Source organism: Blennius ocellaris (genome assembly GCF_963422515.1).
Source record: "Blennius ocellaris genome assembly, chromosome: 17".
Taxonomy (NCBI): domain Eukaryota; kingdom Metazoa; phylum Chordata; class Actinopteri; order Blenniiformes; family Blenniidae; genus Blennius; species Blennius ocellaris.
The window spans coordinates 20,775,039-20,846,218 of NC_137666.1; the positions used below are offsets into that span (position 1 = coordinate 20,775,039).

The 71,180-nt window shown below is 44.6% G+C and overlaps 3 protein-coding genes across 3 annotated transcripts; 2 read left to right on the top strand and 1 right to left on the bottom strand.

Annotated features, from left to right (window-relative positions):
* Nucleotides 1–1,035: 1,035 nt before the first annotated feature.
* On the top strand, nt 1,036–5,718 carry cfd (complement factor D (adipsin)). The gene is made up of 5 exons (XM_080513203.1): nt 1,036–1,159; nt 1,251–1,407; nt 3,701–3,842; nt 3,925–4,215; nt 4,887–5,718. The coding sequence occupies exons 1-5, from the start codon at nt 1,090–1,092 to the stop codon at nt 5,064–5,066; spliced, it is 840 nt and encodes a 279-aa protein (XP_080369329.1). The 5' UTR covers nt 1,036–1,089; the 3' UTR covers nt 5,067–5,718.
* Nucleotides 5,719–14,516: 8,798 nt separating this feature from the next.
* On the top strand, nt 14,517–33,258 carry dnaaf9 (dynein axonemal assembly factor 9). Its single transcript, XM_080512367.1, has 37 exons — nt 14,517–14,653; nt 15,334–15,413; nt 15,488–15,610; nt 15,688–15,812; nt 16,137–16,233; nt 16,361–16,467; nt 16,560–16,637; nt 17,100–17,201; nt 17,280–17,335; nt 17,427–17,562; nt 18,687–18,768; nt 18,974–19,010; nt 19,108–19,192; nt 19,298–19,374; nt 19,453–19,497; nt 19,604–19,649; nt 19,727–19,838; nt 20,054–20,124; nt 20,244–20,291; nt 21,703–21,793; nt 21,895–21,998; nt 22,161–22,304; nt 22,601–22,686; nt 22,766–22,867; nt 23,424–23,541; nt 23,637–23,725; nt 23,798–23,923; nt 24,501–24,626; nt 26,464–26,501; nt 27,807–27,942; nt 28,998–29,084; nt 29,756–29,862; nt 30,179–30,253; nt 31,062–31,249; nt 31,344–31,409; nt 32,263–32,356; nt 33,135–33,258. The coding sequence occupies exons 1-37, from the start codon at nt 14,598–14,600 to the stop codon at nt 33,239–33,241; spliced, it is 3,447 nt and encodes a 1,148-aa protein (XP_080368493.1). The 5' UTR covers nt 14,517–14,597; the 3' UTR covers nt 33,242–33,258.
* A 7,433-nt stretch (nt 33,259–40,691) lies between these two features.
* On the bottom strand, nt 40,692–48,072 carry ky (kyphoscoliosis peptidase). Its single transcript, XM_080513477.1, has 7 exons — nt 48,008–48,072; nt 46,560–47,140; nt 45,661–45,775; nt 45,448–45,565; nt 43,678–43,869; nt 43,302–43,492; nt 40,692–42,428 (listed from the first exon to the last, which is right to left on the bottom strand). The coding sequence occupies exons 2-7, from the start codon at nt 47,118–47,120 to the stop codon at nt 41,101–41,103; spliced, it is 2,505 nt and encodes an 834-aa protein (XP_080369603.1). The 5' UTR covers nt 47,121–47,140; nt 48,008–48,072; the 3' UTR covers nt 40,692–41,100.
* Nucleotides 48,073–71,180: the final 23,108 nt, after the last annotated feature.

A 71,180-nucleotide genomic window follows, 5' to 3' on the forward strand; every position in this document is an offset into this window, starting at 1 on the left:
GTAATTGACCTCAAAGTGAAGGATGAGCCTGGAGAAAGCCCACACATGCAGAGGGAGAACATCGGAACTCAAACCCACAAGCTTCTGTCAACGACGACAGACAGTCGACACTTTGGACACTTCGACAAACTATCATTCATTTCTGTGCCTTGTGTGTCGATAACATGCAGCGTGATAAACAACCCGATCGTTTTGTTTCCTGCTCTTGACAAAAACAATGCCCGTTGGCTGCGGTTCCACTTTTCCTGCTTCATTTACGGGAAGAATAGAGACAATGTTCTCTTCCTGTGGGTGTTGTGTTCAGGTGCGTGAGGTTAACCGGCGCTTATCTGCAAATCCTGCTATTATGCAACCTTAAGTTGGAGTAATTCTCTGAGTTATGAAACGTTATAAGTGAAAATGTTGATGTCTGTAATTATGTGTGCGTGCATGTGTGTGTGTGTGTGTGTGTGTGTGTGTGTGTGATTCAGTGTCAGATGGTTTTATATCACAGTGAAAGAAACAGAAGACAAGAATGTTTAACTAAATAGTTCAGCTTCCATCACGATAAAATAATTAATTATATTAAGATAGAAATTGAGTTTGATCCAGTTTCTTTGTTTTACGAACCAAAGCAAACGAGCCGCTCCCCTCTGGAGGTGAGCGGCCTCTTTAAAGACCCGCGTGGCTTTGTAGTGCTTCATGTAATGTTCCTCATGAAGCTTTTCATGTCACTTGTAAAAAGCTCGAAGCTATAAATTAGAAGGTGCACGGCTGCATTTACCCTCCATTACATGCTGGAAATGTGTTTCTGGAGGCCTCTGGAGATAAAAGGAAAGGATGAGTTTCACCAGAGATGCAAAGAGGAGGGAAGAAAAGCAGCAAGAGAAAGTCAGTGCATGTTAAAAATAAAAGTGTTGGTCGGGTGTTTCCGATGGAAAGTCACGGTGAAAAAAAGATAAAGTACATTGATGCTTTCCTGTGTTTTCTGTTCCAGGAAGACGAGCCTGAGGGGCCTCAGGCTCCCACTTGATTTATGTTTCCTCTCTTTATCACTGGAGTCTTTAAAACCACTCGCTTGCCGCTGTCGGGTCGAGTCAAACCGCCGCCATGTTGTCGGGGAACGGCGTGCCATTTGGAGCCGCTCTGGTCGTCGTCGTCGTCGCTCTCATTTCGCAGGGTGAGTTTGTTTCCTTCCCCATGATCTCTCTGCTTTTGCCACGTTGTTGGCGCTCCTTTCTTAACGATTGCTTCGTCTCTGCTCACCCGAGGTGAGGGGATAATCGGCGGCCGGGAGGCGGCTCCACACTCGCGGCCCTACATGGCGTCCATCCAGCTGCCAGAAGGAGAGAACCTGAAGCACGAGTGCGGCGGCTTCGTGGTGGCGGACCAGTGGGTGATGACCGCGGCTCACTGTCTGCCCGCCGGGTGAGACCACGCCCCAACAAATTTGGTTTACACTATAGTTTGCTAGAAACACCATTGTGGTTTGGTTTTTTTTTTTTGGGGGGGGGGGTTCAGTGAATTTGCTCAATAATTGTAGTTTTATTGGTATTTATTCCAATTCCTCGTTCCCCGTTTACTTTACTTTACTGCCCATTTTATTCTGCCGACTCGTCCCACACTGTCGGGAATACATACACAAAAGACGCATCAAAAAAATTCGGAAAATTTGGTAAGTGTACTAGAACTTTTGTTAACGATTCGGTAAAGCGTTTCTCAAAAAATCTGAATTTTTTTTATAATCTCAAAAAGATTTCCCATACAAAGCAGGTGGACTTAAAGGTATACAGGAGGATTTTCAGGAATTTTAGGAAAGAACCGCCCTCTCCACCGTTTGAAAAAAATGCGCATGCGCAACGCTGTACCTGCTCCCGAGACGGAACGCCTACTAAAACGCGTGCAAGAGACGTGCACGAGCCCAGTTCTTCTCGTGCACGCTCTGTTTACAAGTCACAAGTCGGCATCGCTCACATAAGCTCACTTTACAAGAAGATTTGCACCAGAGGGGTTGAAACTGTGTAAAAATGTCCGAGAATAATGCGTCGGGTCGGCCACCGGCATGATGAGGACCGTGTGGAGTCAGTGAGCTGCGCGCAGGGACGGGCACGTACGACGGGCTTACGTCATATATCACCAGAATGATTGACAATTGGGAGGACCAGTTATTTTGATGATCCACCCGGAAGAAGAAAATCCTCTACCTCTTTAAAAAAAAACTCTAAAATCGCCACTCTTTAGCTCCGCCCCTCCCATGAGGTACTCAGGCCCATAGAACCGGTCTGAGTTTGAGAAGCCGTCTGCTGATTGGTCAGTGATTTAAAACACGCCCTCAATATTTTAATATGTCGGCTGAATGAATCCTCTGTTGTTAGCATATTCAGCAATGGTTGCTTTTCTTTTTTTTTTTTTGCTGCACAACTTTCAAGTTTCTCCCAAAAGAGCAGACGCGAGGCCGGGATGGAGACCGGGGCTCGGGACCAGGCCGCTCGTTGCGTCGCCGGCTGGCGTTCGCTTTCTCGGAAACAACACAAAAGTTGCGGCGCCGGCACTCGAACTAAAACAAAACTAAACAACTAGTGCAAAGCGGAGGATGTAAACAACACCAGAGGGTTCACAAGGTCTGCCGCCCCGGCTGAGACCACTGTTGTAACGTCACACATCTGCAGCGCTCTCAGCCCCGCCTACTTTTTAACAATTTTCTGGAGGAAACACACCAGATTTTTGTGCTTTGGAAACGGGGCTTTTAACACCACGAAACGTCTGAAACAACTTTTTACAAACTTCCACCAAGTTTTAACTGAAAACATTTTAAGCCGTTTTGGGAGTTTATAATGGGTGTGTATTGCGTAAGCGAACCAAAAATAGTATCTCCAGAGTCGCTACCGAGAGATTTCACTCAATCTTTACTTATTATATTTCAAAACATAGTTGCAGATCTTATGCCTCGCAGACTGAATGCTTTTGTTTGAAGGCGTGGAGTTTTTCCTCCCATTTTTTTTCCCCTCCAGAATCTATCAGAGCCGTTTTCTCACTGTCACAGCTGACGGTCACTAAATAATAATGCTTTATTGATACTTTTTAACTATTAAAGGTATTTTATTGATATTTTTTAACCACTTTCTCTATTACTGGAACATTATTGATAGTTTAGAACAATTTGTGGTACAGAATTGATACTTTATCATTATTTCTGGTACTTCATTGATGCTTTTTCAACAATTTCTTGTATTTTCTTAATACTTTTTAACTACTTTTTCTATTACTGGTATGTTATTATTAATTTCTAATGATTTCTGGTACAGTATTGATACGTTTTAATAATTTCTGGTACTTTGTTGGTGCTTTTTCAACTATTTCTGGTATTTTGTTGATACTATTCAGCTACTTTCTCTATTACTGGTACATTATTAATAGTTTAGAACAATTTCTGGTACAGTATTGGTACTTTGTCATTATTTCTGGTACCTTCTTGATGCTTTTTCAACTATTTCTGGTACTTTTTTGATACTTTTTAACTATTTTTTCTATTACTGGTATGTTATTAATAGTTTGTAACGATTTCTGATACAGTATTGATACTTTTTCATAATTTCTTGTACTTTATTGATGCTCTTTCAACTGTTTCTGGTATTTTATTGATACTTGATACTTGTACTGGTACTTTATTGGCAGGCAATTCCATCCAAATGTTCTAAATCAGTTTTTGCTGTTTCCACAGACCAAACGGGAGGAAGGTGGTGCTGGGTGTCCATTCCCTGAGTGAAGCTGAAGAAACAAAGCAAACCTTCGACATCCTGGAGCTTCACAATCACCCCAACTTCCTGGAGTCCAACTATGACAACGACATCGCTTTAATCAAGGTAAGTAGCCCCAACCTGTCCTGACGTGAGACAAATATATTGACGTAAGACAGTAAGACAGTCGTCCGTGTGACGTCTGCAGCTGGATCGTCCCTTCAACGCCTCGGAAGCCGTGGCGGCAGTGGACTTCCTGCGAGGCGGCGGCACGAATCCCGACACCGACGCAGAGGTGGAGGCCGCCGGCTGGGGGTCTCTGGACAACCTGGGGTCCAGACCGGACCGGCTCCGGGAGGTGGTGATGGACGTGGTGAACCCGGTGCGCTGCAGACGCAGCGACTACTTCGGCAGGAAGTTCACCGGCAACATGATCTGTGCTCACAAGCTGTGTCCGGAGCCGTGCGACGGACCGCACAGGAAGGAAGACACCTGCGATGTGAGTCTGCGCCGTTACAGAGCGGCGTGGCGGTGCAGTGGTTCGCCCTGTCGCCTCACACTGGGTCGAGTTCTGCAGCTTCCTGCTGTCGTCAGATACTCCAGATTAAAGCCATAATCCCAAGATGTTTAACCTCAGAGGACTTTGTACATGAAATGTGCTATAAATCATTAACAAAAGTCATTTTAGTTCATTTTGCTGACAAATTCTTCACAAGACAAGAAGGATGACAAGGTTCATTTCTATGTTTTGCTTAATTTTGTACCAGGTGCAATTTAAAACTTTTTTTTTTCTCGCACCAAACCTGAAGGAAACACGGAGAGTCTTTTCTGAAATGAGTTTGCATGGCGTGTTCGTCTTGTTTTTAGCTTTATGCTACTTATAAATGGTCTGCAAGTTGCTTAAAGTTAACACTAAAACACTAGAAACTAGAAAACTAAGCTTCATATTAAAGAGTAGCGGCAATATTTTAGTAGTTATTGGCCATAACTAGGTATTTTAAAAACAGTATCTGATGTTTATTCAGGTGTCTCATTATTGCAGTTCATTTGAACTGTTTCTACTGTGTTCTCATACAAGTGTGGCGTAAAATGCTGCTTTTAATCCTGCGGCGTCTCTTTTAAACCCGTTTCTCTTTCTGCTTCTGCTTTTGTGTTTTCTTCTCCTTGCAGGGCGACTCTGGCGGCCCGCTGCTCTTTAACGGCATCGTGGTGGGCATCACCTCCAACGGAGGGAAAAAGTGTGGCCAGCTAAAGAAACCTGGAATTTACACAATCGTCTCCCACTACACCGAGTGGATCGATAACACCATGGGCCTGCAGCCTGCAGCCACGACGGACCCCGGCGCATAAGCAGCAGAGAGCAGCTCCTCACGGGGAGGGCTGAGATGTTCCATCGTCTCTATTCTGCTCAATATTCATGCATTTCTTTATGGAAGATGCAAATTCTTGTATTTTTCGGGTAATCATTAGTGTAAAAAAAAAATTATAAATGGTTATCCATTAAACATTTCAGCCATTTCAAAGTCAAGATAGTTGAGAGCTTTTACATGCCATGTAATGTGTCAGGGTAAACCTGCATTTATGTGGCATTTTAACATTTCATTTCAAATGCTCGCTTTTAAAAAGACGCCAAGGCAAATAATATTATCTGTTGGTTTTTTTTTATTTCACGTCTGTGAGCAGGCAGATGTTTCAGCATCATGTGGAAGACAAGACACAGGACACGAAATCATTTTTCACTTTAAACCAAAAAAACAGTACCTGCAGAGTAAATATCGATATTTTAACATGACAATTGAGCCAAAAGCAAACCAACGTGATCTCTGATGTCAATATCATCTTGCTCCGAGTCACTGAATATTTTGCATGAACATGAAGCTGCTTGTCTGTTAATGTTTTATCTCTGGTGAGGCCGGATGGACACACTGATTCATGTGAACAAACACATTCCATGTAATATTATCTCTGTATAAATGTCTCAATAAAACCCAGTTTGTTCTGATGGGATGTTTTCACTTCTTCGTCATCCTGCACTGACGATGCACCAAACTATTCCCTCATGGCCGCCGAGATTAATAAGAATCACATTGTGTGTCAGACCGACAGTTAAAAAAAAATCTTAAATTAGAAGTAATTGCAGCACAAATCTGCCCGTTTTTCTTCAATAACAATTGGTCCTTGTGATTATGGTACCTTCCTCTTGTTTTCATGCAGTTTTACTGGTTTATTGACCTTTGACCTCCAGGCAAATGAGATGTCAGTGAAACCAATCTGAAAAACTTGCCCGTCTTCATACCGGAGAAGCTCAAACTAAAACACAACGCGAAGGCTGACAGACAGAAAAACCTCCCGATGTTCTCAGCTGATAAACTCTGTTTGGAAAATCCCCACCACCAATAAACCAAAAAAACAATGTTGATTGTTTTAGTTGACAAAAATACAAGCAGTACCTTCCCCCTGTGTGTGCAACAATAGGATATTGATCTTAAATTCAGTTTAAAGTTTGGAAGCAATAAGATTCTAGAGCAGTTTAATACAATTGAAAAAAACTTTTTTCTCATCTAATCCAAGATTCCAGATTAAACTTCTCTCAGTAAGTAGTTTCCTTCCAACCCTCCCTCCTTCCTATCTTCAAGCTCTTTCCTCCTTTCCTTTAGCTCCTGAGGAGAAAATCTCCTCACAGCGTAGGCGTGTCCTCCGTGTGCAGCCACCAGTTTGTTGATCCCGAGAAGCAGATCTTTCACCTGAGGATAGCTCAAAGCATTCTGGGACTTTGCGACGTTCAGCTCGTAGTACCGACTGCCGCACTTCCGGACGAGCTCCTGCAGCGCGGAGTGAGCGCCTGCCACGTAGTCGTTGATCCTCTGAGGTCTGTGCTGGTCGCACTCGGCCTGGACGAAGAGCACGATGGCGTGTTCGGCGAACTCCCGTCCCAAGATCCTCTGCAGGTGTCCAAGCATCTCACTCTCGCCCCGCGTGAAGCGTCCCACCTGGAGCACCAGCAGGAAGACGTGTGGACCGGGCAAGGCCAGGGCCAGGCAGTCCTTCACCAGCTCCACGTTCTCCACGCCGTCCTCATCCCACAGCTCTGGCGTGTCCACCAGGATGACCCGCCGGCCCGCCGCAGACACCTCCTTCCTCTTGCAGCACACCGTCAGCGGGGCCCGATCCAGGACGGAGCCGTTCACCGAGTACTGACCCCCGGCTCGCTGCAGAAGTAGACCGAGGGCAGAAGACTTCCCGCTGCCAGAGAGACCCAGCAGGATCACCGACGTCTTCTGGGATTCCTCATCTGAAGCAGGAAAAGAAATTCACTCGACGCTTTCACCCGACAAATGAAAATGATATCCGGTCCCATAGAGATTCATTCGGTCGTTCATTTAATTTATTTTCCACAATGTCACATGACATACATGCTTGGACCTCTATGACATATACTAAAACTGGTACTTTTTAGTTTTCCATATTTACCTCTTAGAAGTAGTTTATTTCTGGTATGTTATGTTGGTGAGAGGGTGAGTATAATGGAACGGGTTTGCATAATCTAGTATTTGACCTGCTAGCAGCAGTATACATAATACATGCATCTTGGTAAAGATTCACTTCAGGGAGCTTCAGGAGACCATATTTATGGAAGAGAGCATTTGTTGGTGAGTTTGGCATTAACCATGAAATTATCCTTTGAGCTTTATTTTGTAGTGTCAGAAGTTTTGCAGTGTAGATTGTGTGTTGTTCCAGATAAAGTTACAATAATTCAAGTGAGGCTCAAACAGAGATCTGTACAGTGAGAAGAGTGCTCCTATTGAGAACAACTGTCTCATTTTAGGCCTACAATTTTAGACCATTTTTTTAACTAGTTCATTGATTAACTTTTAAAATGTATAAATCCATCTATATGGATTCCTACAAATTTTATTGTATCAGCTTTTTTAGTATCTATACCATATATTTGTATATGTATTTTATATAAAAATATATATATTTAATATTTTTATATCCATACTATTACTTTATGTGACATTAACGAGATAGTAGAGTATATAGTATACAGTTGAAATGTCATCTATTTACATATATATTGAGAAAAGCCGTGCCGCAGTGCTACGTCAGTCCTCGTTAGTATAGTGGACAGTATCTCCGCCTGTCACGCGGAAGACCGGGGTTCGATTCCCCGACGGGGAGACACATCTTTTGGGTTTTAATTTTCAACACCGTGCGTGAGGGTAAAAGCAACACATAAAAGTCTTTATAAGGTCGTCCCGCCGGGAAATCGACCCGCGCGAATTGAGGCCCATTGTTTATTTAAACGGTCTGAAACCTTTCCCTCTATGGTAAACCTAAACCACGACTGATGCAATATATTTTCGACCACTATGATTTGGTGGCGCTGTTCGCAGCTCAAGTCACGTCAACACCACCATCTTCTAATTTCTTATCAAAGATAGATATTCATGGCTGGTAGAATCGTCATTGATGACTGAATTACTGAGTCATCATTGATGACTCAGTAATTGAGCACTGGGATGCTGTGGCATTGTTTTTACCCTGTTTTTTTTAAGTCACTGTTTACTGTGATTTTTTTTTTTACTCACTGTTGCCCCTTTTTTGTTTTATTGTTTTATTAATACTTTTAACTGTGAAGCACTTTGTTCAACCTTGGCTGCTGTGTTAAATGTGCTATATAGATAAAGTGGGATTGGATTGGATCATATTTATGACACGCTATGCAGCACTAGCTCTAGTTATCACCTTTATGGTTGAATTTGTTATTCAGTTGCCATTATTGTATTTGAGTGTGAGTATCGTGAGTGTGAAGTGGCCCTCACCAGCAGGGGGCGTCTTCTGCAGCTGCACAGTGAGGCTGTTGAGAGCCTCCTCTAGGCTCTGCCTCCTGCTCTCATACTTCTTCTGCTCCGCTGCTTCCTTCTGCCTCTCGTCGGTGTGCTTGGCCTTCAGCTCCCGCATGTGTCTGGCTCTGGTGGCCTCTCGCTGCTCCGCCAGCTGTTTGGAGGCCTGCTCCTTCTCTTGGGCCTGCGCCAGCTTCTGCCTGAGCATCTCCACGGCCTGGTCCTCCGTGCTCCTCTTCCTGGCCGCGCCGAGCATGGACTCCGTGTAACCGCTCGATCCGTTTTCACTCACGACGCCGTCGACCATCTTGACCAGCGTTCGCAGTCCGTCGGCCGCAGCATGAGACTGGACCCTGCAGTATCGTCCGTCACACACTTTGATCAGATCCAGCAGGTCGTCGTCCAGCCTGTCGACCACGTGACCGTCCTCCACTGAGAGGATGATCAGGTACTTCACTGCCTCAGCTCCGAAGCACGTCTGCAAGACCTCGACGAGTCTTCTTTCCCGCTTTGTGTACGCTCCGCCTTGGATCAGCAGCAGAAACACACTGATTCCATCTGAGCAGGATTTGAAGCAGCCGTAGACCGCCTGGCTGATGTCCGCCTGCGTCAGGTCCGGGTTTAACTCTGCACAGCGCATGCTGATCGAGTGGCCCTCCACATTCAAATCACAGACCTGGTTGGATCCCACTGAGGTGAAGGTCAACTGATGACCTTTGTCTCCGCAGCTGTCCCGCAGCAGAGCCTTCAGAGCGGACCAGTGATCCACCGTGGAGAGGACCACCATCATCTCCCTCGTGTTTGCTTCGCTGTCTGTCAGAGAACACAGATGTTACTTCAGGAATTCAAAAATCCAAGACATACTTTGATATTGTGCATGCAGTTAATGACAAACACTCCTATTCATGTGTTCACTCACTGCGGGACATGTTGGAGCCGCTCCAGTCGGTTCAAAGATCCTCGTTCAATGGAGAAAGCTCATGAAACTGGATCCTCTGCTTCAGAATCAGGTCATATATGGAGGCTGAAAAAGCTTCCTGGTGACGACCATTCATGTGGAACATGAAGGAAATGCATTCAGCAAAACAACGGAGAGGAAAAATGTGTCTTCCTCATGCTTGACTTGAGCACGAAGCATGCACACACACACACACACACACACACACACACACACACACACACACACACACACACACACACACACACACACACACACACACATACACACAGCAGAGATGAACTGTCTAAGAAAGCAGTTACGTTCATTAACCCTTAGATGCACACGTGAGGTTAAATTGGATGTATAAATTGTGCATCCAAGGGTTAATGAATTCCATCTAGTTTGGTGTTTTTGACGCTTTGCAGGTCAAATTGTGGACCAGACTACAAACATTAGCTGGGCAGCTTTGACCCACAAGCCACATATTTATGTCTATAGAATGTGAATACCCTTTAAACTTCTTTCCAAGGGTGGAAATAAAGACTAATGAATGCTCTGATTTCTATAATTAATCACTTGTTGTTTGTACCTGTGCTTTATTTTTTTCCCTCACAGATGTAAGTCTACTCCTACTTGAGTATAATTCACACAATGTAAGAGGCTCAGACTTTATTAATCCCACAGAGTAGGTATTAGTAAGTTGTGCATCCAAGGGTTAACTCAGCAGTCAAAACCTTTTTTATGCAGCTGCAGCAGCAGGAGATGAGCAGCCAAGATTTGATTAATCAGTAGAGGTATGTATTCTTTCTACATGAGTATCTGTCATTGATGCAATGGCTCTTGCACTGCATTTATGCAAAATAACATGTTTCTATAGCGATAAAGAAGTTGTTGAGGGGTGGATTGATTCAAACGGTGCACCAGTGAAGGCCCAGGTCTGAAATGCACAAAACAACCTTCACACACCAGAGAGGAGATTTATGTAATGAGAAATGTTTATTATTCTCAAAACAATAATTAAATGTGGCAATGGCTGTCCAGCCTCCTCTTCTTGGCAAGGGGGAGGTCAGTCTCTGTGTTTGACTCGACTCTCTTCCTCTTCCTCAAGTTCAGCAGAGTGCTGCTCTCTTCTGAAAAACAAAATGTTTGAGATGAAACAATGCAGGTGAAACATCTCACCTCACACGGCAGATTGAAAGCACTAATGTGAAATAATTCTCATCCAACTGATCAAATCTTGCTCGACATCGGAGGACTTACCAGACATGCTCGTCCTCGCTGTTTCATCAGTGCAGAGTCTCCGAATTTTTCTGGGTGGAGACCGGCACTCAGACGTCTTGCGAAGCGTCACGCCATCATGTTGTTGTGCAGAGCTTTCAAAAACACAACAACAACAAACAATTAGATTCACAAAATATCATGCATTGAAGAATCGCCAAAGGAATAAAAGTTCAAAATACCCAGGGTCGTCACTGTCCCGGTGTCTCTTCCGTCCAGCCAGGTGGTCTCTTGTGGACGGACAGTCTCTGGTATGTTGCTCAGAGCTGCTGTTGCCCGAGGGAAGAACTTGTTGTCTAATAACTGGCCAATTCGGACAAACTTTCATCAGTTTGATGGACCGCTGTAGACTGGAGGACAATAAATCATTGAGTTTAACAACTTTGTCTGTGTGCCGGCTGATGAAGCACCAAACATCTGAGATTAGTTTACTAGTTGTCGTAGCGACTGTCCAGGTGACCGAGCGTCAAAAATGGATGCTGGAGGACGCCTAAGGGTGTTATTCGCTGGTGAGGGTCAGTGTTGAGCATCTGCCCGATTAGATCAACAAATAACGCTCGGTCACGTGCTTCAGCTGGGACGTCCTCCAGCGGAGTTCCTTCAGGAACCTTGCGGGTACAGAAGAAAACAAAAAGAAGTGAGAAAAACACATAAACCTGTATGTTCAAATCACAACAAGTGTTTTCCAGGAGATTTTACTCACCTTCAAAAGCTCTGCCAGACTTTTGATAGGACACCGCTGGTATCTCTTCTTTATTGACTGAAGAGAGGAAAGATTTCATTCAGTCGACGATGGTTGTTCCAAGAAAAGAAACAACAATCTACTCTGATCCAACACTGTTTAGACTGAAACCATGAATCATACCTTCAGAGACCAAGGGGCGGGCTGTTCAAGCGATGGTAATTTCTCAAAACATTTTGTTGTGCGACATCCTGAGTCCATCACATGGTCAGGAACATCTCCGAGAAGTGAAATGATGTTTTTCAAATGTAGGCGAAGCACAATGTTCCATTACACATTCAAATAAACCCACAAAAGTTCTGATTTCATTAAAAGTTATCCTTAAGCACTAAAAATCAGTGACCGTACACTGCAACTCTGAGTCATAAGAGATGAAATGATCTGTTAGTATTCAATGTAATACTTACAATTTCAGCTTCACGTTTCCCGGCCATCACAACATCCCCGATCAGAAGTTCTACCGCCACGCAGCCCAATGACCAGACGTCGATGGCGTGAGAAAATGGGGCTCCCAGCAACATTTCCGGGGCTCTGAGGAGGAAACAAACACATTTTATTCACGATGGCTCGGTCACACATGAGCTTGACTAAAAAACTGAGATGTTGTTCCACATCCACAGAACAGAGTTTGGGTAATTACATGTATGGAAGAGTTCCGATCATGTGACCAATCCTGTTCTCTGGGTCATTAAGAGCCGAGCCGAAATCAATCAGTTTGGCTCTCCATGGTTCCTCCACATGGTTGGCGAGCATTATGTTTTCCGGTTTGATGTCGGAATGAATGACATTGATGTAATGGAGGAAACAAAGAGCTTCGGCCATCTGAGACAAAGCAGAGAACAACACTAAAAATCAAACAACTGAAGAGACAGCAAAACAAACTGTGTCATGATGTTTCAGCTTGAATTTTGAGTAAAGCAACACATTGAAAGAGAAACAGCGCAGCACACAAATAAGAAAATAAGAAAGTCAAACCTGTTGCATGATTGGCATAAACCATGACTGGACATGAAGGAGCCGGAATATTCAACGATGTTGAAGTTCCGAGAGCACAAACTGGTCATCATGTCCAGGAACTTGACTGTTGATTGTTGCAGGTGACTGCCGACTATAAAACTAGCAGGTTACAGGAGAATACTTTTACTTTTTCTTTTGCATCTCTTTCATGATAAAATGAACTTGCTACAGAAAAAAATACTGTTTACATGTAATTACTGTAGAGTAATGTTATATACTTGTAATTTCCTGATAAATTCACTTTAAATGTAGACATGTACAGCTACACTCAATTCTATGTGGTTTTAAAGGCGCAGCTATATTCAAGTAGTTATACAACAGTTAGTGTTTTGATGATGATAATTGTTAATATGGGTATTTGTACTTATAAATTAGAAACACTTGTATCTATTTATTGAAAATCACTTTGTTTTTCTGTATCTCTTCCTCGTTAGTATAGTGGACAGTATCTCCGCCTGTCACGCGGAAGACCGGGGTTCGATTCCCCGACGGGGAGTTAACATTTTTATTTTTATTTTAAAAACAACAATTAAAACTTAAAAATAAATAACAGTGATTTCACATCCTCCCGTGGGGAAATTGATCGGCAACCACAGGCCGATTGTTTATTTAAACAGTCAAAACCGTTTCCCATTCATATCTACGGTAGTCCTAAACCACTACTGATGCAATATATTTTCGGCCACTAAGACTTGGCGGCGCTGTTCGCAGCTCAAGTCAAGTCAAGGATAATTGTTTACAATCAAACAAATTTTGGTCTCTAAAAATAATTTCATACAACTAGTTTACATAATTATTTTGTCTGTCTTTAATGTGTTATTATCTATTCTGTAGGCAGATTTTTAATAAAAGTAAAAACTAATAAATGCATTTGTAGTTTGAAACTTTGCACTCATAAAGCAAGATTTTACGTATAAACACATTAAAAAAAAAATATTCGCATAATGAACAGTATCTCTGCCGCTCATGTGTAAGAGCTGTGTTCGATTCCCTGCCGGGTAGACTCATTTTATTTTGTCTTAGTTTATAAATTGAATCGGATAGCATTTACATTTGAATAAAATGTATTCGATTCTGCCACAGGGAGATTCATATTTAATGTGATCAATTTAGAAATGTAATAATTTTAAACTTCGAAACTTGATTACATAGAACCAAAATTAAAACATTTATTAAATGTATTATTACAAATAAAGTCTAGTTTAACTAAGCGATTTTTGTCTTAACTGTTGTGTTGAAAATTTTAAACTAAAAGTTATGTCTCCCCGTCGGGGAATCGAACCCCGGTCTTCCGCGTGACAGGCGGAGATACTGTCCACTATACTAACGAGGACGAACTGACGTCATGTCATTCGATGACAATTATAAATGTTTTTAAGTGATATACATACTTTAATGAAGTGGAAGAATAGAAATTAAGATAGGACACACGTCATACAAATAGAACTCAAATAACACACTTATATGACATTAGAATTAATAAAAAAAAAATAAAGAAAATTTTGGCACACGAAAGATATAATATAGATGAATCAATAAATAGTAAATTAGTAATTGTTATGCTATTAGTATAATATGAGTGTGTATAATATTCTTCAGTAGTGTCTGAGGGAATCCCCCTCACTGCAGATTACTGACGGATTGCACCATCACCATCATCACCATCATCACCATCATCACATCAGCTGCTCGCGGCCTTCCGCTGCCAAACGTCCCAAACATGGCTAAAACTACACGGTGACACGGGGGGACTCCTTTAAAATTACTTACTTTATGATCTGTGTTCTTTTAAGTTTATTCAATAGAAAAATGTACACTGCACTACACAACCAAGTGGTCATTATATGCATTATTTATTTTCAACATTGTCCGTATCGCTCCAAATCAAAATAGATTGATCGGGACAAACCCCTGTTTTGGAATGGTTCGCTCCGTTGCTACGCTCTCCTGTGTGGACTCTCTCCCGGGCGATGGAGGAGAAAATGTAGCTGCTCGGCCCTGGAAAGACAAATAACGTTAAACCATCGAGCTTCTTGTGTGCCGTCAATACAGTCGCAATGGCAGGTTTAAGGAGAGTTAACGGGAAACTGTCTGGGATCAACCCCGCCGTCAGGTAACGTTTACACCGAGCTGGACCGGGAGAGGCTGCAGCTAACCCGGCTAACGTTAGCAACTAGCGGGAGCGACCGAGGCAGCGTCCGTTAGAAAGATAATATAAACCATCCGGAGAGTATTTATGCTTCTAATATAGCGGATTGTAGATGTGTTTTAATGTACACCTCTATACATGTAATATCCCGTTGTAGATATTATCATGTTATTCAGCTGATATTCCCTGTAGTCTAATGATGCTTCCAATGATAATAAACCGTGAGATTGAATATTAAACAACACGATCTCCCATCAGTCCTTCTCTAACAATGTTATAGCAGTCATATTATGAAAACTGTATTTTTTTTTTTAGCAGCATTGCCGCTACATTATTAATTCTGTCTACATTTTAATCAAAACTTTAAAGATTTGTATGGCAGTATTGTTACCACTCAAGATGAATTTGAACATGCTTCATCCTCCTGTAAGTTGTCAGCTGACTGAAGGAAAGGTTCCTCAAATGTCACAGAATCAACAAGAGTACTCCAGGTGATTGGAGAGACTGGTTAACCACACACGTCTCCAAGCTGTAGAAGGATGAAGTGCTGGCAGAGCACAGATGCAGTTACAAACTGACCAAACCAGATCAATCAACAGACTTCTATAACTCCATAGTCATAGTCTGATCATGTTGTTTTCCAGTTGCTGCCGCCTGCGTCAGGTCCAGACCCTTCTGGGTGAGGGAGGCAGCTCCACTCCGGATGGCATCCTCTGCTCTCTTGGTATGTTGTCATGTCATGTGACATCATATGTCACTGTATGGACAGTAAACTGATCAGTTTGGTTTACATTTCAGGAATTGACAGCAGATATAACGAAGGATGCACTGAGCTGGCCAAATATTTGTTCTATGGTTTATACGAGCGGCACCAGGTCAATCTGGACGTCCTCGAGGAGTTCCCCGAAGAAATGCTGGATGGTGAGAGTTAATCTCAACAACTTATTCACTCCGAATTAGTTTTCTTGACTGTGACTCATCATCTGTCTGTTTGCCAGATGTAATCCTGCTGATCAAGGCGGAGTGCGTTCACCTGTACTGTAACCCGCTGAACTACAGTTACCTGTTGCCCTACGTGTCCCACTGGAGGAACCTGCATCTCTACTGCATGACTGAAGCAGAGGTGCCCCGTCCTTCCTGTTCATTACACTTCCTGAACGCTTAACCTCAGTGTGGGAGTCTCATCAAATGGACAAGTGCAGCTGCTCGTTCTTTATTGTCTCGAGTTTGTGTGCTCCCAATTTCTACAAGTGTGTTTGAAATTCCTCAGTAATGCAATGCTTATAGTCAAAGTTTTGGGAAAATCTGAAAGTAAGTTTGACATGGGGGGGGTGGGGGGGGGGGGCTAATTGGCATTGAACAAGCGTTACAGTACTTTCATTATATGTGACAAATAAATCATTCTTGTATTTAAATCTAGCTTTTTTTCTTCTTGCTCCATGTACAGTATGAAGACGAGGAAGCAGCAGAGGAATTCAAAATCTCCAGTTTTGTGACAATGGTCCAAGATTGCTATCATATTGGAGTCCCAAACAGTGCCCAGGGTAAATATTCAGTTCCTCCACTGCAGTGAACATGTGTGTTTTAAGAAATGCTGCACTGTAGCTTTATTGATCCATACCCACAGAATGTTCTGCTATGAACTTTAACTGATCCTCTTCTTGCTTTTAGGACACATTCAGAGGTTTGATATGTTCATGGTGGAGAAGTGGCCGCTCATTCAAGCCTTTGCTCTGGACGGTATCGGGGGAGGAAGCTTTTTCACCTTGAAATACAAGGTACAGCATCAACAGAAATATGAACCGTGTTGTTGTGCTCTTTTTTTTCTACTTGCCTTATATGTTTGCCTGTATTTGTTTTTTTTTTGCAGCTGATGGACATGAGTGAGAAGCTGTGGCAGGTTTACAACAGACTTGACCCGGTGTCACTGGATCAGCTGCTCACAGAGGTAACGCTCTTTTGATTGAGTCGTCGACGTACAGGCCAGGAGTGAGAGCCGCGGTGACCTCTGGAGGAGAGACGCTTTAGGTGGATCAGATCAGAGAGCTGAGGATGAGTAGTTGAAAGAAAAAAGCAAAGAGAGGTCAGGACAGTTTGGAAAAGGCATGATTGAGCAGGAGACGAGGAGGAGCTCAGACGCTTCATGGGCATAAGTGAAGCAGGACGTGGAGGAGATTTGGTGTCACAGGAGACAAGACATGAGGCAGATGACCTTGGCGGTGACCTCTATAGATATCAACCAGAAGCAATGAAGAAAAACTCTTCATGGGTTTTCAATCAATCTGTTCTTCCTTTAACACGTTCGCGAATCTGTTTTATATATATCTATATATGTGTGTGTGTGTGTGTGTGTGTTTTATCAATGAGAAACTAAATTTTGCTAACATGAGTTTCTGATGTTGTGTTTTAGGATTTGGTCAACTTTGAAAAACAGTGGAATGGCTTTTTCTCCAGCATGGACCTGGAGAGTCACCTGTCTATTCTGGAGCTGTCAGAAGCCCAAGCAGGGGAGGTATGGACGTCGTTCCCACGCCGTCCCACCAACACGTAACGATACCTGGACAATAAGTCACTGCTTTTCCATCCGCAGCCGTTCCGCACTTACTACTCACACGGACTGATCTCCAGTAACATCACAGAGAAGAGGTATATGTTTGGTCATCAACTGTGTTTAACTGCACGATAGTAACATTAAACAAAAACCAAAAAAAAACTAACAAGCACGTTTTTATTCCAGCAAAAGTCAGCAGCCCTTCGTGTTGTTTGGGAAACATTCGTCTTCGGAGGATCTGGAGAACTATTCGTTCAACTTCCCTTCAGAGAGCCATCAGGTCCGCAGCACCGGGCCGCAAGGCTCCTCAGCCACACACATGGTGAGAAACTGCAGTTCACCGAAGGAGAGAAACTCTCAACACTTCACTGTGGAAGAAAGGGGCAAAACTGGAAGAATTTAAAAAAGAAACAAAACTTGTAATGTGGGGGGTAATGATGTAGCTTAATCTGTAAATGACTGACGTGAGTATGTGATATCTGCTGTCGGCATCCAGAGTCGTGTGATCCGGGTCGATCAGTTTCTTCATTCATCCCCAAGAGAAATGTAGTTTCCTACATTTACCACAGATTCAAGGTGAAAAGTCAGAATGAAGATAAAAGTACTACTCATAACAGCGGAGTGGAGGGAAACGGTAGTTGAAGATGCATTTAGTGTAAAAAGCAGTGATCATTGAGTTATAGTCGTACTTCTTAATGTTTATAGCGTATTGTGTGCGTGTGTGTGTGCGCTTTCATCACACAAACACCTGGAGCACCACCGAGGAGTGCTCCAGCAACCTAACGACATCGCTTTCACCTTTTCTGCCATTTCCGTGGAAACTGACATGCGTTCTGACTTGAAACGCGTCAACGTCAACTGAATCGAGCTCCAAACGATTGATTAAAAACACTGAATGCCAGAAAGTATAACAACACATCCGCACGTATTCCAGTCAGTCACAATATTGGTCAGTTTGCTCCCTGGAATCAGGTGATCCTTGTCTTATATTTGCACAATAAGCAGTGACTTGGGGATCATAGCAGCTTCAGGGGCATTATGCACGATATAAAAAACTGTATGTAACCAGGAAACGTCTGAGCAGTTCAACAGAATATATATATATATATATATATATATACACACACACACACACACACACACAAAATCAAGTCCACAGATCTAGAAAATGAAATGTAGAGACGGACGCAAGCCTGAAACAGTTGAATAAACTCAATAAAAAGTGGTTAAACATAATAAGCAAGATAAGATGACATGATATAACTTGCAATTGTCTCTGTAATTAATGTGTAAGTCATGAGGAAAAACGTGTTGCAGCACCACCTACTGAAGACATTTGGTACAACCAGCATCAGGGACGTCAGTAACATCCACATCAACATCCTGTCGCGTTTAAAAATATGACTTATTATAGCGAAGTGAACCGTTTTTAAATTCCCCCCTCAGATTCTGCAGTGTGTGACTCCAAAAGGGCCTATTGGCTGCTCCCGAACCTATTTCTTGGGGACGACTCACACTCCTTACCTGGGTGAGATTTGCTTTATGATTGTGTTGGAAGAATATGCTGGGTCTTGAAGGGCTCTCATGAGGCGACGTGTGTGTGTGCGTGCGTGCGTGTGTGTGTGTGGAGAGGTTCTCAGGCTTCTCCTCCATCTCAACCCCACACTTAACGTCTGCAGGGCGAAACATCACCTCATCATGTTTTTTTAACACGCACTGCTTTTCTCCCACAGGCAATCAGAGCGCAGAGCAAAGTAAATCAGAGGTCTTGTGAGTATTTCTTTAATTCATGTTCCTCCTCTTTGGGTTCATGACTTTGCGTGACCTGTGAAGGTGAATATGTCGTTTCTTTCATTGCGTTTGCCAGGCTGTTGTCCCAGATCTATTCCGCTGCGGTTCAAGGAGTCCTGTCAGGAATCAAATGTTACTCGTGTACCACCAGCGCCTTCAAGGTGAGGAAGAAAAGAGACCAAATGAACATTGATTTTGTTTTTTCCACCTTTCTCTGTGTCCTGTGCAGTTTCTCACTGAGGTTTTTTTTTTATTTTTTTTTTTAGGCGAAGGATGTGGCGGAGAACACCTTTCTGCGGGCTCTGGAGTCCATGAATTTAAATCAGTACCGCAGTGCTCTCAGGTACGGACAGTTTTACTACGATATTAGCTATGTGAGATCGTTAATGATGTTTCAAACCATTTTGTTTGTTTTCGACAGATCCAAGTGTGAATTCAGCATTCAGGCAGTCAATAATCAAAGGATGTAGGTTTTATCGCTCATTGGCTCTTCTTCTGCTTCTTGGTATATTGTTGTGTTTTAGTGGAGGATGCAAACTGAAGCGATTCCTTCTGAATGTTCTTTTCTTCAGGGTGGTTCCTTTGACTGACGAGAGCAGCCGTTACATCATAAAAACAGTAAGTCAGAGATTCTTGGCTGAAACCACAGACATTGTTTGCGGTCCTCTTTGTGTGCTCATTGTTTCTCCCCTCAGGCGTCTCTACTTGTCCGAGACATCCCGGACCTGCAGCAGGACGGCGAGGACCTGGGCTCTGTCGTCTTCTCCGAAGCCTTTCTGGAGTCCAGCATCAACATTCTGCAGAGAGGTGACGTATTGATTTGGCGCAGACTGATGGGAATGGATTTCTTGGATATTAGATTTGCATAATGGGTACAAATCTGCAGGTGGCCGCTCACAGAACACTCGGAAAGTAATTCCAGTTTTAAAAATAGCTTGTTTCCTGTGCTGAGGATTTGGTTTCTGCGTTAGTCATTCTCGGGGCTTTTGGCACTTGACGCAGTGTTGGTTCCTTCCCTCTAGATGGCACTGTGTCCTCGGACAGCTGCTACACCATCCTGACCACGACTGTGCCTCGATACGCCTGCTGGCTGGTGCGAGTGATGCCCAAACATTCATTCCTCCTCGAGGACAAAACCAATCGCATTTAATTGCATGTGCCTAGAAAATAAACAACGTTGTATTTTTTGGGGGTGTTTTTTTTCCCTTCCAGATGGAATCTGATGTGAAGCAGTCGGAGCAGGCGCAGCAGCTCTCCAAGGTCAGTCCCAACCTTTCACCTCCTCCAGATGCGAGATGCTACTCCATGCATGTAGAACTTTTTGCACTTGAATGACACGAAAACAGAATGCATTTTGTTTGGCACATCACCTATGGCGAATGTTTTTAAAACACACTCTGGTGCTCTGGCCCTCTATTTTAAACCACTTGTTAAATGTCTTGGGGTAACGTTTGGCAATGGGCTTAAATTTGATAAACAGATTAGTTCTGTTGTCAAAGCCAGCTTTTATCAGCTCCGTCTCCTGGCCAAAGTGAAGCCGTTCCTGAATCAACAGGATTTTGAGAAGGCAATACATGCTTTTATTAGCTCCAGACTGGGCTACTGTAATGCCCTTTATGTCGGCCTCAGCCAGTCTTCCATTTCACGTCTTCAACTAGTGCAGAACGCCGCTGCCAGATTTCTTACAAACCCATCCAGACGTGAACACATTACCCCCTGCGCTGTCGTCTCTCCACTGGCTTCCAGTTCAGTTCAGAATTGATTTTAAACTTCTGTTGTTTGTTTTTAATGCTATCAATGGCCTGTGTCCTTCTTACTTGTCTGATATTTTAACCATACGTGACCCTGGCAGGGCCCTGCGTTCTTCAGGTCAGCTTCTTTTAGACATTCCAAGGTCGAGATATAAACAGTGGGGCGATCGCTCTTTTGCTGTTGCTGCTCCCAGACTGTGGAACAAACTGCCCCCCGACATTCACGCCACTACTGATCTCGGCATTTTTAAATCAAAGCTGAAAACCCATTTCTTTAGGTTGGCTTTTAACTCTGTCTAGGGCAGTGTATTTATTCTGTATGCTCTGTTTTTATGAATTTCTGGAAGGCTTCCTCCCAACTGCAGCACCGTCGCACCTCCCACAGTCAGCACCTGTGTTTTATTTATTGTTTTTATGTATTATTCTTGTATTTATTTCTTAATGTATTGGTTTTATAGCTTTGTTGTAAAGCATTTTGGGTACCACTGCGTTATTGTAAAGGGCTATACCAGGGGTGGCCAACCCTGGTCCTCGAGAGCCGCAGTCCAGCATGTTTTAGACGTTTCCCTGCTCAAACACACCTGTTGTCATGATGAGGCTCTGCAGAAAGCTTGACAAGGAGCCACTAATTGCTGTCAGCTGTATTGATGTGAGGAGACGTCTAAAACGTGCAGGACTGCGGCTCTCGAGGACCAGGGTTGGCCACCCCTGGGCTATACAAATACAATTTGATTTGATGTTGCTCTTAACTTGCTGTGTGTGTGTGTGTGTGTGTGTGTGTGTGTGTGTGTGTGTGTGTGTGTGTGTGTGTGTGTGTGTGTGTGTGTGTGTGTGTGTGTGTGTGTGTGTGTGTGTGTGTGTGTGTGTGTGTGTGTGTGTGTGTGTGTGTGTGTGTGTGTGTGTGTGTGTGTGTGTCTCAGAAAGAGGACGACACTTGTCTGGGGACGGTTCTGACTGCAGCCGACGCTGCGTACATGTTCTCCAGCAGCCAGCTCTCCACACCCGAAGAAGGTGAAGCTCACCCACGTCTTGCAAAAGCTGGCAGAAAATGTGCAGCGGCCAGGTTTAGATATCGCATATGTGTCTATTTTGAAAATGCATATCTATTGTAGGGAAGATCATCTTCTTCTCCGAGGGACTCCTGTTCATCCATTCTCAGTACGGCAGCATCACTCTGTCCAAAGACCACATCAGCAACATCAAATTCTACGACCTGGTGTGTATCGCTGGGATTATTGTGTTTTTGTTCTCCCGTGACGTGCTTTATTCTTCGTATGTTCACCCACCGTTTATTTAAATTGCAGGTTTTAAATTTGAAGTGTCGAAACTTATGTTACGTCTTGTTGTATAACTTGTTTTCTTTTTGTCTCGTCACCAGGACTCCGGCGCCGTCGCTTCTCTCTTTGTGGAGTACGAAGCCAGTCTGCTTCCTCACCTTCCCTTCCCTCTCCACAGCTCAGATCAGTGTCTGGTCTTTGCTCTTCAGCCGAGGTCAAAGAGCCACCGAGCTTTCTATTCCAAGGTCAGTTCGTCCGACAGCTGTTCATATGCAGGGCAGATACTGATACGTCAACACAACAGTTGTTGACATTATGAGAATGAGTCCGATGGAACCATTCACAGGTATTACATAATAAACTATATATGGTCAGTCAGAGTGTCTTGTAAAGCGGAAACTGATCTGTTATGTACTTATTAATTAATATCTACAAGTTGCATTTATGGGTAAAAATCTGCACAAAATACAGAAATCAAGCCGTTTAAAGTGTTTGTTTATTTCTGCGTCAACATTCCTCCGGCTGTTTTTTCTTCTTTTAGGTTTTATCGGTGTGGAAAAGTTCAGAATCGGGACTTAACCTGCGAATGTTGGACCGGGAACAGCTGACCTGGACCCAGAAGAGCATGTAAGGTTGATCCGGGGTCAATCATGGCCGCGCTGTCGTTTAGAAAACGCAAAACCCACTGAGTGTTGTTTTCGTCCAGGCACACCAGACTGCAGAAGCTTCACAACAGTCAGGAACCTCCAGTGGCCAAGCGCAGAGGGAGTCTCAAAACGTCGTATTCCCAGCTGCCCGAGCAAGACATGTTAGTACACATAAACCAGCGGAGCGCTTCAAACGAGCAATAAAACCCGATACCACTGCTAGGTGTTGTTTGATCATGAAATTGTATTCCCGAAATAGCGTTTAAGCCTCTGTGTCTTGATTTACTGTTTTCATCAGTGCTGCATTTGGAAAGTCTTTTCACCCGGGAGAAACGGTTAAGCGAATGCAGCTTCATTATTCAGGCCAAAATAAGCAGTGCACGCATGTTTCCCCTCCGATCAGTGCAGATAAGCAAAAGGTGATCACATGCAGGGACAACAACACTTTGGTGTCCCCAGATCTCACCCGCTGGTTTTTCATCCTCAGCCGGTTAAAGTCGCCGTGCACTCTCAGTCATGTTTCCTTCACGACTGTCTTTTCCTTCGAGAATACACACTCGATTGTCTGCCTTCAAATACATTTCGAATGTTGCTCATCTGCAATAAGTGGCTCTTAAAAACCTGCTGTGTAAGTGGGTGATAAACCTGAGTTCTGACCCACCGTTCAGTCGTGACCTCGCATCTCTTTCGTGATTTCTGTTCTTGGTTTCTCTTCAGGTTTCTCCAACATTTTGCCTTGAGCAGCATCGGCCAGGAGCCCATTCTGTATGACCACCTGGGGGTGCTCTTCCCCTCTGCCGAGCTCAAGAAAGACTCCTCTGCCCATGGAGACAAGGTGAGGATTTCACTGTTTTCGGCTCCGCTGTCGTCCCGTCACAGCAGCTCCGGTGTGCTGAGTGTCTGCTCTGGTCTTTCTATGTTTACGAAAAGGTTGTCATCACCATCATCACTGGACTGCCAGGAAGTCATAAGGACCAACTTCACAGGTTTCTGTTGCACCTGAACAAGGACCGTGGAAGGTAGAACACTGCAGTGTGGTAATATTGAAATCAGTGTGGCAGTGAAGCTCACTTGAATCATTGCACTCGTAGGTGGGTGGTGTACGAGCCAGGCCCGGACGGATTCTCAGCCGCTCACCTCCAGCAGTATTTGTCGAGCTTTCTGGAGAGTCAGAGAGGCGTAAGAGGAAAACCGCGGCTGCTGGTGCTCTCGCCTGGGTAAGAAACCCTGCCTGACAGGCTGTGGGGCTCCTGGGAGCTGACGAGCTCTCCTGGAGCCAAACGGAGCAACGCAGAAGCATTTCTCTCCACACTGTGACATTCCTCATTCGGGGACTTTTATCATTTTTATCCCAGCTAATTGTTTTCAGATTTCGTCAGAATCTACACACACATCCAGGTTGGGGTATTCTGACCCATTGTGATAGGATAGTCGTGACTAGACCAGAAAATTCCAGAGGAAGGTTTGTGTTCCTGCCTCTTCCTCTGATCTCCTTTCATCTCCATGAGGTGCCGCTCCCATCCACTTTGCATGGGATTTATTTGGAAGCGGTTCGCTGTTAACATGCCAAAATGTAACGGATTGGTCCTTGGATGAAGACAAATCATCCCTGAAGATTCCATGCAAGCCGGGTTAATAGTTTTTGCAAAAAGTTGGTCAAATACATACAAACCAATAAATAAATACACGCAGCCAAAAACTTTCGTTGGCGAAGGAATAATAATAATAATAGTAATAATAATAATAATCCCACAAGTATAAGAGTTTGACATGATGGAGTGTTCCTACCTGCAGGTACACAGATGTCCTGGATGTGGTCCAGGCAGTGCTCTTCCACCCCGACCCAGTCCTCCAGGCGTGTTTCACCATCGGGGCCGTCACCGCCTGCGTGAACCCGCTGTCCTCCTGCATGGAGCATCGGTAAGACTTACCAAGCATCTTCAGACTGTTGACTGAAAGGTGACACGTTGATTCTGTTGCAGCTGCCTTCCAGGATCAAATAGTAGCAGATAAATGGAATATAATGAGTTAATTCTCTGAAATAAAATAGCCCCCTCTCATTGTGCGGAGCCCCGTTGGTGCGGCTGTTGGTCGTCTTCCAGTCACAAGCTCGTGGGTTCAGTCCATATGTCAGAGCGTCCTTGAGTAAGAAGACACTGAACCCTGAATTACCCCCCGTTGGAGGCTGAGCGCCGTGCTTGGCAGCCGCCGCCATCGACGTGTCGAATGTGGCGAACGGTGTGAAGACACTGCAGAAGGAGCGAGAGAATCCACCACACCTGAAGTGCCTTGTCGTCCGTTGTGAGGCGGCTCACAAGCAGCTGGGCCGTGCCCTCCATTTCCTCGGGTTTCAGCACAGAAAAACAAGTGATCGGGCCGTGCAGCTCACTATTCAGCGACCTGTCTGTGCTTCAGTCTGCATCTGGCACAAGTCGCACCTCATAACTATCATTAACTAGTGAACCTTGGTAAAAAAAAAAATAACAAAGCAGAGCAGCTACTGTTTTGTCATGCGTTTCATGCATTTTGGGCCGGACACGGCCGGATGTTGATGAATCGTCGCAGCACTGAAGGTTTTCAGGACAAGGTTACGTGATACTTTAAGCTATTAAAACTCAAGGCGGTGTCCCTTTTACAGAGAGGATCAGCCCTACATTTAATCTCACTCTTCTTTTGTTACAGGCTTTAGATGTAGCTTACTGAGCTTCTCACTGTCGTAGATTGACTGCTCGGCTCCAAACAATGTGACATACCACTCCGCTTAATAGGCATCCATTGCACAGCCAAGCTGTGCTGGTCACTGATGCTCACATGCAGACAATTTGATTCTTCACAGAAAGAAAAAAAAAAAAAAAATGTATACATGTTACATAAAACACCAATGAGGTCTTTAGGCTGAAGCTAAGCTTCGCTAATCAATGTGGATCGTCTGCCGTGACGCCGACCACCCAGCCAAACTCAGACGAGCCTTACATGGTCCAGCAGTGGAAAATGTGTAATAAAGAGGTTCACTTTCCATTTGCTGGCATCATCGTCGACACCCCCCCCCCACCACCACCACCACCACCACCGCTGTCATAGATTGGTGTGGAGATCCGTGAACCTCGACTATGGTGCTAATTGGGAGTGGTTAGCCCAGCTTAGGCCTGACCGGCCCGTCACCCCCTCCAGCATAGCCCTTTAATCCCCACAGACCCACATGTGTGACCAACACACCCTCTTCAATAAGGCTCATCAATCAGTCACGATCTATTCCGCGTGATGGATGGAGGCCGGTTCATTGTACCGGGACAGGAAGGCTAAATGCCTTCCAAATGGCTGCAGCCCGGCGTTGCAGGGGAACCCGCTGCCGCTTCTCCACAAAGTGCCGTGTAACACTGATGGATGTGAAAAGTCCAGATGAATTTCTCTCATAAATTCCATTACAAAAAGCTTTTACATTCATCAGATGCGAGTTGCAGTTGAGATGTCATGATTTGGAAAAAAAAAAAAAAAAGAATCCTTATTATGGATAACCATCGCGGGGCCACAACGTGGCCTCAGCCTGCTCAGGGCTGCACTGGAACACTCCCATCGGGTATAAATAGAGGGTTATTTTTAGTGATTATGATTGTGGGACAGTGCACCATTTCAAAATGGGACTTTAAATAAATCAAGCCCGATTGTATTTATGTTTCTGTAGGTTTCTCTGGCTTCTTTTTCTTACACTGTGCTCAAGTGTTTTTTGTTTTTTTTCTGCTTTCCCCTGTCACTTTAGGTTTACCTTCCCGAAGCTGTTGGAGCAGTGCAGCCAAGGTAACTCATGCCTGTTGGACTGTTGTAGTAATCACCTTCCCAACCGCAAAATACATCCAAGATACAGTCTGTAACCCAATCCAGAGGAAACGATGTCCAACTCGATGTGGGGGGGGGGGTCAAATGTGGTGCATGGGTTTCTTTGGTACTCCAGATTCCCTCCACAATGCAGAACAACATTCAGGTGGGGTTAAATGGTGACATTAGAATAACAATATGAGATCTCATGAGTGTGTCTCCCTGTTGTGTGAACTGTCCACTTGTGCCTTCATCCATGGATGGATTGGTCTTGCCAAAAGCGGGAACGGTCACTCACTCATTGCACATTCATTGAACCAATTTACCGCCATAAAATCTAAATAAATCCAGACAAGACGTCTCCACGCTGCATGTCTTTGATCAGAATATGAGAACGATTACATTTCTAAGACGGTTAAATGAAACCCTTGATAAGAACTCCAGTAATATGTAAATCATCTCTTTGATTTTAGTCATTCAAATTATGCACAGCTTAAAATTCAAGTTTTGCATCGCTTCCTATTCATGATCGTCGGTTAGAAGCCGCAGCGGTTTAGATTGAGACCAGTGGGTAATAAATGAATTGGTCTTTCAGCTGCTGCTTTCATTGACTCAATACTCCACCTCGTGGTATAAACATGTACTGCCAGACTCATCTCTTCAATTAATTTCACTTGTATTAAGTCGCATTGAACGTAGATATTACATTTTGTGAATTAAAGTAACCTGGATTTGAAATGTTAATTCCTTTTTGACCAGTGAATCTTCAGGCTATTACCAGTTTATTATATGACGTGCCATTCACTTTAACATTTTGTAGGACTACTTTAACCAGTTTTATAGTATTTACAGTCACTCATCACTTTTCACCATGTATGTTTAAAGAACACCATTTTTAAGTGTTTTCACAATTTCATCAATTTTGCGTTTTGCAGTCAGCGTAGATATTTGTGGGATCGATGGCAGGTGGATGGCAGGTTGGTTCAGACTGTGTAATGAGAGGAGGAGGACGGGGGACAGGCAGCGCCACTGCAGCGTAATCCGTCTCACAGTGACTTACACTTCATGTCCTTACAGTCAGTAGAAGAGATGAAACGTCAGATCCACTCCCAGGTAGACAACAGGAGCTTTGAGAGCGGTAAATCAACCCAGTGAGGAAATGTAGAGCGACTCGGACGTTTTTTGTATTGTAGAGAGAGACAGAGAGAGAGAGAGAGAGAGAGAGAGAGGGGGATCCGTTTCCCCCTGAAATTCACATTCTGTGTCTGTGGCCGCTTGCATTGTCAGGTGTTGTGAGTACAGTGGTGTTCACCGGGCTGACAGCGGAGGAGAAGCACCCTCTCATGCAGCATGTTCAGCAGTTGGTACGCTCTGCCAACCCCACCGCTGCTTTCATCCTGGCAGAGAAAGGAGCTGTCACCAGGTGGGCGCCTGCAGAATCATGATCAACACTGCCAACGCTTATTAACCTGCTGCTTTCTCTATCAGATACTGACATTCAAACTCAGTGCTAATAATGAACAGAGTTATTAATGAATTACACTGCTCCTTCACGTAGGTGAAGAATTGTCCAGGTTATTTTATAAAACTCTTATTATGGATGGTGAATATTTGCACTATTTGAAGGTTTCATTCAGCGTGAACACTTGGAGCTGTTTTTAGTACACGGGGACATGTGTCTTTTTATTTTCATCTTTTTATTATGAGTAGGTCAGTGCGAATGAGTGTATGGCTAATATTGGAATAAAATGTTAAGGCAGCTGACTTTAGCACTTTCGGGATAGATGTAGTAATGTTTTTGTTTATTCTGTACTGTCTGTTTGGTAATGTAGTATGTCTCCCGGTACATTGTGTTATAAATGTATTTTAATGTGATGTGTTTTTAGTGCGCGTTAAGTTTTACGTGTATTATTTTAACTATGTATGTCTGTGTTTGGTGCTATGGTTTTACCTCATGGGGCGACTGATGGAAATAAGCTCTGAGCCAAATCGGGCGTATTTACAACACTGGATGTCTGTTCATTAATAGAAACTGTTCCGTTCAAATAAAGTAAAGTAAAGATCAGGGGTGTCAAACATCACATTTCTTAAGAGTAGCGACACGACACGGCTGATCATGTGACGCTGCCATGAAAGCTCCCTGGTTGCTCTCGAACTGGCATCAGAGCCACGCTGTCAGGGGGAGTCTGTAAAAACTCCCAGAATGCAACAGCTGCGAGAGAAGTTTTGTGGACGTTTCACTGGATTTTAAACCAGAAGTTTCATTAAAATTGGCTTCAGGTTGAGGTTGGAGTTGTTTTCTATTGCAATTGTTTGGTTTTGAGAAACCAAAGAAACACTTGAAAGTTTAAAGTTGCTACGGCACGATTTAACCCACTAAGGGTGATATTGGGGCTGAATGTGGAGCCTGAACCCCGATGACTTCGACACCCCTGCCTCAGGTATTCATCCCTTTTCTCTTCACGCTTCCCTCCTCAGGAACGAAGACGTCGCTCTGATCTTGTCTGAGAGCGGCTTCGGCGAGCCCCAGATGCTGCGGGCGCGCTACGTCCTCTACCCTGGGTGGTAAGACCTCCACTACTCCACGGCTCCGTTCCTGCCTCGGCCTCCTCCGCTCCAGGCCAGCCGGCGGGTTTAATTGCCGCTCCGATGCAGCGGCGGGGGTATCGGCTGCTGATTGCTGTAAAGCCCCTCGGGGCATCTCGTGTTCTATCACCAGTTGCCTCCTGGCAGCACAGTAACGAGCTCCGGGCCATGCAGTTGCCATGAACACAAGGAGGGGGGGGGGGGGGGGGTCTCTGTCCTCTCTTTCCTTCTGGACCAGGTCCATTCAGCCCTCATGCCTCAGTGGTCAACCTAATATGAACTCCTCCTTAATCCCCCCCCCAGATCATCAGGCTGTCCGGACACGGTGTATTTGTTTGTATGCTCTGCATGCAGACACCAGAGTGTTTCACAAACTTCCTACACGTTTCTTACACTGTTAGAACACATTTCCACCTTCTGATGAGAGCGTGTTACGTTTACAGATTGATCATCCACTCACACACACTTTCGCCAGCAAGCCACACACACACACACGCACACACACACACACACACTGGCCTATTTCCTCTGAGCAGCTGGTAGAGTAAACAACAATCCTGCCAAACACAAAATGCAACTCAAACATTTGGCTTGTTCGGGACTTAACTTCCTCGCACATTTGTCCAATGTGCACGCGTCGTGTGTTCCAGGTGCAGAGGGCGTTTCTGCTCCGGTTCGGGGGCCCTGGCCGTCGCCCAGCGGCGCGTGGCGTTCAGCCGGCCCCTGGAGAGGCCTCTGTTTGTGGCCCGCTGTAAAGGTGAGAGCCCCGCCTCTTTTCTGACTGGTACATGTGACAGAAGCTCCAGATATGAGCTGGCAGGATTTTGGGGAGGGGGCGGGCGGGGGGGGGGGGGTGATTACATAACCTGCCTTTCCGTCCAAACATGGAGACAGCTGAGCTCTCAGCGTAATTATCAGCTTTCCTGTCAAATAATCGGTATTCCCCAACGACGCACTTGCCACTTGCCCACCAATACTGCCTGTTGGGAGAAATTGTTAATTTGGATTATAATTGTCGCACCCTGTGATTAGTTCGACGGCGCTCGCTTCTAACAAACCCGTCGTTGTTTTAGCCATCAAGCCGTCCCTGCGTCCGAGGCCCTTCCGCGGGAACCTGTACAACATCTGGGGGAAAGTCCAGTTCTCAGGTAGGCGCCACCTTTGATCTTTTAAAATCTTTTGTCGAATGCATCGCTTTCCACACGTGCCGACATTTAACTGTCTCCGATCGGCTTTTGATTGAATCCCACAGAACCTTGCTTGTGAAAAAAAATCACCACTTAACAAATGTGACTTCTTTTCCCCTGGAAAATTGTTTGATCTGCTTTTGCATTTCCCAGTTTTGGGAATAATTAGAGAAAAAGGTTTCCCTGGAGGCAGGGCGGCGCTCGTGACGGTAGGAACTTTACCTGGCTGTCGCTCTGATGTCTGGTGTGTAGAAGTCAGCTCATAGTTCACCAGTTTATGTTCCTATACATAGTTTTCTCACTTTCTTTTCTTTTCTTTCTTTTCAATTTGAAGCTTTGTGTTAGCGCTGGTGCATGAGGAGCGAGTGCAGATGTCAGTGAGGATGTGAGCTGCTGTTTAGTGAGTGTGCAGCTGTTTGTAGAGTTGGGAGTTGTGGAGCCTGCGTGATCCCGAGAGAACACATTTCGTCCGTAGAGTATCATGTACATCCCTTTGTTTTGTTTTATTTAGCTTCTCTCGCGTAGCTTTATTTTTTTGTACATTTCTGCATATTTCCTTTGGATCGGGACTCGGTTGATCCCGTTTTCGTTCCACACGTGAGTTTTGTGAGCCATGTTGGTGTGCGAGCGGCCGAGCGGATGTTGAAACATTAACACCCCACCGACGGCATGCCGCCACACATGAAGCCGCTGCAGCAGGTGTTGCGGTAGGTGTGAGCTTTAGGTGACACTTCCATCTGATTGCTTCATCTCTGAACTCCCCCTCCAGACACCGACCAGCTGATGGAGGTGAGCTACAACGCCGTAAGTGGCACTCTGAGCGTGGTCCCAGACCAGAGCTCCCACCCTCGGGCCCCCGGCCCCACGGACGCCGGCACTTCCTGCTCCCTGACCTTCGACGGCGTCGGCCTGACTGAAGACGGGCTGAAGGACTGGCTGAGGCTGTGCGCCAAACAGGTCCGCGGCTCCTCCGCCACTCATGTTAGCCTGCGCTGACCAAGCAGCAGGTTTAAAGAAATAACGGTCATTGCCTCTCGCTGATGTCTTGCAGCAGCAGATGACGAAAGCAAAGAAGACAAAAAGTACTGTTTCGCCACAAGAGATCAAGACCATACATGTGAGTTTAAAGTGTTGTAGCCAATATCCTCCAACCAGAAACATGTTAGCGTTCATATCAGTCATATTGCACAAGATAATCCAAACAGTCAGAGATGTGTGGAATTAAATCTTAGACACCTCAACACTTAAAGGGAATTTAGGTCTCATGTAAATGAATGGAATGGTGTAACATTTCCCAAAAAGCTCTTAACTATAAACCGCCCCGCTAACCGTAAAGTGCAGCCTCAAGCAAGTAGTCAAATTAAAATCTGTCTGGTAATCTCAAGCAAAGGTCGGCAGGCTTTTTGTAAAGGCAGCATTTTTAGAAAAGCAGATTGTAGTGTAAGGATATCTAATAAAGTAGTGTGTGTATTTCTGGAGCTGCTGCAAAATCAGTGACGCCTGGGGGGGGGGGGGGGGATCACTGTTTGATTTCCAGACTATATTATCATACGTGCCTAAACATTATGCACAGTGACATCTGCATGTGACTCCATTCATAGATACTTTAAACGCCGATTAAAAAAAAAAAAGTTCAGCGAGTTATTTATGTTATTCATATTCAAATTGGGTTTTGTTTATTTTGTCTTTTTTATGTAATTGGAGTAAACACAACTATCTTAACATGTCCAGAGAGAATAAATTCTGAGAATTCAAGACAAATTGTTTAATTGTAATGATCAAACAATCAATTAATTCCAGCGTTGAGCTGGAGATGCATGACGCTGCACAGTGGGTAAATGTTACACTCATTACAAGTCTGACTTGCATGTTCTCCATGTGTGTGTGTGGCTTTTTGTCTCTGGCTTCCTGAGTTTGGAACTTTGATCAATAGACCTCGACCAGATCTGATCCCATGTATCTGTGTCCAGCTGAACAGGCACTTGGACCCGTTACCACCTGGCTACTTCTACAACGGTTACCAATACATGGACATCTTTGGAGAGAAAAGAAGCTTCCATCCCAGTATCCTTTACTCTTCAAACCAGGAATTGACCTCGCCTGTCACTCGGGCCCCGTTGAAACCACGTCTTCAAGTGAAAACGCCAAACTTTCCTTTTGATTGGTTGTCTGTTTACATGACACTGCTGCTCGGAGCCACTGAAAACATTCGGACTCCATCTCCGTGGAAACAGGAAAATGCTGCTCCTGGTCGCCACGCCCGTAATCACTAGTAGTTCTGCACATGCTCAGTAGAGACAATCAGAACAAAGTTTCCTCTGTGGTGTCATGACTCCCAGTCCATATTCTGCTGGGACTTGGTGGTTTTATTTTGACAGTCACCATAATAACAATCCAACTTGGTGGTTTTATTTTGACAGTCACCATAATAACAATCCAACTTGGTGGTTTTATTTTGACAGTCACCATAATAACAATCCAACTTGTTGGTCTGTCCACTGGAAGGTCCGTGTACGAACATTGTCGATGTTTCCTATATTCTCTGCTGCATGTGTGTGTGTTTGCTTTCAGTACAACAAACAGCACCAACTAGTGGCTTAATGTGAAAACTACATTGTTTTCAGCAATGATGAAAAACAAAACCAATGAGTTTTCACTTGAAACTTGGTGGTGTCGACGCGGCGTCAGGTTGCTTATGACAGTCTTCAGTTTGATTTTAACGGCAGACGCAGCGACATAAATAAATCATGCAGCGAGTGTGAGTGAAAGCAGCGATGCGAAACAAGCTGATGCGAGCAGCAGGAATCATGTCGGTGTTTTCCTTCCATCGCGCTTCCTGCAGACATGGAGGAGTTCATTAAAGAGTACATCAGCGACGCCAACGAGGAGATCGAGCGCTTCAACTCCCAGCTGGAGCTGCAGGCCCAGCCCGACCTCTTTGATCCATGATCACATGATGTGTGTACGTTCACTCTCTGTCATCTTTCACTCATTGGGGGGGGGGGGGGGGGTGGGGGGAGGGAGGGAGGGAGGGAGGGAGGGGGGAGGGAGGGGGGCACAGGGGTCACGCACTCGTCTCTCCATGAGAATGAGCAATGTGTGTTCACATCTTTAGCGAACTGCTGCCTCTGCTCGAGGTCCACTCCGTCCCATCGTTGTCCCGTCGCTTTCCCAATCTCCAGGCGTGTAAAGGCCCGAGTGCAGGGGAGCGTTTGAACTGTGTCGTCGCCTCTCAAAAACCCCTTCTGTCACCGTGGCGGTCTGCCTCACTGCATGACACGCACCAACAAAAAAAAAAAAAAAAAGCCCACCATTAACACTCTGACCAGTTCGGTTTCATCATTATCAAATCAAAGTGGCTGGTCGATGCGGCCACTCCTGGCCGGTGGAACCAAGACGCTTTTTGTCCCGAGATGAGATGAATCTGAGAAACAATGCCTGCGAGCTGTGAGAGCTCCACAGTCGAGGGGAATTTCCAAGCCCACTCTTCTACAGCCTGTGTGTGTGTGTGTGTGTGTGTGTGCATTTCTGTTTATCACAGTTGGCAAATTAATGCCTCTATTTCTGGGCGGGCGTGGAGAGCCGTGTGATTCTGGTGGGGCTCCCCGGTGGGGTTTCTCAAGAATCGCTCCTCCTCTGTTGTCACCCAATCCAAGCTCCACCTGTTAGCTTGTCTGCAAGCTGCAGCAGAGCGAGCGCTTGGCCATGGAGCTGTAAACATTGGACAGCCTGTTGGATGCAGACAGCCGATGAATGATGCCGTTAATCACGCGGCCACACGCCATCCCAGCGCTTTATTTTAAGACTCCTAAAGTGAATCTAATGGAAGTGCAATAAAACTTGACTTCAGTTCCTGCGGCCAAGTGTTGCAGTCCAAAAACAGTTGTGGCCTCATAAAGCACATGGAGCAGGAAGATAAAACACTATCCTGTTTATTGTACTGCTGCTAACTAATGATGAGACACAGACACAGAGTGTTAATCTCACCGCAGACCGCTCACTTTGTTTCTTTTGAGTGTGAATATTCTCATGTTTTTTTTTTGTTTTTTTTTAATCTGCTGTGTCATTGCATCTGGGTGGGAGAAGGGATTAATCTGGCGTTAAACACGGGGCCATTCGTACGAGGTGTGAGGCCCAGTTAGTCCAACCATCCTGTCGCTTTAATGTTCTTATGCATGCCTTCCTCCTGTCAGGGTTCCTGCACACGTTCTCCATTCGTGACGTCTCAGAAATGGTTAAAAAAAGTAGTTCCTCTGGAAGGTTTGAGTCGTCAGTCATGCCGTCTCACGAGTGTGTTGGACCCCACAATACATTTTTTTGGGTAGATTTGATGAGGTGCAGGAGCCCTGACCATGCCTGGAGGTCTGATCGCTTCTCAGAGGGGTTAGCAGTGAACCCCGCAGACTCTACAGAGGCGCTCGGTCGAATGAACCCGAAGGCTTCGTAAACCTTCCGTTGCGGAGATGTTCTGCACCAGAAAACCCTGGATTCGGTTCGGAGTACGGAGAGGTTTTGGCCGTACCCGATACGAGAGGAACGGTGTCTTACTATTCAGGTCCTAATAAACTAATTGGAGCTCGCCAGTGAAACAAACTCTTCTTGATGCTGGGCTCTTATCTAGCTCGTGTATTTTTAGATCAGTGATGACCCGAGTCTATTTCGGGCTAGCAGCTCGGGCTGGCATGTTTCACATGTGGCTTTGACGGTGCTGTCAACAGCCAGTAAAACTAAGAGAATCAATTATTCTTTCTTTTTTTTTTTTTCCCGACTCTGCACAAACAAATTGCTCACGTTGCCGGCGAGCTATTTTACCCCCAGACGACCTCTCAGTCTGTGCACATTGGAATAATCCTGAGTGTGAACACTGCTGGCCCCGTCTGTCCCCCTCCCCGGAGCACGCTCGGATCCGAACAAGCCACACCATGTTGGGCTTTTCCACAAATCGAACATCCGTCGGAATCAGATGGCGATATGTGTATTATTACCCAGATGCCCCAGCAAGAGAGGCGCTAACTCCCCGTTACTCATTCCACGCCGTCTCTCTTACTCTATAAACCAAGTGCAATTGTTTTATCGTGTGTGTTTTTATATATCCTTCTTATAATGTCCTCGGATGGCTCTTTAAGGACGACGCCAAACTCGGTATTCTGTGATCGCAGCTCGCATAACAAGTCAGACTCCAGGGTCAAATGAAACGGCCCTGCGGAAAAGTATTACCTCTGCTCACAAATGACTGGTATAACAGAACACAAACAGATTACTGCGTGGTTTTTTTAACAAATGGCAGAGGGTAATATGTAACTTAAATCCTCTGGTAATAAAACGCTAACTCTGGTTTAAGCTGGATCCTCGTTTCAGAGATGCGCTCTCTAAGCCGCCTGTCTGGAGCAACAGTTGCCGCCGTTGTCATGTTATGTAATACTGCGGAGAGTTTCCCGACTGACAATGAAATGGATGCGAGGCAGACGTACGGGAGGGGAGAGGTGCCACGAAACCGACACCTCTTCCACGTCAAGCCGCAGAAACACAGAATCTAATTGGGAAAAGCAGCGCGTCCTTAAAGAGCGGAGGCGTATGTGAGACGTACATAACCTACATATACTGTACACTCCCGCTCCTACAGTGCTCTGCATGTCGTGTGAACATGATGCCGCGCGTATGCTGGCAGAGTTGCCTTTCACCAAACTGGTACAGCAAAGTGAGAAGATTCAAACCTTTATTTTAAATCTCTGCTGAGAATTTGAATGACCTCAAAACGGCAGATGGTATTTTTTTACAAGACTGTGAATTGAAGATTCTACGTGCAAACAAAATGTCTTCTGTCGCACAAGCTGCAAAACAAAAAAGCAAAAAGCAGATGCAAGTTATTTTTTATTGTGAAAACAAAAAAAAAACAAGCTCGAGGATCCGATTGGTTGCGAGACGTCAGGTTTCTCTGATCCAGCAGTGCCTTGGCTACATGCAGCTAAGAAAAGCAGAGATTAACGCTGAGCTCCGCCCCTCCCCCTCGGCTCGGGGTGGGGGGGGGGGGCTGCTGTCCTTCAACAGTGTTGGTGAAAGGAATCCGCGGAGTGTGTTTTTACCCTGCCAGAGGGTCAAGTGGGCGGGGTCACACGGGGTCACAGGCCGCTGGCGGGCTCGCCAACATTCAGGTATTCTCACAAACAGGTGAAGTAAAAGAGAAACTGCTGCCGCTCTAATTCCCAAAGTTACGTTCAGCTGTCGGAGACTTGATTTGATTTGCGAAATGAGTCGAGCGCAGGTTTCCTCTGAAGAATCTCCCAACAACATATTAAGACGTCGATCTGAGACGTCCCACTTGTGCTCGGCCCTGCAGGCCGAGAGAAGGAAGTCATGTCTCAGAGCGCCGTCCTCTTCCAAAGGGAAGATTGAGTTTGTGACTAAAGTGGGGCGATCCCGACTCATTGCACCCGGGACCCCCGAGGAGCCCACCCACCGGTCTCCGTGTGCCGCCACACCGCTCTCTGGCACACCGAGCGCTCCTCACTCCGGAGGCCGGCCGTCGGTAGCCGAGGTTATAGGACTAAAACGAAGTTTGGTGTTAATTGGTTTCCTGATTATCCGCTGCAGTGCGGACATGGAATGTACGCACTTCTTGAAAAAAGTGGATATTTTTTATGGTATTTTTGTTGCATGTTGGGGGGTGGGGGGGTGGGGTTTTTGACCGACCACAAATTCCTCAGGCCTCAAGGGATTGCTGATGCTAATTGTTTGGGTTGTTCTGTCCAATCGAGGTTAAAAGGGAATCGCGAGCTCTTCGCCCGCAGGCGGCCACAAAAATTCGCTCAGGTGTCCTCCCTCTTCTCCAGGGTGAGATTACATATTTGCCTCATCAGATTCCCGTCGTACAGCAAGGGATGGAGGTGAAATTGTGGCTAATATCCGTCTGCCGCCACTAACTGGGAACAAAAGACACCAAAAGCTGTAAAAAGCGTTGATTAAAGTTGGCAGGTGTTTGATGTCATGGAGGCAGAATTAGATCTGCGGAAAGAAGCAAAGGGCTCATTTCTTGTCCCCCATCCACAGGCCGTCCAAACGAAGGGATAAAAATAACTTCTTATGGTCTCTGTTGTGACGAGAAGCAAATAAAAAAAAAGAAAAAGAAAAGGTAACTTCAAAGGTGCCAAATTGACTTAGACATTCTGAGGGTCTTCGCACAAAGTGAGCAACACTCAATTGCATTTGCACAAAACTACTTTAACTTCTGTTTTTCTCCTGTGACTGAAGCTTTTCTAATCTAACTGTTGTATTTATTGCACCACGTAATATATTAAATATTTATATGGCTTACCAGTGTGTGATCTTTTTTGTGTTCCATCTTCAATTTGTGTTTGAACCATTTCTCTCAGTTGGTAGCAGTTTAGCATAATTTGGTCCCGATTGCAGTGACTGGTATGGATGCGTTGTTGTAACTGGAACATGAGCTGAACCGTCAGTATTGAGTCTGAGTCACTCTCAAATTCAAATGAAGCTACATCAGTTGAGGAAGATGCTCTATAATCTGATGTTGGAGGAGGAAGATGCTTTATAATCTGGATGTTAGAGGAGGAAGATGCTTTATAATCTGGATGTTAGAGGAGGAAGATGCTTTATAATCTGGGCATTGGAGGAGGAAGATGCTCTATAATCTAATGTTAGAGGGGGGAGATGCTCTATAATCTGGATGTTAGAGGAGGAAGATGCTCTATAATCTAATGTTAGAGGAGGAAGATGCTTTATAATCTGGACATTGGAGGAGGAAGATGCTCTATAACCTGGATGTTAGAGGAGGAAAATGCTCTATAATCTGGATGTTAGAGGAGGAAGATGTTCTATTATCTGGATGTTAGAGGAGGAAGATGCTCTGTAATCTGGACGTTAGAGGAGGAAGATGCTCTATAATCTGGATGTTAGAGGAGGAAGATGCTCTATAATCTGGATGTTAGAGGAGGAAGATGGTCTATAATCTGGATGTTAGAGGAGGAAGATGCTCTATAAACTGGATGTCAGCCCTCCTTGAATGAAGCAGATTTAAGAATCGACGAAGGAGCAACGAGCTGAGAAGCTACCAGCGTTCTTAACGAGGTAAGATAACATTTATTAAAGACTATTGATTCTCATCACAGATTCCCTGGATGCAGGCTAAAGCTGATGTTCCAGTCATAAATGTTTCATGTTGATGTCAGGATTAACTTAATCCAGGTCAGGTGAGGCACTCCTCCAGCATAAACGAGTTTAGTGGAATAGCGACTGTTAATGCTCAATATTGCTAAAGTGAACAACCCTTCTTAAACGTTCAAAATAGACAAGCTTATTGAAAGTGTGGTAGTTTTAAGATTACTTTTGACAATAATCAGTTACCTGTGTGTTCAGTAACCTCGGTCGCAGTGCAGCAGGTGGAGCCGCTCAGTGTTGTGGCGGATGTTGATGAATGAACGTGAATTAATTCAGCCGTTTACATTTTAAATCGGTCCGTTCTCCCGCTGAGGCAGGCCGCTCACTTTCCCCAGGTTCCTGTGTCTGTAGTGTGACAGTACCAGCCTGTTGGTGTTCCACAAACACCAGCTGAGGGAATGTGGCCGACACGTCCCTCTGTTTCCTGAAGCGTGTGTGTGTGTGTGTGTGTGTGTGCGTGTGTGTGTGTGCGTGTGTGTGTGTGTGTGTTGTATTGTTGCCAGGCAGATCTCGTCCTCCACATGGCTAACCTCTGACATCAGCGTTTCCTCGCCTCTCTCCCGCCACCACCTTGCCGCCAGTTTCTCCCCAGCGACTCAAGGCAAGACTATCCACCCAGATACACTTAAAACACGCTCTCACCATATCTCTTCCAACATTAACTGCCCTCCCCCCCCCCCCCAACCCCACTATTGTTGTATTTTTACCACGGCTCTGCGCGGAGGTTATTTGTGGGCTATTATGACAGCCTCATGTAAACACTCATCGCTCTCGCTGGCGTCTGCCAAAGCCTGCTGAGTGGACCCAGGCCGCGACTACAATGGAGCTCTGTGTCAGGCGTTTTCACTGTTCCTCTACTGGATGGTGGCTTTTATTTACCTAATGTTTTGTAACTTGAGGGCTTATAAAGTAATATGTCCAATGTTTTGGTGGGATGGAAAGAACGATATCACCAACCTTGACCCTGGATTCAACTGCCCTTGGGTTTGCAAAGGAGTCATTAACCAGTACATGGACACAGATGATTGTTTATCACACACACACACACACACACACACACACACACACACACACACACACACACACACACACACACACACACACACACACACACACACACACAGGACTACTACAACACACTCTACCTTAACACCACAGTGATTCAGCATAGCTATTCAAAGAGTTATGCGTCTGCAATGAAAAGAACAAGATTTTAACTGACTTAAAACCTGGAGTTTTGGCGTTTTTAATAGTTGATTTTTAATATTTGATCCAATTCAAGTTTACTTATTGAGACCATTGGTTCCAAACCTGTGGTCCAGGACTACAAGAGACCACAGAGGGGCTTTCCCAGCTCTGAGGCTGTCCAGATTAAAAATACAATTATCAAAGAAAACCACAGAAAGATGCTTTGTAGAATCTTACAATCTTAGGGTCCTCCAACATTAAAAAAAAAGTTGGGAACAATTGTTGTAGACAAGTTAGGAAAATGCTTGTGGTTGATGCAAATATCTAATTCGACAATTGGCAGGAACTCAGTGCTTACTGGAATATTTGACTTGTTGAAGTACTACTGTAAAGAAATGTGATTTCCCTGCAAAACGCTCAATCCATAACGTCGGTGTATCAAATGGGTTCGTCCATTGGTGTGTGGCTTCACCGTATTGCTAGGAATCATTTACAATCAGCCAAACTGCAGCAACCCACATCTGTTCGGCTTGATCAAGACAACTCTTTGACTTTACGTAGAAAAACAGGTGATTTGATGAGGTACTGCCCTCAATCCATAGTGTGGGAGGCACCAGCACTCCACCGCTTGGGGAAGACTGGAAAGATTACCACCGGAACTTTGCTTCTTGGACTGATTTCTCCACATAATCTGGTCCTCTTGGGTCCTACTTAGCTTTGTTTAAGCGCTGGAGCTCGTCTGAGTATTGTTTCTGACCACATCTGTCTCTTAATGTCCAGTCAAATCTGCTGCCAGACCCGGAAGGACCAAAGTGGTGAAAGCTTGACAAGGCTAAAGGAGATTCGGTGCAGTATCAGCAAAGTGTACCTGAACTGATGCATCAACTATCCAACAATATCAGTCATTTAAAGATATACTTATAAAACACTTTGAAGTCTTTTTACCAGCTAATCAGTACATCAATAATATATCTCCAATCATCTCTCCAATGCACTGACAGCAGCTGAAAACCAAAAAAAAAAAACGTGCCCAGTGTAGACGTTGTCTTCACAGTATATTTTATTGCACACCCTTTGACAACCATCAATATTTAAAACCAATGTAGTAATAATGCACAAAAACACTCCTAATCAGTGTGACATCACAGCTAAGCACCAGAGCTGAGCACCGTCGACGATCCCCAAAGGTTTTTTACATGTTAAATGCAACCTCGATCAAATAATAGCGTAATAACCCTGACAAACAAGACATGTTGTATTTATAGCTTCATTGCTGCACGTTTACTCCGTCACAGTGTCACTGTGACTTTTAGTTTGGATACAGACGCAGGTAAACCTGAAAGGATGTGGCTCACAGTTTTGAGGTGTTTGCAGATACGTTCGACCCCTGGTTGGTTTGTCCGTATCAGCATCTTGGTTGTGCGGTGGGAGGGGGGGGGGGGGTCTCACATGTCGGCCTCCTGCTGCTTGATGTCAAAGGCCATGAGGACGGTCATGTCGCTGGACTCGCCGAAGGAGGCGGCCAGTTTCAGCTGCTGCAGACTGTTTGCACTGAACACCTCCCCCTCCCAGACCCGGCTCTTGTTGAGCATCAGATCAGTTCGCGTCTCCCCCACCACGCTGACCCTCTGGGCCCCGGGAACCCGCACCCTGAAGCGGACCCAGGAGAGCGGCTCCAGCAGGCCCACGCGGGGCTCGAAGAGCACGCAGCCTTTCCTCCAGGCGGAGTAGACGCAGGGGAACGGAGGCCCCGGGCGCTCGCAGCTGTTCCTCAGAACAAAGTCACACATGGGGTCGAAATCTCCACCTGGGGTGATCTTGGCGTAGAGGCCGAGTCGGAACACGCCGGCGTGGGGTAGGCTGGCGCTCACGGTCACCTTGCTGTCAGTGTAGGTGCAGAACAGATGGCGTGAAAGAGGAATAGCTGCGGCTTTGTTGTCCCCCTGACTGAGTACGCTGTGGAGCTCCAGGTCCCGCTGGTTGTGGAAGGTGATGTTACACTTGCCTTGCTGGGTACTCACCACTGCAGTCGTGTGACTGAATTTGGACAGGCCCGCCTCCGAGGTCCTGGTCCCTGGTCCACACACGGAGCCCAGGTTGGGAGGGAACAGCTCCTCTGAACCCACCACCTTCCCTTTGCAGTGCAGCAGGAAGTTTGCCGCGTTCTGAAACTTCGCATCTGCTTTGTCGTAGTCCCGCACGAACACCGACAGCCGGTAGAAGCCTCGCAGCGGGCAGAGGACATGGCAGGTCAGGGCCTCCGGCTGGATCTGGGTAGCCAGGCAGCGTTTGGCCACGGCCGCCTCCAGCTCCGGTTGGACCAGTTCACAGAGCACCAGCAGAGGCCTGGAGGTTTTCAACACCAGATTAAATGCCCCGTCTTCCACCTCGGCCACGTCGCTGCCCTGGCTGCTGCTGCTGATCCCCAGCGATGCTGCGAACGGCTGCAAGCCCCAAGACAAGAAGGGGTTCTCTGGGATCTCCTCCATGGCTCTGGGGGTCGGACACTCGACGGTGAAGGAGCAGACCCAGAACAGTGGCGTGGTGGAACTCTCAGGTCTGGCAAACACCTTGACGTCGTACGTGCCACTGGCAGGCGGGAGCAGCTGCAGCTTCATGCTGCGGTGGGAGACGGTGAGCAGGCCGGACGAAGAGTTTCCAGACTCTTTCTGCTCTGACGCTCCTCTGTGGAGAAGGTCCTGGTGCTGCGTGATCTCGTAGGTGAAGGTCGTTGGTCTGGTGAATCCAAGGGACACGGTCGCCTCGCCATCATCTGAGTTGGGACATCGAAAGAATTAGAAATTATAGTTCACTGATTATCACTGACAAGGTAGAATAGTCGTTATAGTTACTCCTCATAAAACCATTGTAGAGCTGCTGCTTCTTTATGAGTTAGCAGTTAGCCTTAGTGTTCGCCAAAGCTGTCTTATTTTACTAAACTCCTATTTTCAACATTAGCAGTGCCTCATTTATCCTGAAATAACTCTTTTCGACGGTAATAATATAAGGGTCCAAAAATATACACCATTAGTATTAGCATGTACCCTGTGATGATGTTAGCATGGAAGCTAACTTCTGTTTCTGAGAGCTGTTGGTAGGTTATCTCAGCTGATACTGCTTCTTTTCATCAACATTACAATATACGTAGATCTGATTCTTTTAGGAAGCAGTAACATCCAGATTATAGAGCATCTTCCTCCACTAACATCCAAATTATAGAGCATCTTCCTCCTCTAACATCCAGATTATAGAGCATCTTCCTCCACTCACATCCAAATTATAGAGCATCTTCCTCCTCTAACATCAGATTATAGAGCATCTTCCTCCTCTAACATCAGATTATAGAGCATCTTCCTCCTCTAACACCAGATTATAGAGCATTTTCCTTCTCTAACATCAGATTATAGAGCATCTTCCTCCACTAGCTGATGTAACTTGAAATAAAGTTTCGTAAAAGAGAGAATTATAAGATGAAAAATCTATTATTTTAACTAAAATATTGTTGTTGTTGTTGTTGTTTGTTCTGTTACTCATACGTTAACTGGACTTTTTGTTGACACTACTATCCAGTAACGGTCACTGAAGGTTAGTGAAACACACCATGTTGGTACGCCACCTCGAACAAGTCAGAGGAATTAAGCTGCACCTGTGAGGATGTGACAGCGGTGCGGTTGAATCAGCCAGAGTCCCATGGTGAAGAACGCTGACGTCTTGAAGACCCGCCTCTCGAAGTCCTCCAGGGTGATGGGCAAGTCCAGGAGCTGCCATTTCTCCTCATCGGGGAAGTGCGAGTCGATGAACTCCTCTGGGTCCGTCAGGAAGTAGAAGTCGTCAAACCTTGGAGGCAACAGATGGAGAAAGCAGACTGGTCTGAGACTCGGCTCCCTGCTGGGTACAGGAGTACTGGAATAAACCCAGAGCAGCGACAAGCTGCCAGACCTGAAGAATCCACTCACTCACTGTATTTCCTGGTTAAATGTCATCACAGCTGGACGACGACTCACCGGAACTAGCGTTTGTACCTTTTGACGAAGGTTTCGTGCTCCATGTCGACTCTCCCGGCCCCCCAGCAGGAGTCCAGCAGGAACCACTGCCCCCCCAGCAGCACGGCGTTCCACAGGTGATCCGATTTCACGTTCCTCAGGCTCTGGCCCTGACGGTACCCGATGCCTTTACTGTGGCCCGGCACCTCCTGACACTCGATGCCCACCTCTCTGCAGACGACACACACACTCATCACCTTGTGTTTTATATTCCTGTCCTCAAACCGCAGGTCAGTGTGTGTGTGTGTGTGTGTGTGTGTGTGTGTGTGTGTGTGTGTGTGTGTGTGTGTGTGTGTGTGTGTGTGTGTGTGTGTGTGTGTGTGTGTGTGCGTGTGTGTGTGTGTGTGTTCATTTCCTTTTTAATGATCTATTTTATCTTTGCACTGTTTTTAAATCATTTTAAGCACTTTGTATTACCGAGTTGTATAAAAAAGTGCTATATAAATAAAGTTGATTGATTGATTGATTGATTGATTCCGTCCAGCGCCTTCAGTGGACATTATTCTGCTGAAAATGGCAGCCATGAACTCAGGAGGGACCAAGGCTGCACAAATACAGCATATTTTTGAGTCAGTAATGACGGAAGGGGAATATAAAGAGCTCTCCCTGAGCTGAAGTGTTTACTGCCGTCTGTTAGTATGAAGGATTTAAAGAAGTAGGTTCTGCCATTTGGACTCATTTCGTGCTTTATATTCTTGTAGCTATACAATAAATAGTCTCAGAGGTATAACGGCACAGTAAACATAAGCATTTTCCTCACGGTTGTTGGTTTCAGCTCAATTTAGCGAGCTGTACGAGCACTGAATCATTTCCATTTGTATTTCTGTATTACCAATGGCTGGCGCTAAATGAATACTGCAACCTCAGCGCTTCTTGGGCTATTTTCCGGGCAGCCAACGGTAATTTCCAGCAAAAATGGCCCCATTAGGCAACTGTAGGTCGCTGCATGCACCAAATAGAGGACAAGGTCAGCATTTAAAGTGATGAATGAGAAAAACAAATCAGCTGAATGTTTTGGGGGGGGAAATCTGAGGAAATATCAAAGCAGTTATAAAAGAAACGAACAACTGTGGAATGTGGACAGAGTGCGATGCGCAGGGTGCAGTGAGGAAGTCCTTGGATCCATGTATTCCCTCTTCCGCTTGATTCTTTCTAAGACGACATCGTCACACGTATGTGACTCATTCATACACTAAATGTACTGCGCTTTTAAATTTTACCCCGCCCCCCCCCACGACGACTTTCATCTCATATCGCATTCTGTGTGTGGATGTGGATCTCGTTTCCATGACAACACCTTCAGGTAAAAACAGGAAGCTCTTGCGTCTGTTTACACCACAACGATGCGTGGAGCCACTGAAAACACAACTCTTTGAAAACGGCTCCCAAGGTGAGACTTTTTGAAAACACTGACTCCATCTCGAAGGGAACGGGGGGAAAATCCATCTTTCTGAATACATTTGGGCTCCGTCTCCATGGAAACGGGCGGGAAAACTACCTTTTACCTGCGACTGTGCATGCACACTGCAGCCCAACTAAACTTGGTGGTTTTATTTTGGCAGTCACAGTGATAACAATCCAACTCGGTGGTCTGTCCACTGGAATGTCCGTGTTCTTCCAGTGTTCATGTTTGGAGCTCGTCGTTCTCCGCACGCTAACCCCAACATTGAAAAAGCGATGTGTTGTCACAGGACACAGGATACATCTGGTGAAGCGGGTTTCTGATGCAGTCTTAAGTTGTGTGTTTACCTGCACATCTCAGAGCAGAGGTTGGAGTAGCTGCAGCAGACGCCCCGCCCGGCCGCGATCACCTCCTCCGACGAGCTCAGCTTCTCGGAGCGGCCGAGGTAGCCGCTCACGTCGTACTCTGCAGAGACAAACTCCGTTCTGTTCCCGCTCTCAACCAATCCCTGCCGGCCCGACAACGTTTCATCCCATGATTAGTAGCGCAAGCGAACCCACCGATGTTGTTGCACAGCCACACCCAGATGGCACGGAGCTTCTCCAGCTCGTTCCTGGCCCCCTGCGTGATGCTCCGAACGATGGCCTTCACGTTGTAGACTCTCTTCTCCTTCAGCTGCAACACACACATTCCACACACACCGGCTGTCAGCAGAGACGCTTCTCAAAGGTAATTAACGCACCCAGGCTGCGGTCTTCGTGTTTTCGCTTGTCTGAAGCATCGCAGACTTCCCATCGTCTTACGGTGCTTTTCACAAACAAAGTTTCCCTTCACGCTCAAAGAAGTGAGTGCTGCTCGTGGTTGTTTTACAGCAGTTCATGTAATTATGAAATAACTGAGTGAAGAGCTGGGAAGGTGTGAGTCTGTTTTCCTGGGCAGATGAAGCAGCCCCCGACACAAGCTGAAGAATTAAGAAAAAAAAAAAAAAATGAAAACACAAGCAGTTCCTTTGTAGTATTGATGGAGGCAAAAATACCCATCTTTTATTCAAGAAGTGTAAGAAGAAACTTTGGCAAAAGAAAAGTATAAATGCAGATTCAGCTTCTTTACCTGAGCTAAAAGGTGCCGATTTTGAAATGTACTTGAGTTGAAAAGTAAAGACAATTTCTTTTTTCTTTTATTGCTATAGATGGTGGTGGGATTTAATGCACGTTATATAACTATTGTGATTGTAATCCCATGAATAGACCAGTTTAATCCCTGGATTAAGAAAGCTGGTAATAATCTGACTGTACTGTGTGAATCATCCTCACGAAGGTTCAAGCATCGGCTCGGTTTGAAGAATTAAAGGTGAAAGTACAGATATTTATGTTTAAATTTACTAAAGTGAAGTTATAGAAATAACTTCATATACTTGAGCCCCAGTTACTTGCCGCCAGCGTTGTGGACGTCTCCTCACCTCAGCTCCAGCCCTGATCACCACGGAGTCCACCCTGTGGAACGCCTCCGAGCTGGTGAACAGGTCTTTCCGTCGCTTCCTCTTCCCGCTCGGCGTCCGCCTCTGTCCAGGATGGACCTTCTGCAGGGTGGACTTCTGCTCGTCTGCGTCCTTCCTCACGGCGCTCTTCTTCACCACGGTGATGGTCCTCGCCGCGCTCTCGGACGACAGCTGCCTCTTCGCCACCGGGCGCTGGTCCTCGCTCTCCGCCGTCACTTTCTCAAAGACGTTTCTCCTGCAGTGCACGGCCTTCTGGGAGGCTTCGGTACGGACCAGCAGCTGGACCGGGACCTGGTCTCCACCTGGACCCAGCTTTGAGCCCTCCTGGGCCGGTCTGGCATGTTTCACGGCGGCGGCCGGCGCAGCGCTGGTCGGCTTTAGGGCGGGAGTCTCCTGGATGTCGCGGAGCTCCAGAGCCTTCACCTGCACGCAGCCCTTCGGTTTGGCCTCATCCTGCTGAGGACGTCGCGCGGCACAGGCGAACGGGAAGGAGAACTTCTGGATCGCAACTTCAGCCGACATTATGCTGGATACATGGCGACCTAACCAGAGAGATGGCAGGGGGAATTTTAAAGACAGACATTACCTTTGAGGTATTTTTAGCGTAATCCTGTGAGCAGGTGGGGCTGCTGAATGGCGCTTCGCCTCATATCGGACACTTCTGAGGGAAGAGCCGTAACACTCCGACTCACCGGGAAGGAAGGAAGCAGAAAGTTTATTCTATACGCCAGATTTCATGTCAGAAGGTGACGCATTAGCCAGCATACTATGTCTATTCATCCCCATAAATGAACGCAAAGCTTGGATTCATTAGCCACAGTCGCTGCTTGGAGCACAAAAAGTCAGAGACTTTGGTACGTATATTAACACGACACCCTAGAGCTTTGACTCGCGCAACCTGCAGATTGACGGCTGCATTCATCGCCTCTCAGAAATAAAGAACATTACGGTGACAAGTTAGTCTCTGGAGAAAGTACTTGTTGGTTGAAGGCAGCAGCGGCAGCAGGTGGGTACAGCTGCTGTCCTTCAAGCAGGCGAGCTGGGCTGAAGCCTCGCGTGGGCGAGTATCTGCCCGGCTCAAGTGTCCCTCAACAGGTCATCAAGTCCTATCGCCAGTGAGAGCGCTGCCCTTTGACTTTCCTGGAGTGCGTTTACAGTGAATATCACAAACCCAAGGGGGCTCATGTTGACTCAAAACATTCCCAATACCCAAACACCAAAGTCTGTTTAAGAGAAGCTGAAAAAAGAAATGACATTAAACCTCAAATTTGTTCTGCAGATCTCACTTCAAACTTCCAGAATGCTGCTAAAAATGACCGATTTACTATCAAAAGTGACTCGGATAAACCCGTCCAGGTAGTTCTGACTGTACTTTATGTCCTTACATGTGAACCAGAGCTCGGACTCACCCTGAGAGGATTTAAATGCCTGCTGGATGTTTGCCGGAGTGTCGGCCAGAGATGTTTCCACTGTGTGTTCTCGGTGGTCCCCAGTAGTAGGGGGGGAGGCTTATATACGCTCGCAGTGGCCTGGCAGGACAGGCCCCAGAATAACAGGCCTAAAAATACTACAAAGCAGCTCAGACCAGCCAATAGAGTGAGACCCAACAGAGGAGTGTGACGTCTGCCTGTGCATCTGTCTGTGTGTGTGTGTGTGTGTGTGTGTGTGTGTGTGTGTGTGTGTGTGTGTGTGTGTGTGTGTGTGTGTGTGTGTGTGTGTGTGTGTGTGTGTGTGTGTGTGTGTGTGTGTGTGTGTGTGTGTGTGTGTGTGTGTGTGTGCGTGTGTGTGTGCGCGTGCGCGCAGCTTACAGATGTGTTGCTGCATGTGTCAGTCAGTGTGTGCGTGTGTGTGAAGTTGGCATGTTTCCATGAAGGTGGTGCATGCGCACGTCCGTGTGGCGAGTATGTTTGGTCGGAGGGGTCAGGCGGGATGGTGGGGGTGGGGGTGGGGGGGGGGGAGCACGTGCCGAGTGTGCGAGGCAGGATCTGTGTTGGGCTAAAAGCCGGCCAAAGAAAAGCACTGAGTGTTGACAAGGGGGCTTGAACCTCATCAACATCAAGGATGCACCCGGTCACCCTGCTTCCTACACACACACACACACATGCACATGCACATGCACACGCACACACACACACACACACACACACACACACACACACACACACACACACACACACACACACACACACACACACACACACACACACACACACACGTGCGCGCACGCACTTTACTTCTGCTAATCTGCATCGTCTCTTTTCTGCATTGGGAAGAAGTCTCTAAAACATCAAACTTTCCATTAAAAGTTGTATCTATTATTGTTAATAGCAAACAACCAAGTCATGCAGAACATTTTCATCCAGTTAATATGCTGCTTTTTGTACGTTTTTTTTTTTCTTTGTTTTTTTTACTTCTTTCCAAAATAAACTAGACTATCAACTCATGAGCAGACAGACATGATGACAGTGATGCAGGAGAAGGTCAGGTCAACAGGACACCATGACAGCTGGACGTGGTTCTAGTAAAGTTGATTTTATGTCTATTAAAAGTACATTTTGTTGAGAATCAGGTCCTGTTTAATCATCTCAAGTCACCGGATTGTTTCTACGTTTTCCTTTCAGACAAGTTTCACATTTACATGGCAACATTCTGAAAACGATGTCTGTTCCCATGGAAACGGCAGAAATGTTCAGCCACTAGTCGGTGCTGTTTGTTTGTTTGTTTTAGTAATGAAACCACACACACACATGCACAGAGAAGAATGAGCTTTAAACATTAACAAGAAGAGCACGGACATTTCAGTGGACAGACCACCAAGTTGGATTGTTATTATGATGACTGTCAAAATAAAACTACCAAGTTGGATTGTTATTATGATGACTGTCAAAATAAAACTACCAAGTTGGATTGTTATTATGATGACTGTCAAAATAAAATTACCAAGTTGGATTGTTATTATGATGACTGTCAAAATATAACTACCAAGTTGGATTGTTGTTATGATGACTGTCAAAATATAACTACCAAGTTGGATTGTTATTACAATGACTGTCAAAATAAAACTACCAAGTTGGATTGTTTTTACGGTGACTGTCAAAACAAAACTACCAAGCTAGATTGTTATTATGGTGACTGTCAAAATAAAACTACCAAGTTGGATTGTTATTACGGTGACTGTCAAAACAAAACTACCAAGTTGGATTGTTATTACGGTGACTGTCAAAACAAAACTACCAAGTTGGATTGTTTTTACGGTGACTGTCAAAACAAAACTACCAAGTTGGATTGTTATTACGGTGACTGTCAAAACAAAACTACCAAGTTGGATTGTTATTACGGTGACTGTCAAAACAAAACTACCAAGTTGGATTGTTATTACGGTGACTGTCAAAATAAAACTACCAAGTTGGATTGTTATTACGGTGACTGTCAAAACAAAACTACCAAGTTGGATTGTTATTACGGTGACTGTCAAAACAAAACTACCAAGTTGGATTGTTATTACGGTGACTGTCAAAATAAAACTACCAAGTTGGATTGTTATTACGGTGACTGTCAAAACAAAACTACCAAGTTGGATTGTTATTACGGTGACTGTCAAAACAAAACTACCAAGTTGGATTGTTATTACGGTGACTGTCAAAACAAAACTACCAAGTTGGATTGTTATTACGGTGACTGTCAAAACAAAACTACCAAGTTGGATTGTTATTACGGTGACTGTCAAAATAAAACTACCAAGTTGGATTGTTATTACGGTGACTGTCAAAACAAAACTACCAAGTTGGATTGTTATTACGGTGACTGTCAAAACAAAACTACCAAGTTGGATTGTTATTACGGTGACTGTCAAAATAAAACTACCAAGTTGGATTGTTATTACGGTGACTGTCAAAACAAAACTACCAAGTTGGATTGTTATTACGGTGACTGTCAAAACAAAACTACCAAGTTGGATTGTTATTACGGTGACTGTCAAAACAAAACTACCAAGTTGGATTGTTATTACGGTGACTGTCAAAACAAAACTACCAAGTTGGATTGTTATTACGGTGACTGTCAAAATAAAACTACCAAGTTGGATTGTTATTACGGTGACTGTCAAAACAAAACTACCAAGTTGGATTGTTATTACGGTGACTGTCAAAACAAAACTACCAAGTTGGATTGTTTTTACGGTGACTGTCAAAACAAAACTACCAAGTTGGATTGTTATTACGGTGACTGTCAAAACAAAACTACCAAGTTGGATTGTTATTACGGTGACTGTCAAAATAAAACTACCAAGTTGGATTGTTATTACGGTGACTGTCAAAACAAAACTACCAAGTTGGATTGTTATTATGGTGACTGTCAAAACAAAACTACCAAGTTGGATTGTTATTACGGTGACTGTCAAAATAAAACTACCAAGTTGGATTGTTATTACGGTGACTGTCAAAACAAAACTACCAAGTTGGATTGTTATTACGGTGACTGTCAAAACAAAACTACCAAGTTGGATTGTTATTACGGTGACTGTCAAAACAAAACTACCAAGTTGGATTGTTATTACGGTGACTGTCAAAACAAAACTACCAAGTTGCATTGTTATTACGGTGACTGTCAAAACAAAACTACCAAGTTGGATTGTTATTACGGTGACTGTCAAAATAAAACTACCAAGTTGGATTGTTATTACGGTGACTGTCAAAACAAAACTACCAAGTTGGATTGTTATTACGGTGACTGTCAAAACAAAACTACCAAGTTGGATTGTTATTACGGTGACTGTCAAAACAAAACTACCAAGTTGGATTGTTATTACGGTGACTGTCAAAACAAAACTACCAAGTTGGATTGTTATTACGGTGACTGTCAAAACAAAACTACCAAGTTGGATTGTTATTACGGTGACTGTCAAAACAAAACTACCAAGTTGGATTGTTATTACGGTGACTGTCAAAACAAAACTACCAAGTTGGATTGTTATTACGGTGACTGTCAAAACAAAACTACCAAGTTGGATTGTTATTACGGTGACTGTCAAAACAAAACTACCAAGTTGGATTGTTATTACGGTGACTGTCAAAACAAAACTACCAAGTTGGATTGTTATTACGGTGACTGTCAAAACAAAACTACCAAGTTGGATTGTTATTACGGTGACTGTCAAAATAAAACTACCAAGTTGGATTGTTATTACGGTGCACCTCTTTCCTCAGAGTCAGATGGTGTTTTGCTTCGCTGTAGTCTGAACCAAGGCTCCGCCCCCATGAGCCAAAACTGTTTTTCTCCCCGTAGTTCGTATTAAAAATCTCCAGCCACACGTCGGTATGACGGCGGCTCAAAACCACGTAGTACATCTGCCCGGCCTGTAGGTGGCGCTGTAAGGCTGTCACAGAACTACACCAAAAAAGCAAAAGAAGACATGGAGAACACTCCAGACTCATATTCAAGAAACCACCTTATTTTGCGACTTTCATCAATCAGTAGCTTCAGCAGCTCGAGCCGCCATTGTTGTGGTTTTTATGTGACATCTCGGGGTCAGAGGTCAAGAGGATCGCCGATGACATCATGATCGGACAATAAACGGCATGGTTCCATGAATCATGGTTCTCATGTGGACACGCGCTAAAGAAATGACAAAAACACCAGGTGAGTGGGTTTAAATTCCCTTCTCTTGTGGATCCAAACCGTCTGATTGAATAAATGTATGCCCTCATAGTTTGGTAAATAAGAAATATCCAGGAGACAAAGTAGCGACGGCAGACGCAAGCGTATCGTCTCCTATGTGGACCACATACGCTTTGAACCTTGTAAGCTAAACCCAATTTGCTCCTTTCAAGTTTCTCTCCAGGCTGTTTTCATGCTGAGGAAGCCGACAGCTTCAAGGTTTTTCTCACCTTCAACTCGACGATCTGTCACCTTCACTGCTTTTCTGTGTGGAGGTAAAAACAGCAGACTGTGGAAGAGAAGGCGTTCAGCGATCACTGTAAGGTATCACCCGGCGCAACAAGACGGCGTTACGTAATCCCGCCATATGTTGGTGTTGATGTGTGTGCGGGGCGCGGCGGAGGGACAGCCACCTCTGCTGGTGGTGCACCCCGAGCCAGATGACTGGAACTGGAGAGTGATAATGCCATCTGGAACAGCTGTCTACTAGGAAACTCGCTCGGGCTTATTAGAGAGAGCAGAGGTGGGGGGGGGGGGGGGATTCTCTCCGGCTCAAAGAGAGGTGAGACACATGGAGGGGAGATCTGCCAAAGAAATGGTAAAGCACTGCAGGCTGAGAAAGAGGAATTTCAATCTGCTTCCAGGCACTGGCGGGTTTCTTCTATTTAGGCGTTCAGTCCCTTGATCTTGGCCTCTGGATGCAGATGGCGCCGTCGGGAACTGATGCCTTATTTCAAATGGAGTGATAAAAAAAAAAAAAAAAAAAAGAATCCACAGCTGCCGTTGAATTGGCTTAAGATCAGCTGATCCACAGAATACTACAAGTGTACACCAGGAAAAGTGAAGCTGAGGAGAAATAATGTGAGAATTTGAGCTGAGAGTGGTTGAAGTTGTGGCGTGGCGCGTTTGGTTTTGACTGCAGGCACAAACAATGTTTCCCTCAGATCTGAGCGATCAACCGGCTTTATATTCCTCAAACACATTTTTCCCCCCGGGCTGTTGTGGGATCTATCAACCAACCAAAAGCCCTCAACATCTTTTCTATAGCTACACCCATCTGTCCATAACATTATGACCACCCGCCATGGACTCTCCCCATCAGAAGGAGACACCTTCTCCCATGTGGCTGGATTTCTTAGTGGCTCTTAGACAACAGGAAGCAATCGTCCTGTCAGAACCAGCATTAACGTCTGCAGCGGTTTCAGGGACAGTTTGTCGGTTGGGTTGGACCCAACAGGCCGGTCAGCCTTCACTCCCCGTCTGGATCAGTGAGGCTTCGCCATCTGTGACGCTGCCAGGTTATGAACCGCTGCACTGTGTGACATGGACTCCATCACCTTTGGTACGACGGTTAGTTTGACTGAACAACATCAACCTCCGCTCAACCGTTGCTGATGACCTCGAAGGTGGACTGTGATCAAACTTAACCTTGTACCATTGAGTGGCCTCAGGAAATGGATCAACCAGGGTCACTGTGGTCACTGTAGAGGGAAGAAGAGAAACAAGGCCCAGACATCCCAGACATACAGTAGGTCTACTGAAGGGTTGAGCGTCTCACTCCTGGCATGTGTGCATTCCTGCATGTGTTTTTATTTATTTTTTTATTCAATTTTTTTTTGATTTTCTGTGAAGCACTTTGTGTTGCAATTTCTTTGACATGAAAAGTGCTCTATAAATTAAGTTTGATTTGATTTTAGTGTCCAGCCCAGCCATGTACTCTCAGTACTACATGTCCTGATGGGAGACGACGTCGTTTTCCCTGAAAAAGAAACAAGTGTCACTGTTGTCGTTGCGTTTGTACGAATCTTCAGTCTCAGTGTGTCGGTTTAAATCTGTCTCTTCAGCCTCATCTGCAACGTTCATTTTTAACACTTTCCACTAAATGAACTTCATCACAGAACCTTCACAATAAGGTGTCTGACTTCATGATGTAGTACATAAATTATATACATTTCTTCACGTCCCTCATCTGAAAAAGATTTGCACTTTCTGGTGCTGGTAGAGTTTTAATTAAAGACCTGGCGTCCCTTTAAGGAAGATTCAGATAAACTTGTGATCCACCCAGACAGCGACTTGAGGCCCCTCCCCACCCTCCTTCCCAACCACCCCTCTTTTATTTGATCTGTTTCTTTTATGCATCATTTAGTTTTCTTTTATATTTCTGTGTGTGCGTGATAATGACATGTATGTATGACTCCTATGATTATTTTGGTGTCTATTGCTGTTACTCATTGCTTGATGTAAATGTGTCGTGTATATACACATAATTACCTGAGTGATTCAGTATGTATGATTGCTGAGAGGCAAGGGGGAAAAAAAGAAAATGTTCGTTAAATAAGCCGTTCACACTTGCGTTGTTATGCTTCTTAAGGTCTGTTGTCCTGGGAGATCAATCCCTTTTTGTTTTCTTATCTACAGAGACACGTTGGTTGGACAGTATGCTCATAAATATATGTTCTTAGAAAACTGTGAAATAAAAAGATTTGGGGGAAAAAAAAGTTTCTTCAGTTTGCAGTTATGAAATTTGGTCTAATTTCAAACTGGAGACATTTGGATAAATTTTTTTTACGATTTTGAATCTCAAGAGCATTTCAGCTATTTTACTTTATTTTTTTCTCAGGGTTAGGGTTAGGGTAGGTCTGGCAGCTAAGCTGTTTTAGCGCCCTTGAGCCACTTTTGCTATTAAAGTCGTTTTGGTTCTGAAGGAAACTTCAGTTCAGGATGGAAGCTGGAGCTAAAACGGGTTTCAACAATGCTTCTTCGTTTGGTAAAAAATGTTTAATATCGACATAAAAAAAATCAAAGGCTGATGACATGAGAAGACGTGAGATGACATGATGAGATGTGAGAGAAGCGACTTCCAATATGCAACGCTGACAAGCAAAGAAAACTTTGCTGCTTGTATCGGTCACCGAGACCATATATCTAATTGGCATGATATAATAAAGATGACTGATGTCTGGGTCTGGTTTAGGACCAGCGCCTCTTTCAATCTTCAGCCTCTTCTGGGAAGGATATGCTGTGACTTATCCCATGACCTTATCTAGACCCTTTAGGGCCGGCTGCATGTCATAAAGCAGAATAATATGATAGTAAAACAAGGAACAACATATATGAAGAGATATGAGAAAATATACTTCAGTTCTTTCAGACATTTTCATTTTTCGAAATTTTTAAGCAATTTCTAGCAATTTGTAGCCATTTTGGTTTTTGCTCTTTCCTTCCCTTGGCTGAGTTTTCAAGTCAACACGCATCATCAACAGACGACCAAGTCGAATTCGGACCTCTTTCAAAAACGTTCACCTTGGGAGACATTTTCAGGAAGTTGCATCGTCAGACCTCTAAAACACAACCGAAGGAGCTTCAGCCTGGACTTTGGTTGTTTCCTCTTTTTGAGAATCTCACTGTTTCTGGATCATTTTCACTAAAGATGCTTTTTGTTTGTTCCCACGTCTGCTCCTTGGGTCTTATTTTTTTGTCTGCTCCTAACAAGAGCTGCAGACTCACAGATGTCCTCACCCAGTTGTAGTCCAACTCATTAAAATCTTTACTGTTGCTGTTTTCTTGCTTCTGAGCGAACTTTGAAATGTCCACTCGCTGACCGCAGCATCCCACGCAGCAACATCGTTATTCGCCTCACTCTCAGTGGTCATATTGTTATGGCTAATCACTCAGCGCTGCAATGTGCTCAGTTGTCTCCGTCCTTGTTACTGTGGCAGCCACGGGGAAAGAAAAATGTTTTGCAGTTGTCTTTCTTTTTTTTTTTGTGAACTGCGGCGGCTGTAGACGAAGACAGAAAGGAGTCTTTCTGAATCTCACCTGGACTTCTGGTTTCCTGCTATTTATAGCTGATAAAAGGCTGATTCAGTCACTGCTTTGGCAGCGCAGTGTTGATGCAGCAGCTGGAGCAACAATCTGAGTCCATTAAGACCAAAAGATCTCTAAATCGGACTTTTATGGTCACGAGGTTCACACACACACACACACACACACACACACACACACACACACACACACACACTCCGGGGTCGAAATGCAAACCGGATCTGATCTCCGCCTCTGCCGGTCTGCAGAACACAGCCCATCTCCATTCATTTGGCTTGAAATAATTAAACACTTGTAAATATCCCATTTTTTAAATAACTTGGGTAATACCAGCATTAGAAGTAGATTATCTGGACAGCTTGCCTCTAAAAATACATTTAATGACGGGTTGGCTTTGCATTGAGGTTTTAAGAGTAAACAGGCCTTTTTTAGAAATGGGAGCAGTGAACGTACTGCAGAAGACTCACACTGCAGATAAAGAAGGTTTTCGTTTGATTTCAATCAATACGAGCAGAAAATAATCAGCCTGAAGACACAATCCAACAGGCACAGTGTCATAGAAAAACTGCTGATGTTCCTCCGAAAGTCAGTTCATCACTTTGATTGATATATTCAGCAATATTTCCATTAAATACATTTGTTTATTTATTTTACAGGAATGAATAAATAGTGGTGGTCCAGAGGTAAGAGAAGTCGACATTTTGCAGGTTTGATCCCCACAGCTGTAAGGTCACTGTGGCTGGCTGAGCTTGACCTTTGACTCCCGTCAGCTCCCTGCACAATGTCAATATGGCAGCTGTGTGCTTCCTGGAAATGAGACGAGCATGATTAGAATCATTTTGTCGAATTTGGCCGTATTTTCAAAAATCTCAACATTTTTAAATCTATATAAGAATTTTGTCTCGGTGCGAAGTGATCATATTCTAAAACTCAATATTTGTACAAATCAACTGAGTTGGTAAAACCAAATTATTTAATCTTAAATTTTTTTAATGCTTTTTTTAAAGTAATTTATCAATCCAATTTATTGGATTAGAACACTTTATATATTTATATTTTTGCAATTATCAAAGGGTTATATTTTAATTCCAATGACTTTAACAACTATAATTATTTTCATTCACTGAACTTATTATAGGAGACATTTTATTGATTAGTAGAATATTTATTTCACTTAATGCTTTTTTTTTTTTTAACAATTTCCAAATTTGCTTTTTTTGTAATAGTTCATTCCAGATTTACTTTTCATTCTCGCATTCATTCATTACTAAAATACATTATTTTAATAGTTTTACTCCTAGGTTTTCTACTGAAATTGAAAAAAGTACTCATGTCTCATTCATTGTTTAATTTCTATTATTGACCTTTATTCATAAATGTATTATAAATGTAAACAAATGTCTATATTTATATTATATTATTTGTGCACATAATCTTCTCACATTTTAATTGTTTCACTTGGGTTTTTTCCATTTTAAAAACCTGTTCTTTTAGCAAGAAACTTAATCCCAGCAGATTATTTTAATTATCTATATTTTCTAATACTCATAAAAGAAATTATACATATATAAGTTTTAACCTTTTTTTTTTTATTAAGTTTTAAATTGATAGAAAAAACGTTGATGAGTGCACGATGAGTGCACGCGCTTCACGTGTGGCGCGCGCAGTGGGCGAGGTCGATCATTGACTGTGCGCGCACTGCGCGGCCACGTGCCGCTGTCATCTACACCTGGTGTTGGAGATTACCTGCGGACACTTTTAGATGTGGAAACTCAACGTCTGCTGTGTGTGTGTGTGTGTGTGTGTGTGTGTGTGTGTGTGTGTGTGTGTGTGTGTGTGTGTGTGTGTGTGTGTGTGTGTGTGTGTGTGTGTGTGTGTGTGTGTGTGTGTGTGTGTGTGTGTGTGTAGCAGCATGAAGGAGTCTGGGAGTCGCTTCACTGCAGGTAAGATGATTTTAATCTTCTCAGAGTTTCGGCTTAACAAAGTTTGGTGTGTTGCAACTGGGAGAAACCTAGAACATGCAGGACACTGGACCTTGAGCCCTGGAATTGGGGAAGTCTGTCCGAGAGGGTTACAGGTCCTAGAGTTGAACAGGTCCAAGAAGGGTACAGTTTCCAGACGGGTACAGGTCCTAGAGGGGAACAGGTCCTCGAGGGGTACAGGTCCTAGAGTGGAACAGGTCCAAGAAGGGTACAGGTCCTAGAGAGGAACAGGTCCTAGAGTGGAACAGGTCCAAGAAGGGTACAGGGCCCAGATGGATACAGGTCCTAGAGGGGAACAGGTCCGAGAGAGGTGCAGGTCCTACAGTGGAACAGGTCCTAGAAGGCTACAGGTCCTAGAGGGGTACAGGTCCCAGATGGGTAGAGGTCCTAGAAGGGTACAGGTCTTAGAGGGGTAAAGGTCCCAGAGGGGAACAGGTCCTAGAGGGGTGTAGGTCCCAGAGAGGAGCAGGTCCTAGAGGGGTACAGGTCCCGGAACGAAACAGGTGCCGGAGGGGAACAGGTCTCGGAAGGGAACGGGTCCTGGAGGGGTACTGGTCCTGTACAAGTCCCAGAGAGGGTACTGGTCCTGTACAGGTCTCAGAGGGGTACAGGTCCCAGAGGAGTACGACCACAGAAGTAGTTCAGCACAGAAAGACAGCAGGTTGCCATGTTGGCTGACCAGGAGCCACAAACTGCTGAAGCTGGAGGAAATACTTGCAGGTCAGTTATGTATTCCTCCTTCCTCTCGTTCCCTCGCTCTCCTGTATATACGTGTGTGTGTGTGTGTGTGTGTGTGTGTGTGTGTGTGTGTGTGTGTGTGTGTGTGTGTGTGTGTGTGTGTGTGTGTGTGTGTGTGTGTGTGTGTGTGTGTGTGTGTGTGTGTGTGTGTGTGTGTGTGTGTGTGTGTGTGTGTGGTTTTTCATGAATCAATATGTAATACAAGCTTCAGTCCTAAGAAAAGAAAAAAAAATGCAGTTAATCATGATTAATTAGTTACTTTTTTAATCAATTGACGGCACTACTTTTTTTTCAGAATACTTTTTTCTGGTGTACAATCTGAAGCTGGTGCGGTAATCTGGGGTCCGTTTCACGAAGCAGGTTTATCGATTACCCCAGGTCAGTTAACACTGAGTTGAGGGAAATGCGGGGTTTTCCGTTTCACAAAGGGAGGTAACTCAAACCAGAGGAAGCGGGGTAACTCCAGCCTGTTTCACGAAGCGGTGTAACGTCAACTCTCGGTCAGTTACCGGGGCAACAGACGCTCTAGAACTAACCTGGTCCGGTTAACCTGAGCAGGTTTTTGTCAGTGAACCTGGAGTTTTGCTCTGGCTCCGCCCCCTTTCAGACGGACACGGGATTTCATTTCCTCATTCAGCGGGGGAGTTTTGGCGAAACAGTTCTGCAGTGCCTTATTCCCGAGGCAAATTAGACGTCAACTTTATTCCCTCAACATGGAATGTGCTTTTGATAATGATCCGATTGATGAAGGCGCAGCATTACTTCGCCGAGAATTTAATATTCGCAGATAATATTCGCATCATCAGACCGCGCATAGATGTGCTGGCATTTGCAGACACCTTCCTTTTTGAGCGGTAGCGTTTTACTGCCGAGACCATTATGCACATCCACAGTTTAATCGCTCTGTACATTAGCAACATCACCAGCTGAGCCTTGCCCTGACGTCATAGCAGATATTGTGTGTTGCGCTGCGTTTCCTCGCAAATGGCAGAGCTGTCAGAGACACCATATGCCATCATCACTTCGGGGTCTGATCACCACCACCACCACCAAATAAAGACATGATGCACAATTCATTTGGTCTTTTTTATTTCCTACAAATACAAGCGCTAGTTTAGTTAATGTAGTTAGTAGTTAGCATAATTCACCTGGGACTGTACACCCACCCTTAACTTGTGCTCCAGTAGTTCAATTTACAGATCTGCATTTCCTTAGCAGTGTTTTCCATCTTCTGGAGCAGGTGGAGTCTATAGATCTGTTTTACAGATAACTGGGAGGACATAAGGAGGACATTCAATTATTACAGTTGGACATGAATTCCACAGAATGAACCTCTGGTGTTTACTGAACATCTGTCTCACTGTCAGTCCTTGCAGTGGATGTTGAGGGACCCTCCTGCTGCTGCCCAGCCAGGCCCTGTTAAAAATAATGTGTCAATACTTCAGTGTAGACAAAATATCACTCTTTATTCCACCACAATGTTTCAGAAATGTAAACGGGATGAGAACTATCATACCTCTACAGGCCTTTGTGGATCCTCCTCTGTAAAGGCAGCAGACAGGGTTTCCTTGTACTCTTCATCCTAGATGAATATGTTTCAGTATATTTAAACTACCATTTTGCAAGATCTTTGGAGTGTTGCCTACTTACAAGGTCTGTTGTGGCATGAGGGGGTCCAGCAGGCAGAGAGCACCATCCCAATCTGTTGGGTGACAAAAAAAAAGACATGATGGGGAAATAAAGATGAACAAAAATAGGCTTAAAGAGATATATAGGCCTCGGCATATGATATATTATGAAGGAAGTGGCATCTTGAGGGGTGAGCTCTGAAGAGGAGCTCCTCCAGGGATTCCCTCAGCCACTGGCCTCCCAACATTCTGGCTTAGGGCTCCTCCGCCTCTGTTAAAGGTGGAGGTGCTGGGCCACCACCCGTTTTACATCTGCCTTCTTTCTGTTGGCTGAGTAAAGTCTGCATTAGTTTAGCCTGAGTTATTTGACAGCACATGATATGGGTGAGAAGACATTTATGTGTTTGAAAACAGCGATATGTTGGGAATAAAACACCTCACAGTCAAATGGCCACTTGATATTTACTGTACAATGTCACACATGATCGAAATTACGTTAAGAAATTTATTGATTAACAATTAAATTAGCAGCGGTCTTACCGGATTGGACAATGTTTTTATATTTCACTTTCAGCTGCTGCCAAGAGGCTTCTCCCCCGCGGAATTGCACCCAAAAGAAATAAATTAATAAGCTACCATCAAGCAGTATTCCCTTGCAATAATGTTGCGATGACAAAGACGTTTGAACTTACACATTCACTTGAGCAGCAATCTTCTTCCACGCCGCCTCCCTCTCTTTAGCAGCTGCTGCGCTGTTGCATTTTTTTTTTTTTAATACGTTCATATTCGCCATATGATCGGATCAATACTTCCTGCTCCACTGGCGTCAAAAACTCCGCCCTCCGCGTCTCAGTTGTCATGGTGACTCGTTGAATCGGGGCTCCATTGATGCAGTCTCTTTAGAGTCGTGGTGCACGCGCTTAACTCCAGGTGAAACTACTCCGAGTTCATCAAACTGACCAAAATCCGGTGTTGTGGAACCGAAAACTCAGTGTTTTCTGTCTCAGTGTAACTCGACTCAGAGCTCGGTGTTAAGCTCATGGCTTCTTAAACCTGCTTCGTGAAACGGACCCCTGGTGTCGCCGGGGGGGAATTTTAGAAGCTACGAATTTAGCAGACTTGAACTCCTCAGTTTTTTACATGATTAAATGAAATCCAGGGTGTTTTAATTGGACCAATTCATGGAGCGGCGCACTAATACCCCCCACCCCCAACCCCCCCCCCCCCACCCCCCCCACCCCGAACCCTCCTCAGCTTTATCTTCACTTTTTAATTGGCCAGCATACAACAGGAGCTCTGTAGTGCTGAATCCTACCAAGTTAAGAAAAAAACAAATCTGTATTCCTCTGACCTTGAGTTTCTACACACACACACGCACACACACACACACACACACACACACACACACACACACACACACACACGCATACACACACGCACACACACACACATCATCTGGCGTGTATTGTGTAACTGTCTGTCTTAACCAGGATTACTACTTTTTTTTCTTTTTTTTTTTTCCACTGCCATTTGGCGGCCACTCTCCTCCGGCGCTCCGGGCGGACCGCAGAGTGGTTCCACGCTGTTTGGTTTCCGGGGGGGATTCGAGCCTCGCGTTCTGACGCTGTTAACGCCGTGCTCTACATGCTGACCTACTCAGGAGAATACAGCCGTGACCCTCTTAGTCCTGCACAGGTCACATTAAGGGGAAGAAAAAATGTAATAAATAAAACCGTATAGGGGACTTCATACCATGTGTGTGTTTTCTGGTTCAATACGTTGAAGAGGAATAGAATGAGCTGCAGCTTCCGCGCCGTTTCTCACTCGTCTTCACCAACACGCGTGTTTAAAATGGAGACGTGTGAATAATGGGGGGGATTGTTTTCCTTTGTTGTCGCCACTGTGAGAAGAAATTAGTTGTTAGAGTTGCACGGTGGCATAGAGCTTTAATCAAATGAAAATATGCTGAAGCCGTTTTGGCTGGATGGAGCAGAAAATGCACAATTGAAGAAAAAGCATTGTTCTTCTCATGAACAAATCCATTTTTTTGTTAGATGGTCCAGAGCACATATACAGATATAACACGATAAAAGCACATTAGAAACTACAGCTCGTAATAGATCTAAAAATATTTTAAGACGTTCAAAGTCAAACCCAAACACTGAGCGTGCAGATATAAGTATGAACATGGCACATATAATCATACACATCAAACAAAATGGTTGGATGTTTGACAGTGTCGGAGGCAGAGATTCTTCAGAAGTAGGCAGATTATAGAGTCACCAGGAAGGAAGGGTTTCCTGTAGCGTGAGGCTGGAGGAGTCTGTGGCTGAAGCTGCTCCTCAGCTTGTCCAGCAGTTCATGCAGTGGATGGGAGACATTGTCCTTGATGGTCAGCAACTTTGCCAACAGTCTGTCTTCAGCCGCCTCCTGCCGAGAGACGGGCTTTGAACCTACGACTGACCCGGCGTTTTTTCATCCCTTTATTTAGCCTGTCGGCATCGTGGGCCTTGGAGTCTGCACCCAGCACACGTTAGAAATGTCTAGAGATGGACCCACGGTCCTCCAGGACGGGCTGTCCTCCTGGACGGGGGTAGATATTGACATATTAGCAAAGTAATTTGATGACTTCTCTTTTGTTTGACCAAAGTTTGTCGATACTCGGTGTCTCGTATTGTTTTGAAGCAAACAGCTGGATCGATGCAGATTTATTGACAAGTGTTCGTGCTTTAGTGTGCTATTAATGTGAAAATCCTGGAAATGAATATACATGATGTTAATGTTGGGTTACAACACTGGCAGAGTGTGTGTGTGTGTGTGTGTGTGTGTGTGTGTGTGTGTGTGTGTGTGTGTGTGTGTGTGTGTGTGTGTGTGTGTGTGTGTGTGTGTGTGTGTGTGTGTGTGTGTGTGTGTGTGTGTGTGTGTGTGTGTGTGTGTGTGTGTGTGTGTGTGTGTGTTTCCATGACACATGTTATTCTCCTGGCCAGCGTGTAACGAGGACAATGCGATGGGAGAGGAAGTCCCACCCAGAGTGGCTGCGTCTTCCTGCGGGGACAACAAGGTGTCCTGAACGCTTTCTGTTTTAATGCTGCGTGTTGAAGCTGCTCAGACTGACACACCGCTTCACCTGCTCTGAGAATACTGACTTTAATAATAATTATAATAATAATGATAATAATATCACTGCAAATAGGGAAGAAAAGCAGAATCTCTATGAAGTGAGAGTCTGGATTCTGAAGGAGGAGAAACACAATCACATCATTTTCTTCAAAAGAAATGGACCCAGGTTTCAAAATGATGTCGTTTAAGTCACATCAGTTAAAAACTGCAGGAGCTCTGATTGGTCATACAAACAATTGATCAGCACCTGGTCCAATCAGATATATTGGTATTGGTAACCACACCAATGACGACACAGTAATTCAATATTAAGCTGTGAAATGTAATAATATATTGATACTAACCGCAGTTTTATTTTTTAGCTCTTTGTTATTATTTTCACAGATTCAATAACTGGTCAAATATGAATTACAATTTCAATGTTATTGTTGTTGTTATTGCACATTAATCAATAACATTATAAAAGGAAATATTAAATGATATAAAGAGCAGAATAGTAATGCAATAAGTAATTCTTCAAATATTTTGAAAATTTAAATAATTAAAAATGTAAAAATTTTTAAATAAGTTGATATAATGGTGATATTAGATAATTATTAAAATAATAATTACACAATAATAATTGAATGTAAAATCATTAAAATATGTTTGTTATAATAAAGTGCTAAAAGAAACACTTCAGAAAATATAGGATAGAATGAAGGTATTGGTAGTATAATTTTTTAGAATGGACTATATATCAATAACAGTAATGATAATAATACCATTGTTTGTTGTTAAGAATTCAGATTAAGTTCATATAATGCTAATAGCTTAAATAATTGTTAGAACGATTAATTACAATTTTAAAGCTGAAAAAATATTAAATGTGATAATAAAGAGGTCAAAGGTCACTCCTCACTGCAGTTTCTGGGATGAGCTCAGCTTCACAGTCACATCCAGCTTAATGTTAATGGATGGAACCTGAATGCTAATGCTAATGCTAATGCTGACGTTTCCACTGAGATTCTCACTTTATGCTTCAACAGAACAAACTGCTGCAGAGAAACGACATGAGCCTCCAGCAGAGGGCAGTGGTGTGTGTGTGTGTGTGTGTGTGTGTGTGTGTGTGTGTGTGTGTGTGTGTGTGTGTGTGTGTGTGTGTGTGTGTGTGTGTGTGTGTGTGTGTGTGTGTGTGTGTGTGTGTGTGTGTGTGTGTGTGTGTGTGTGTGTGTGTGTGTGTGTGTGCGCGTGCGTGCGTGCGTGTGCGTGTGTGTCCTTTATCTAAACCACTGGATACAGTTTTCATCAGTGTTTTTGGATGAAATATTCATGATAATCTACATATTGTACTTTATAGTCACATTTCTCAGTTTCAATACTCCACAAAAGCCCTACAGACACATGTTGACACTTAGAAATCTCACATTACTGGCTCTAAACTGCAGATCAAACAGTTTGAATGATTGAAACCGATTTAGGATTTTATGTTTTGTTGTAAAGTACATTTGAGGAGTAAATTGTCCTTGACTGACAGTAAAATTATGAGAAATTACTCCTGAAACATCCCACATAGTATTTGCTTATTTGTTGTGATATTTTCGACCAACCACAATCTATATATAAATATATATACAAATCCATATTTAAACCCTTAATATGAATAATTAAAGTTACATTTCATGAAAATACATTTAGAAAAAATGGATACTATATATTCACGTATACACACATGCACATCCCATATCCAGTTATCATGCCTGAAAAGGCAGAAATGTATCATGTGAATCAAGAGTCTTTAAAGATTTTAATCACCATCTTCGGGAACAACATTGGATTTTAAATGTTGTTAAAAGGTGATGACGCAGCATTCTGTACATTATCATTCAGTCTTGAAACCTTCCGAGAAGTCCGGTGTCCCACTCATCGTCGCGTTCCAGAGATGTGGATTATGTTGTCAGACTGGTTCCAGCGTCTCGGGGGTTAAAACGATATAGCTGGACCTGCTGGTCCTGCAGGAGTCGTTTCCTCTCAGGAAGTCAGTTCAGTGTGGTCGTGCTTCAGCCACACGACCACGTTTAACATGAAAACATCCTTTTTTTGTGTTTTCGTTTCCGAAAAGTTTCACAAACACGTGAGCATTTTGAAAACAATGTCTGTTTCCATGGAAACGGGCCACAATTTTTTTTCTGATGTGTGTTTTAATGAAACCACACACACACACACACACACACACAAAATTTGCTTTCCCCTGTTTCCATGGAAACAGAGTGTGTTCAAAAAGTCCCGCCTCGGGAGCCGTTCCTCAACACTCCTCAAAGTTCCCCGTGACTCTGACCATCGTTGTGCTTTTTAGCAGACGCCACAAATCCCGCGGACAGTTTTGTGTTTTGACTGGAAACCATGGCGTGAATCGGCTCGAAACAATGTGCCGGTGCTTCACGGCGTTGTGCGTCGTCTGGACCTTCCGACACACTGTTGGCGAGATCCCGCCACTCTGTGGCTCCCCCTGGTGGAGGGGAACCGCACGGCGGCAAAACAGCCTTCTGGTGACGGGACGTCCAGCTCATTTGTGACGTGCAGTGATTCGTGAGTACGAGGTCAACAGTCGGCAAAATAAAAACGTGCGTTCTTAGAGTGAAACATTACAACATTAAAGAGAACCCCCATGCTTTTTTACATTTCTATCTTCACCACTGTTTCCTGAGAGGACTCGTATAGTCCCCCCCCCCCCCCCCCCCCCCCCCCCCCCACACACACACACACACACCATTGCATGTTTATTTGGATGGTCTGAGGAAGATCTGCGGTGGCAGCCGGAGCCGAGAGCTTTGAGCGATGTTTGTGACCGCGGGATTGCCGGTTCCATCCAGCAAAGGGGAATCGATGGGAAGCGTCACGTGCCCTTGAGCAGAGGAGAGGGTTGCGGGGCCAACTCTGTGCCGGGGAGTCTGGGCGTGTTGTTCTGTTGTCAGGCACTGGTTATGTCATTCAGGTTTCCAGGACGGCTTACTTTAAGGAAGCGGGGGGGGGGGGGGGGGGGGGGGGGGGTGTGTGTGTGTGTGTGTGTGTGTGTAGGGGGGGGGGGTGTTCACTTTACTGGTGCACATGACGACTCATATCGGACACGTGTGGCTGAGGGACGACGGCTGCAGCCGCTCTGCTGCGCGCCAGGAAACCAAAACGTTCACATTTTATCACGACGAGACGGATAATAACATTTATTTCACTGGAGCTCGGTTTGTAAGTGTCCTGCTGCAAAGCTTCCTGAAAAACCTGATTTTCAAAAGAAAGACAATCATATAAACAGTATAATTTTCTATGTTGTGAGTAAATCTGTAGAACATCCTGAAGCTTCTTTGATCCAGAGCCGGAAAATTCAAAATGAACGTGAAAATAAAAAAGAACAGTCCAATTAATTATTATCAACCTTTGGTTTCACATTTATTACAGATTAAATCTTCTTTAATCCAAATCCGGCTGATGACATTGTTATTTCAGGACTTATTTCTTCTCAGTCCGGCTTTTAGTGGAGATTTGTAATTACAATGGTTTTTTTCCCGTAATAATTCATTAGAGAATGACATTTTCACATTTGTTCATTATGTGAATATTCTCATTCACAGTTTAAGTCTTTTGGGTTTTTTTGGTAATATTTCTATTTACTTTTTTGACCTGTTGTAGCCATTATTTTGTTACAATTAAAAAAAAATTTCAGGCGTCCATTAATCTTGTCGTTTGATAACTAAGTGTGTGTGTGTGTGTGTGTGTGTGTATGTGTGTGTGTGTGTGTGTGTGTGTGTGTGTGTGTGTGTGTGTGTGTGTGTGTGTGTGTGTTAATCTGTCATGAAGCACTGTTCACTATCTAAAGCTCGTTTGTTTTTTCTTTTTAAGTATATCTGCTGCCTGCTCCACTGCGACCAGCAGTATGGAGATGTTTGTGCATGCATCAGATTAGACGCCGCAGCGTTTAGCTTAGTGAGATTAGCAGATTTACCACCAGATTCCATCATATAATCTCATGTGAGTCTGCAGACGGCCAAGAAGGTCAAAGCTTATCATAAATCACATTTCTGCCGTTGTTCTTCTTGTTGGAGGGCAACAGATCAACACGGCTGCTGGAGCCTCGTCGTTGGATGTTCAACACAGGAGGTCACCTGATTCAGTGGATCAATCCCAGCATGCCTTGCTGGGATTTGACAGCTGGACTGGTCACTGTGATGCTCTTGATGAAAGATATCTCAGGTATTCTGAGTTTGCATGTTCTCTCTGAGGGTCGGTCCACACCAGGAACCCCGGTTCACCTAAACCAGCAGTTTATGGCCTGTCGTCCACATGAGGAGGTTTTAGAAGCATGAAAACAGGTTTTTTTAACACGGGTCCCAGAGTGGGGAAATTCTAAAACCCCGGCTTGTGCCATCCAACCACCCCGGGGTGAGGACGGAAAACACGATCATCTGTGGAAAAAAGATGAGGTGATCACCCCCCCTACCCCCCATTAAAGTTCTATGTGCTCTGTCTTCTGTATTTTTGATGTGTTTGGTGAGTCACAGCGCCCCTAAAGGCCTGACATGTGTACTACATGACCTGTAGCCTCGTGTTGAGCCGAGTTCATCGTGACGTGTTCATAGTGACGTGTTCATGGTGACGTATTCATAGTGACGCGTGGATGGAGGTTTTTTTGTAGAACGCTGGGGAGAAAAAAGAAAAATTTTTCGTCGCGTGGATGTGGCCTGAGAAATTGAACCAGGAGTGTTAAACACATTTTTAGTTCAGGGATCACTAGCAGCCCAATTTCCTCCTGAGAGGACTGGACTGATCAAATATCACCATAATGACCCTTAAATTTAAACTTTCAAGTTTTTCTCTGCTGTGGTGAGAGTATACGTGATGAAAATGTCTCCATTTTCACAAAACCAACTGAAAACAACAGAACATCACAACATAAAGGCAATTTTAATGGAGTCACAATATCCAGCTGTTCACCTCCTCCTCCATCGTTTCGCCTCCAGAAACCTTGTATTTAAAGTTTCCAGCTCCTCCTTGATTTTCCTCCATTAGAATATTGGATCATAGGAGCTGCATTCAAAATCTGCTGTGTCTGTGTGAGCTGGACTGGCTCCGCCCACACACGGCCATCTATGGGAAGAGGAGGAAGTTCTTCTTCTCGTGGTGCCATGTGCCAGAGCAGAGCTGCCTGATTGTGGGAGGAGTCAAAGGGGAGGAGCCTACCTTGATTGTGATTAGCTAAACCCCCGATGACCCTATATAGGGTTTGATTTCTGATTGGCTGGTTGGAGCAACACACTTTTTAAAACCTGAAACAATCCAGAGAGAGAGAGGACACACTTTCTTCACTTCTGGGGCGTCGCTCCGGGTATGGAGATGAATCAAACGATTAGTTCTACTTTTATGGCACGAGATCTAAGTTTCAGCGTCGTGTTGAAATTATGAAATAATCGATGGCAGTATTTTACTATTTTTTTTGTGGTTTGGCCAGATTGGAGTCTCGATTTTGGGCCCATATGTTTGATAACCGTGTGTGTGTGTGTGTGTGTGTGTGTGTGTGTGTGTGTGTGTGTGTGTGTGTGTGTGTGTGTGTGTGTGTGTGTGTGTGTGTGTGTGTGTGTGTGTGTGTGTGTGTGTGTGTGTGTGTGTGTGTGTGTGTGTGTGTGTGTGTGTGTGTGTGTTCACCTGTGTCATCTCTGTTTCATTTCCCTCCACAACATAATCAAGTTGTTCTTCTTCAAATTAAATCTGGAGCTCGTTTGTGACCTGAAATATGCCCTCGTCCCCTCGGCAATACTTACAGCTCCAAGCCTACACACACACACACGCACACGCACACACACACATACACACACACACACACACACACACACACACACACACACACACACATAGTGAGGTACTTGCGGGAGGCGATATTCTGATCGCTCCTGCAGTGATGTGTGCGGGCAGCAGGGTAACAAGAACCAGCTGCTCCCCTCATCCTCCATGTCTTACTCTTCCTCCTCATCATCCTCCTTTTCTTCATCTTCTTCATCCTCCTCCCTCCGTTTCCCTCATCTTTCGTGTTATTTCCAAATGTTAGGGTTCTCTCTCTCCCTGTGCCAGCAGAAACAAAGACAAACCTACAGACACACACACACACACACACACACACACACACACACACACACACACACACACACACACACACACACACACACACACACACACACACACACACACCAGTAGACGAGCTAATGAAGGTTGTTCCCCGTCAAGCGGAGGAGCAGGATTCCCTTTCTGATTGATGACATTGAGGTGATGCATCGCTACTCGCTGCTGCGCAGTATTTCCAGCAGTATTTCCAGCAGTATTTCCAGTAGTATTTCCATTATTACTACTGCAGACGTGTGCACCTCAGGAGCACCTTTTTACCTTCTCCCTCCCTTTTGAAATCATCAAGCGAGGAGTATTAACGGTGCAGAGACGTGTTGGCATCCTAATGAGTGGAACACCACATCCTGACATCTGGCACAAGGACAAAAGGACGCCACACACACATCTTACACACACACACACACACACACACCGCACACACTGCCGCCACTCCATCCCGCACAATACTAGACTACAAATCAGTTGTATCCCATCATTTCCGCAGGCCTGCGCTCAACATGGCTGCAGAATATCGAGCGTCACATGTGAGGAGCGGTGAGGTTCAGGTGTTGATTCAGACTGGAGGGGACGGCAGCGCAGAGGATTCCAGAAAGATCCAGGCAAAACAGCACAACCGTAAACATGTCAAAGGTGTGTGTTTGTGTGTGTGTGTGTGTGTGTGTGTGTGCAGGCTTTTGCAAGACAACAGGCTGTTAGCTTTGTGCTACATACTAACTCCTCCTGAACTTTGATGTTGAGCTCAAAGTGACTCACGGTGATCAGACACATTTTAAATTTGAATTCTTACCGCCGCGCTATGAGTCAAAACAAATTGAACTGCTGGAGAAAAGCAGATCCACGTTCAAACTGCAGAAAGTCACACTGAGTAATTTACACAAATCTGTATGCGATTGTGTGGTTAGTCACTCCCAATATGTTAAAATCTGGTTTAAAGGTCTCTTTCAGAAAATGTTACTTTCTTGATTCTCCAAACCTCCCTTTCTTTCAGCTGTCGGCATTTTAGTATCTTATTAGTTCATAAATCCCTTTGAAGGATCTACAACATCCAGATGATGGAGCATTGAACAATATTACGCTTATAACGCTAATGGCCGTAATCGTATACTAATAACTCTGCTATTATGCTACAGTGACATTTTAGGCCCAAAAAGGTCACAGTAACTCTACGATGATCGCGCCTCGTCCAGCATGACCAGTGTTCTTCCTCCATCAACTGTGAAAAAAGAAATTCTTCCCCTCTTGTGCATTAATCCAAACACAGCTCAAACATTTACTGGACTCAAGATTTCATTTCTTTAGCGTGATTACAGCCTTTCATGTGTATGAATAGAATAGAAATACTTTATTAATCCGAGCTTTTTTCACTAAGTGTTTGCTCCTCCACTCGCTGTTTTGAACTTTTTGAACTGTTGGGTTTCTTCTGAAATCAGGTGTTGACACAGTTTGTTTGCGCTGTGACTCGCCTGTCCTCTCGGGCTGTTTTCTAT

Excerpts from the sequence above, each read along its gene's own strand:
- cfd (XM_080513203.1), top strand. The coding sequence starts at position 1,090 with ATGTTGTCGGGGAACGGCGTGCCATTTGGAGCCGCTCTGGTCGTCGTC. Across the intron at positions 1,160-1,250 it reads CGTCGCTCTCATTTCGCAGG|GTGAGGGGATAATCGGCGGC; the intron begins GTGAGTTTGTTT and ends TGCTCACCCGAG. Across the intron at positions 3,843-3,924 it reads ACGACATCGCTTTAATCAAG|CTGGATCGTCCCTTCAACGC; the intron begins GTAAGTAGCCCC and ends TGACGTCTGCAG.
- dnaaf9 (XM_080512367.1), top strand. The coding sequence starts at position 14,598 with ATGGCAGGTTTAAGGAGAGTTAACGGGAAACTGTCTGGGATCAACCCC. Across the intron at positions 16,234-16,360 it reads AGTCCCAAACAGTGCCCAGG|GACACATTCAGAGGTTTGAT; the intron begins GTAAATATTCAG and ends TCTTGCTTTTAG. Across the intron at positions 22,305-22,600 it reads ACCGAGCTTTCTATTCCAAG|GTTTTATCGGTGTGGAAAAG; the intron begins GTCAGTTCGTCC and ends TTCTTCTTTTAG.
- ky (XM_080513477.1), bottom strand. The coding sequence starts at position 47,120 with ATGTCGGCTGAAGTTGCGATCCAGAAGTTCTCCTTCCCGTTCGCCTGT. Across the intron at positions 43,870-45,447 it reads CTCTGCTCTGAGATGTGCAG|AGAGGTGGGCATCGAGTGTC; the intron begins GTAAACACACAA and ends TGTCGTCTGCAG. Across the intron at positions 42,429-43,301 it reads CCGCTGTCACATCCTCACAG|ATGATGGCGAGGCGACCGTG; the intron begins GTGCAGCTTAAT and ends GTCCCAACTCAG.